We start from the raw sequence: 69,637 nt of genomic DNA, 5'->3' as shown, positions 1-69,637 counted from the left end.
AGTGCTCGTCCTCCGCCCCATCCCTTCTCTGCTCCTTTGAGGGGGATCCACCGCTCTGTGGGTGCCCAGTGCGGCGCTTTTCCCGGGGGGTGCTGTATGTCTGAGAGGTTGGCAGCGCGTGCGTGAGTGCTGCAGCCCTGTGGGTGAAAGACCCTGGAAAGCGCTTGAATGGTGTCGGCGCGGTTTTCTTTCTCTGGGCTAATTAAGGGAGGGATGCTGGTGGTGCTGGAGAAGAGGGAATGCGCTGCTTATCTGCAGGAAGGGAATATTTGTGCAAACTTCCCCCGCTGCACCCCGCCAGCGAGCGGCATCCTGGTGGGAAGCACCGGGTTTACCCTGGAGCCTGTCCCAGGGAGGAGCGTGGGGACTTCGCCGCCAGTGCCCCTGGAAAAGACGCGGGTAGTTTTGACGCTGTTACTGCTCTGGCACGCGTTCCAGGCCCCCGGCCGCGCTCTGCACACGCGTCCCCCATGCGCGCCCCGCAGACAGCCGGCCGCTGCTTGCCGCTCAGCCCAGATGGGGTGAGCGAATGACATCACTGACTTGGGGCTGCTTCAGCACTAGCTCATGCTTATTCATTTTGCTCTGCGTGAAATGACTCCCAGTTGCAAGGAAGGGAGTCACCTGCCCAGAGCTGCTCCCAGGCACTGCCTGCTCTTGCCCCGCCATTGCTGGGGCTCCCCGCTTCCAGCCCCTCGCCCCGTAGGGCGGGCAGTGCTCCTGCCCCCAGCGCTGAGCCCCGGGGGGGCTGCAGCCCGGGGGTGCTGGGCTGGCGCGCGCTCCGGCGCTGGCTGTTTGCGCGGTCATGTGGCTGCCCGGCTTCCCCTCCCCTTGGCCCGGGGCCTCATCTGTCCCCTGGGGGCCTGAGCGCTGCAGCGGCAACGCGGCAATAAACAGCGATGGCAGCGGCGATAACACGGAGAGTGCAGCAGCCCCGTCCAGAAAGGAAACAAAAAGGGGAGTGCTTGGGGCCTGAGCTTCAAAAAAATGTAGGTGAGCCAACTCTGTGCAACAGGCAGGTTTTAGTCCTCCTCCCCTCTGTGCCCTGTTGAGTGTTTTCCTCTGGCTGCATGGCCGTGACCGCTCGCCTCCCTGGGATGCGGTTATCCTCCCGTGGGAGCTCTCTGAGTGTCTGCGCAACGTAGCAGCAGTTTTTCTTCTCTGCCTCTTGACTAAGTCTGAACACAGAAACAAATTCCTCTGGGCCTCAGGAGTATTACACAGACTTTTAGGTGTGTACTTGTTTGGTACTTTGGTCGTGGAGTGAGCACACGGCTCCCAAGGCTTTCTGGAACAGCTCCCGAGTTCCTCTGGGGATGGCCCAGATCCACGGGACATTATTCAGCCTTTGCAGCTTAGGGCCCTGCTGAACATCTGAAGGTCCGTGCTACGACTGCAGTGGAAGAAAACGTGGGTCAGTCTGGTGAAATATATGGCCAGCCTCTGCTCTGTCACATGAAGCGCTTCAAACCGCTCAGCTTTCTCCCAAAAGTTAATTTGAGCCGAGGAAATAGCTCGAGGCCTCAGGCCGTTCTGGCGAGAGCTGGGCTGGCCGCTGGCGGCAGCGCTGCCCTCCGCACGGCTCTGCCCGCAGCCTCTCCCCGCCCGCCGGGCGATGCGGGGGCTGCAGCGCGGGCACAGCGCTCTCCTGACGTCACGCATTGGGGGGCCGCTATATGAAGACCGGCTGCGACGGTGTTTCTACCCCAAAATATCTTGCCATATATTTTGGTTCTTTCAGTCCTGTTTCCTAAAGAGACAGAGCTGTGAGACTTCGCTGTCTGCTGCCTGTCCATCAGTCTGGGAGAGCCCATATTCCTGGCGGGATGGCCCCAAATTGGACAGAGGAGAAGAATTCTTGGCGCTGGATGAGATGGCACAGGGCAGCTAGCAATGGTTTTACTGGAGTTTCCTGGACCTTATGGGAGAACATGTTCAGGTTGTTGTATGACAGCAACATTGCTTTCTTTTTTTGCTACAAAAAAAAATAATCTCTGTTTCATGGAAAGGCTGTGGGGGAGGCGACTGGTCACTGTTCCCCATTGCCAGGCACCAACTTGCACATCCCCATTGCAGCAGTTTCCGTTTTCTCTTTTGTGTTCAGATGCTTTCCCTCCGGGAGTCCTGTGAATGCTATCTCAGAGCAGTCCTGCTTGTGCTGGACATGATCTCGCTCCGCTGGTGACGTGGACCGCAACGTAAAACCTGTCTGCGGCCCCATTGGTGGGGGATGCCCTGTGCGCCATCTCACTGGGATATACGGGCTTCCCACCTCCCCCCCTCCTCTGATACATGGGGGGGCATGGCTGCTACGGTGGCAGGGCCATAAAGCCCTTTTATCGGTCACCACTGTAAGGGTTTGCAGCCGGCAGTTGGGATGCGGGCAGCAGCATCCACCTCCCCAGCACCCGCCGTGTGCCCAGCCTCGGCGGGGATTTGGCAGAGGGGAGCTCTGATTTTCACACAAAACGAGAGTTCCGCTGCTCCAGGTGTTTGGGAGAGAGGTGCCCCAAGAGGGCTCTCGCTTTGGTTGTGCCCAGCCTTTTTAACGCTGGCCACATCTACCCCGATGTGGGACTCTCGGGAGTTGCTTTCCCACTTGCTTTCTTGCTTTTGTGCACTTCGCTGGTGTTAATGGCTGTTCTGAAGGCAGATGCTATGTTGGCTGAGTCACAACTTTCTATTTTGAGGTGTAACATGCCTCGAAGACAGCACCGTCCATCAAACATGGTTTGGGCAGGAGCTCTCCAAGGGAGCTGTTGTCATGAGTGATCTGTGCTGGGACAGGTTTTGCCTGTGAGTCTCTAGTGCGATTCTTCAGATGGGCATTGCTGGGGCTGGTCATGGTCCTACTGAAAACAGTGGTTTCTGTTGTTGCCCGTACCACGTAATTAAATCTTGTTTGACCTTGTCCTCCTGGTGCAACGTTACATACTTGCCCTTTCCTCGCTAATCCCCTTCTCTCCTCGCTCCGTCTTAGCCCTGTCAGCAGTTGTCACCTTGTTCGTCCCCCGCTGCCAGGGCAATGCCAAGAGCACAGCACCGGGCTGACATGGGGAGAAGGAGCCATGCACAACATGCTGGGGTCACTCTGGCTCTGGTCCCCCTCCTCCGGTGACCCCCCCAAGCCCGTGGGCAATTGCCCTGTGCCCTCCCGGAGCCCCAGTGACCTCCCCTCCGCTGTTGGGCAGATGTGGCCACCTGAGTGCAGCTTCCAGCAGAGGCTGGGTGAAATCTCCTCCACTATGGAGGTGAACGGCAGCGTGGCCCTGCGCAGAGCCCGGCACTAAGACACCGTTGCATCGCCTGGGGCAGAAAAGACCTAAGTTATAAACAGCGCTGGATTCCCCACTGAGGCTTTGGGATACAGGTACACCCGTGGTGGTCCCTCATCCTTTGGTCTCCAGGTTGTGCCCGTGGTCAGGCAAAGCAGACGGGTACCCGTACTAGCCGCGCTGCGAGGAACGGCAACGTGACGTTGTGGCACCGGCTCAACCGTGCTCATGAACTGCCCGGGCACATCTCACCGCAGCCCTGTGGGAGCTGCTTGCTCCACAGCACAAGATGCTGAACACACCCTGAAACTGCTGTTTAAACCCCCAATTTCTTTGTGAGGAGTCAAGGATTTGCTGTCAACTGCTTTCTCCCAGCTGGTGACAGAGAGCACGTCTGTGGAGTGAAGGGGCCGCACCACCAGCGACTGTGCCGGTGAAGGTACTGTACAAAGGCGGTCTTGCTCGGCGGATGGGACTGGATGGAGGCAGAGAGCAGTTCTGCGCTCCCACAGCCCCTTCCACCTCAAGAAAGTAGCCGGCTCCCCGCCTGGCCTCTCCCAGGCTGGCCACATTTGGCACCCTGAGCTCTGCCTGCTTTTATTTCCCCCTCAGGTGGACAGCACTTGCTGGGCTGTTTGTGTGAGCAAACCTGGCAGCAGTTTTCAAAACACACTTATTTTTTCCCTCTGATTGTTTTTCCCAAAGCCGACTCTGGGAATGGAAAGAGAGATGCTAAATCTAAAAAGCTGATGCTTCCGGAAAACTCGTTTCTTTCCTTAGGAAGAATGAAATGTGACGTTGGCGAGGAAGTCTCCAAAGAGTCGTTAGTGTCCAGGAAGCTGCTCAACTTCCACACCAGCTTTAGCAAAGGGCTTCGGGGCTCATTCAATGCTGATGGGCAGATGAACGTCCGCTGCAGTGCGAGCTGCGAAGGCGTTTCGTTAGTGAAACGGCTGTAAGAGCCATCCTTGCCTTCTCCCTCCGTGGGCACGAGTCTCCTGGCAGGGACGTGCCTTGCCGGAGCAGCCAGCAGGCAAGCGGTGCAGCAAAGTGTCGCTGGAAAGCGGAGTCTGAGCTTGAGATGCGTTTCCTTGGCAGTGAGAGCCTGAGGGAGAGCATCTGGTTTCATATCAGAGCTGTCTGAAACCACAGGCCCTGCCAGGTTTCGAGCCAAAACTGAAAAATCAGTCCAGAAGGGAGGCTGCAGGCTGGTCCACAGCACGTGTGGTGCCCCCACCACTTCTGCAGACCCCCTCCGCCCCAGCAGCCCATCTGAACTGGGCCAGAAATGAGGCAGGTGATCTTTATGTGGTTTTTTATTTTCATAACGAAAGTTTTGCTTAGTTTTCATTTTAACTGAGACACCTTGCTCTGGGGTGGCTGATGTAAGGTGAGACGGAGCCAGACCCTGCCCTCGGTGCTTATCCTTGGCCATGGTTCAGGTCCTGAGGGGGGCCTGGAGCTGCTCTTGCCTGGAGAATAAGGAGGGCTGGAGGCTGCAAAGCTGCATTTGTCCTGCTTTCCTACCCGAGCTGTGCAGCGGGGCTGGCGGTCAGGATCAGGGCCAAAAATAGCGGCTGCGCCACTGGCAGACGGACGTGGTTTAAGAGGAGCGTCCGAACAGGATGTCAAACCCGCCTCCGATGGACTCCCCTGGATGATTCTGCCGCAGCGTCAGTTTGTCCTGGCGTAAAGCGGTGATGCTGGGTCCGGAGGAGCGACTGCGCCGCGTTGCGGGAGCCCTCGGCTGCGGTCTCGAGCAGCCCGGAGGGTGCAATGTCAGATCCTCAGGTTGGCTCGAGGCAAACGCCGTGAAGAAATCCCCCTCTGGCTCCCAGCTGATACCTGCGCTCCAGCCGCTCTCGCCAGAGCTGAAAGGAAACGTAGGCTGGGCAGCCGCCCCGGGGCTGGGTAACGTTAGACGAAGCCTCCGATGTGCTACTTTCATAACCGATCTCACTCGCAGGCAACTGCAGGGAGAAGGGGGAGGGCAGCGGGGGGGGGGGGGGGGCGGATTCTGGTCCGCTCCGCAGGACATCTGTCATCTCATGACGAAACGCTGCGAGTCCATGTGCTCATGTGTCTCCCCTACGGCTGAGCACTGGCCGCATCTCCCTGCAGGACGGTCCGGCGCTGAACAACTCGCCGCTGCCGATGGTATTTGTACAATCGTTCCTTGCACTGGGAGCAAGCCGGGGCGTCCGCTGCAGGAATGGGAAGAGTTGGGATCAGGGCAGTAACTGCTGGTGGGACGGGGGAGAGGAGAGAGGAGGAGCGCGGCCGGGGGAGCAGCTTCCCATGCTTTGTTCCTGTGCAATACGCGGGTTTTATTTTGCGAGCGTCTGTATTCGAGCTGATAAACAACCACAGGAAACCTCAGCCGTACCCGTGTAGTGCATTTGTAACTAAATACAGGGCTGCAGAAGGCATGGAGAGACTGGCTTTGGAGCGGGACTAAATATAACTCAGAGGAGGCGAGTGTGCGCACGCCATGGGCTGCGCTTGCCCCGCTGTGTCACCGCTGTCCTTGGGTGAAGCGGGGAGTGGGAGCGGGGACGTGTCCCCGGGCTGGCTATGGTCAGCAGAGCTCCAGGTAATGGGATTCGGGACCCGAGCCGCGCTGTGCTGGGCAGGGGGGGATGCCCGGGCACGCTGGAGAGCCGGGGCAGGACGGTGCCTCCAAGCTTCGCAGTGGAGCCCGCTCGTTTGCTGCTAGCCCAGCTCCCACCGCCAAAGGGTTTGGCGTTAGGTTTTCTTTCATGGCTTCAGATATTTATGCATCGCTCGGTCTGCATTTGACATGTTTCACCTAGTTGAGGGGTTTTGGTTTTTAGCGATTTCTGCCAGCTTTTGATAGCCCGTGAGGCAGAGCAGCAGGTCTTCTGGGCAGGCTGTGCATCCCCATGTTGAATGTCTCCAGGGGACAGCCTGAGTCACTTCTCTCCACCGAGGATGATGGGGTTGAGATGACTCATGTGGCTGGACACATCTCCATCCTTCTACTGTGGGATTTTCAGTCTCACCCCAGCGTCCTCACATACCGAGGGCTTAAAAAGACCTGAGCCTCAACTCCTGCCATGGATCAGAGCTAAGAGGGAACTATCCTCTTCTTGGGGCAGGGACATGCTTTCCTGCAGAGCGGGACTGTTCCTCCAGCGGGTGCAGCAGGCTGTGGAGGCAATCCCATTGCTGTGCCAGGCGCTTGCAGGGAAGTTTGCCTTGCTGGGCTTTGTCGTAATGGTCAGCAGAATGGACGAGGCTGGGGGAGCTGGGCTGCTGTGGGGTGGGACGTGGCCCAGGTGGCCTCCTGGGACTCAGCTCAGGTCGTGCTCAGGCTGGATTCCCAGCAGGTCGTAGAGGCTCCTGGGCGTTTGCTGGCAGCGTGTTGGCAGCGCTTCTGCAAATCCCCCGGCTCTCTGGGTGGTGAGGCGGTGCCTGCGATGCCTTCCTCCGACTGTCTCTGCTCAGGGGTGCTGGTGTGGGACCACATGGCGCTGAGCCTGATCCAGGGTCCTGTGGGACCACAGGTGACATAGCCTGACACCTGTAAAGGGTGCTAGCTCACGTTATAATTAAAACAGTCTAACAAGGGCTGAATGAGCATGGATCCTCCTTCATGGAGGAGAAGAGCGGCCGATGCAGCCCAACCTGGTCTCTGCGTGCAGTAGGGACCGATGGCCCTGCAGGGACCTTCTGCCTGTACAACCTGGTGGTGCCCACCCAGCCATAACCAGGACCCTCTGGACACATCCAAAAAGCAAACAGGGTGATGTGTGATCTGCTGCAGCCTGCCTCGTCACAGTGTCTGCGGTGTCTGTCTTGCTAACGGCCGGACCTCAGAGAAAGGAGAGGGCATCGGTGCGGTCTCCCTGCCATGCCTCCCTGCTGTAGGCACCGGGGAGGGGACAGCCCTGGAGGAAGGGGACTGTTTTCTTGTGCAGGCCTGGGCCAGAGCATGGTGCAAACGGGGAGCCCGTGCTTAGGTGGAAGGTGGTTCAGCGGGGGGAGCGCTGGGAGGATGGAGAGCTGAGCAGGGAGGCAGACACCGCGGGCTCCCAGCCCCAGTGGCCTCACCTCTACGTGGGGCTGCGCTTCGTCTTGTAATAGCTCGGCTAAACGAGAGCGGCCGCCACAAACTGTTCCCTGCCTCTGGGTCCCCGTTGCTGCCCTGCAGAGGAGGGAGGCTGCGGATGGGCTGATGGGGTGCTCCGAACCCGCTGCGCAGCCGGGTCCTGCTCACGCTGTCTCCAGCACCCTGCTAGTTTGGAAAAGGGGGCTGAGGCTGCGAAGCCCTTTAACCCACGGTCGTATCCACCAGTTTCCAGGGCGAACTGTACTTTCAATGCAAAGTTCTTCATTTTTAAGAATCTAGCCAGATGGTTCCCGTATCTACCCCAAACTCTTTTGGGTCACTAGGGGTTTTTTTTTCACTAAAACCCTCATAGTTATTGAAAACTGAAGGGAGGAATGTGACTTCCCTTCTCGCCCTTCCTTTTTAATTTTTTCCTGCAAATGAAATAAAATACAGCTGATGCCATGGGTATTTTAAGAATTGCAGAGAGGAAGCGGGATTTGCAGCTCTGCAAAGAAGTGGGATGGATGCAGAGAAGACTCTGGTCTTGCTGAGCTGGCAGACAGCAAAATAACCAGTTACGGGATGAAATGTGTCTGATGTCTGCTGCAGGGAAGGGAAGAGATCCAAGGGGGGAGGAGGGGGACAGAAAGCAGAGAAGCCCTTAGAGGTGCAGACCGTGGAACTAAGCGGTTTCTACCTCTCGCCGGCACTTTTGCGGCACTTGCTTTTACACCTCGCACCGTCTTATTTACCCTCGACTCGCCTGTCGTCTCCCCACGGTCATGTGTGTTGGCTGGGGCCCTCGAGCCCGTCCTGTTTCTGGGTGGAGAGCCTGTGGCCACCGGTGAGCTCAGACACGCGCACGCAGAGCAGAAGCAAGCCCCGTCTGCGTTCGGCAGCGTTGTGCGTGGGCTCCGGGGCAGGTGCTGTGGGGATCGCTGCGTCGTCGCCTAGCTCCCACCCGCCGCACCTCGGCCGAGGAGCCGCTGCCCTTCGGCTGCGCCCGATCTGTCGCCACCGCCTCCCTCCTCCTCCTCACAATGTGCCTGCTGGGATGGTCCTGAGCCCCGACGGGAGCTGTGATCCTGGGAGCTGGAGGGATGCGAGGGAAGGTGAGTGCAGCCCGGAGCCGAGGGGGTTTGGGACAGGGTCCTTCCCTGCATGGTTCCTCTGCTCCCACTCGCAGTGGGGACGGTGCAGGGCCAGGCTGTTGGTGGGGGATCCTACCCCCAGCCCTCAGGGGAGTGGGGCAGGGACTCCCAGGCGAAAGGTGGGAGTCAGTCCACCAGGCACTAGGACCAGTGCAGAGTCCATCCCCAGAAACGGGGATGACATCCCCCTACTTGTGCCGGAGATCAGAGGTTCTGGGAGAGGTGAGGCGGGCGGAGAGGGCTGTCCGCAGCGGGGGCTCCGATGTTTGTGCTCCCCTTCCTCCGGGCTCTGCGCTGGCACTCGCAGCCGCCTCCTCTGCTGCGCTGGGACCTCGGGACGTGGCACAGCTGATGCTGAGCGCCCGGTCCTGGAGGCTCAGCGAGTCCCCTTGGCTGGGGGGTCCCTGCAGGAGACACCAGCCCGGAGGTGCGAGCCTGGGAGTGGGCACCCGGCTCGCCTGTATCCCTGGGCAAGAAGCGGGGGCTGCAGCGCAGCTCAGACGCGTCTCTGCGCCTGCCATCCCCGCGCAGCGCCTGAGCAAGCCGTGGGCATGGGGACCCCCGGCTGGCTCACAGCACGTGGTGGGTCAGGGCTCAGTGGGCGCAAAGTGCAGAGGTGTCTGTAACCGGGGGCTTTACCCCATGGTCTGTGACCAGAGGAGGGGCAATGGCAAAGGAGCCAGCAGGAAGGGACTTGTCCCTGCATGCAGAGGATGCAGGGACATCCCTCTCCATCTTCTCCAGGGAAGGAGTGGTCACGGCATCCCAGCAGCACATCCCAGCGTGTCGCATCTGGTCTCCCAGGGGATTTATGGCTGCTCTGTCCCAGGAACAGCCTGGCAGGCAGAGGCGCACAGGGTGGCTGTTGGGGGATGATCCTGTCTCAGCAGGCCAAGAAACAGCCTGGTGCAGCGATAGGGATCCTGCTTCACCCCAGGGTGCCAGTGGGTGGCATCTCCCACTCCTCTGACACCAGCACCGGGGCCTCCATGGTGTGTGCCTGCAGTTCCACACACCCTCTGCTAAAATGCTTTTTCACCCAAATCAGCAGCTCGAAGTGTGTCATTGGAGGTTCAGATTGTTGTTGTGTCCCTGACACGTGGTTTCTGGCTGGTGTTCAAGGAATCCCTCCTGCCAGGTGAGGGGCTTCATCCCTTATGGTCAGCCCCTGCCCAGAGCAGCGTCACTGCCAGGGCAGGGGCTGGCAGTCTCCTTCCCAGGGGTGCGTAGGTTGGGTCTTTGCTCTCCACCACTCTCTGCTCAGCCAAAGAGGTGCCACGGTCAGATCATCCGGCATAAATCAGCCTGGCCTCATTAATGTCACTCAGAAGCTACCCATGCACCTTGGCTGGGGGGGCAACCTCCATCTCCACAGGCAAGGAACTGTCTGTAAATTCTCTGCACAAAGGCTGAATTTAGTCCTTGGTTACAGCACAGGCTCCTGCATCTTCAAAGCCCTTCTCGCCATGTTTACTGGGTTTGGATTTGTGTCAGGGTACTGGCAAGGCCAGTTGCTGTCGGGAATGTCCTGATGAAGCCCAGGAGGGAAGGGCAGGCAGCATCCCCATCTGTCGTGGGGGGGAGGACAAACATGGTGCTTCTGTCTGAGCTGCTGCGAACTGGGGCTGACTCTGTCCAGCCCTTCCCACCCTCAGCCCTGTGTCGTCCCTCCTCCTTTGGTAGCCCTGGTACCCTCACGCTTGCGGAGCAAAGGAGGCAGAAAAAGTCTCCAGTGAAAATGGGTGATTTTCTGCACATTTAGGTCCCTGTGCTGGTTGTGGCCAGGCCAAGCGAGAACCAGTAGCTGGTGCCTGGCAGGAACCAGACTGACCCCAGTCTTCCTCACCAGCCTGTCTCTATGTCCTTCCACGCCTCCTCTCATACGACATTTACCTGTCCTCCCACAAGCAGCGTGACTGGACTCTGCTGGGGGACTACATGCACCCAGGAATATGCTGGGACCAGTTTTTGGCATTTTATGTTGAATTTTCTCGGGACACCCAAGCAGTCGGAGCAGGCAGATGGACTATGGATTCAATCTCAGCTCCTCTTTGCTGACAGTGAGGAAAGGCAGCGCTTTTTAAGCAGATGGGTGAACCGAGAACCAAAGTTTCTTAGGCTGGAGAAGCTCATGTTGCTCTGACCCTGTTGAGTCCTCTTCTAAGTCTGGAAACCGAGCGCTGGTGAGCAGGTTCCACGTTTGGGCACCAGCTCCCCTCCCACGTGTGGGCAGGTAGGACGCGGATGCGGAAAACCACCGACGCAATTAGCAGCGGGCTGTTTCGCTTCGGCAGGCGGCCTCTCCGAGCCCCACGGCAGGCGCCCCGGAGGAGCCCGGCACGCAGCCCCGGCTCCGCCGCTCGGCACAGCTGCCGTGGGTCTCCCACGACCCTGGGGACCCCAGCAGGAAAAGTCCCAGCAGGAAATATAATTTTGAGAACCACGGTGCCAACCAGCTCACCGGCTGCGTAACGCTGCTGTGAGGTCTTTGGTGCTCTTACGCATGCAAGGGATTAGAGAATCATTCACTTTCCTTCTGTAGCCAGTGGTTCAAGAGGGTGGTCTGTAATTCCTGAGACTAGGAGGATTAATTGATTTTCTCCTCTTCTGACCCACACCCCGGCGTACCGGGAGACACGTCCCATTTCTGCCCGTGGAAGCAAAGCCCCGTGTGTCCGCAGAGGTACGGCTGATGCTCGGTGCGGGCTGTGGTCGACACGCTGCAGTCAGCCGTGGCCGGGCTGTGAGAGCATCCTTCCCTTGCTCGCTGCTCTGCATCCAGGGTGCGGAGCATCTTGGCGGAGTCGCCCGGTGCCTGCCCAGCACCGTGGGCGCAAGGGGGAAGGCGAGTGGCAAGAGCAACCTGTGGGCAGCACGGCAGGGCTGCTGCCGTCAGCGCGGGGTGCAGAGGGGGAAGTGGTTTGCTGACCTTAGGAGACACCCTCTGCCCTGCTACGCACCCCCGCTGCATCCCGGAGTGGCTGCCTTGGACGAAAGGGCACGTCCAGAGCCGCAGCGGTATCCACATGCCGCAGAGATGCGATTCCGAGGGTGGTATCAGGCATCCAGCTGAGCCGGAGGAGGGTTGGCATCTCTTCCCCAAGCTGCCTGCCGGCTCCGCAAGCAGAGGCAGGGGTTCGCCGTAGTGAGCCCCTGGCCTGCAGAAGGACCCCCGTCCTCGCCTCCCTTGTCCTCTCTGCTCTCAGCCACGCCGGGAGCTGCCCCTGCGGCGCTGCTGCCCGGCGGGCGGCGGAAATCCGCCGCGGTGGCTCGGCGCCAGGCCTTGTTATCCAGCCCCAGGGCCAGAAATAAAGGCCACACGGGTCTGGGGTGGGTTTTGAAAACTTCGTTTGCTGCAGGAAACCTTTAATGAGCTTCTTGAAAGCTGCTGAGAGCAGGATGCTCTGGGGGCTCGAGGGGTGCGTGGCAGGGGCATTCCTGCACGTGTCCCTCCATCTCCTGCTGCAGCCGCAGAGCTGTTGGGTTCGGTGATGGGTATTTAGGACCTACCTGGGTAGAGTGAGGTCCTAAATCTGCAAATTAAATAGAGAGAATCCTAAATAGAGCAAAGACATGAGCACGAGCGTGGGCTGATGGCCTGACTGTGCTCGGAGGGATGCGGAGGACCGACAGGAATGCGTTGCTCTTGCTGCCCGTGCTGGTCTGAGGAGCGCTGGAGGTGACCTCCCTGTTACCAGCCACAAATGTGGGTGCTTTAGGGAAATCAAAGATCTCAGAGCTATGGGCTGGGCTTTTTCCAGCCCTGAAGGCAAGAAAAGAGGGCAAAACCTGCAGGCTGGAAAAGCCTCACTCTAGAAATGCTGAAAGCTGTGCTGCAGCTCACGCAGGCTGTAAATACAGGCACCACAGTCCTGCGGTTGCTGCTGTGCCCGTGGATGGGGAGGTGGGAGAGGGCAATGCACCGGGGAGACGCTGCCTCGCCGTGGGCACTGGGGGGGCAGGACCACGAGGCGCTGGAGCTGCGAGCTGGGAGGGACCCGGCCGTGGGGTAGATCGCTGCAGCGAGCGTCTCCGCGGCAGTGTTTCATGTAGAAGATGCCGTCGTCTGCTCTGCTCGCCCGTGGCTGCGCCGTGCCAGCTCCCCAGCCTGCCTGTGGTCGTGTCACAGGCAAATCTCCCTTCCTTCCTCCTCAGCTCTTGTGATTATTTTTTTTTCCTTTTTCTTTGGAGAGAACAATGCTCGAGGGCAAGGGAAGCTGTCCGGCTCCGCGCTGGCTTCCCCCTGCAGCTTAACTGGCTCCTCAGCTTTCCTCGGGGCTTGTTTCTCTGGGCTGCTGGATCAGGATGGCAGCGGATCAGCACAACAGGCATAGAAACCTCATGGAAATTTGGGGCCTTTTCCTTTTCCTTTTCCTTTTCCTTTTCCTTTTCCTTTTCCTTTTCCTTTTCCTTTTCCTTTTCCTTTTCCTTTTCCTTTTCCTTTTCCTTTTCCTTCTTCTTTTTCTTTTTCTTTTTCCTCTTCTTTTTCTTTTTCCTCCTCTTTTCCTTTTTCCTCCTCTTTTCCTTTTTCCTCCTCTTTTCCTTTTTCCTTTTTCCTTTTTCCTTTTTCCTTTTTCCTTTTCCTTTTTCTTTTTCCTCCTCTTTTCCTTTTTCCTCCTCTTTTCATTTTTCCTTTTTCCTTTTTCCTTTTTCCTTTTCCTTTTTCTTTTTCTTTTTTTCCTTTTTCTTCTTGGACTTTGCATTTCAGACTCAGCTTGACTTAACCTGAACTTTTCTTCTTAAATCCTGGGGAGGAGAAGGTTCCCCATCCTGCCCTGCTCGGTGATGCTGATCCCTGGAGGCCTCCTTGCTGTGGTTGGCTTTGGGGGCCAAGTGTTGGGACGGGTTCAGCTTTGAGCTGAAGCTTTCTCCAGCAGAACACAGCCCCCGAGATGTGCCGTGCTCACCCTTAAGGCTCTGCCTTAGGACATCCCGTGGGGTCCCGTGCCCATGGTGTCCCGGTGGCTTTGCGCTGCCCTGCAAGGTTCAGGCTGGCCCCGATCTCCAGCAGCAGCCTGAGCCGAGCGTGCCCTGTCTGTTGGCAGGCGAGACGCGGGACCCGAGGCCATGCCCGTCTGGAGTGAGGAGCGGCCGCGCACTCGCCACGTCGCTGCAGACGCCCTGCGGCCGCCGTGCCCGCCCCGTGCTGCAGCCTCAGCCTGGCCATGGAGAGCGCAGGTGGGTGATGCTGAGCCCCCCACAGTGCCGGGGCAGGGGGTCCCAGCCGGATTAACCCCCCTCATCTGCTGCCTTGTGCCTCGATCACCCTCCGATAAAATATCTGGGTATCTAAGGAGGATTCATTGCCGCTGGGCAGACCTTGCTCTTTGCAAGGTGTTGGCAGACCCTGCTGGGGTCTACCCTGATGGGAAGTGAGGCACGAAGCCACCGAGGGGCGGCCAAAAGATTTGCTGCAGAGGGGCACTTCGGAAGCACCAGCTCTGGCAACCATTCAGGTTTGAGTTTTAAGCCAGTTTTATGTTTTATTGTAGTTTTTTGTGCCCGTTTTGTTCCCCATCTGTGTTTTACTTTCACACTGTTTCACAAGGTGGTGTTGGTCTCCCGGCTCCCTGAGGTCAGGATATCAACACTGAAATGTTTTATTTCATTTCTGAGACACCACTGTTTGTTGCTGGTCGGTTGAGGCTGTTTTTAGATCAAAGTGCCTCTTGTTTGAGTTGGAACGAACGCTTTGACGCTCTGCTCCCCACGAAGCGTATCAAGACTGCAGTCGCTTTGATTTAGAAAAAGAGGACAGTATTTATATCAGTGCTCAGGAAAGACTTCCCCTAGTAGTCAAAAACATACACAAATGAAAAGAATAGGAAATTTGAAATAGTCCGTTATTGCATAATTACCTGGTGCAAAACCAGTGAACATAATAGTGGCATTGAGGAACTTTACAAAATCACTGGAGAGAAAACAAAAAGGAGATAAAATACAAATTTCCAAAGGAAAATTTTGACACTTCCAAAATGAGAAAAAAAAAATTTCCAAGGACATTTTTGCATCGTGGTTTCTCCCCGTGTGGCTACGATGGGCATGAACTGTGCCAGCAGAGATGGGACTTTCCCCGTACACACACACACAACTTTGCCAGCACGGGCTGAATAATTCTGAACCTGTGTGTGGTTGTTTTCTGACACAGCCTCGGGTGAGGCCGCAGCGGTAAGCACTCCTCTGCAGAGGGAGCTTGAGTGGAAGGAATTCTCCCCACAAGCATTAAAGGGACGCACTGCCCCGGAGTCAGTAAATAGGAGAACTCTTCTGGCTGTTGGGATGAGCACAGGATCTACTCGGGAACGGCCATCCCCAATACTTCAAAGTTTGCATTTCCCAGCTGCCTTTTATGCAGAGCTCGTCTCTGCTGCCCCTGTGCCCTGGTCACCATCTCATTGGACCCACGGCACCGTAGTCTTGGGCTTGGAGAGGGCAAAGAGCGGCTTGTCGCGTGTCTGGCCGCCCTGCCGGCCCTGCGAGCTGGTGACAAGGAGGCAGCAAGGATGCTGTGAGGGGCAAAGTGTTCCTGCTGTCGGCCGTGCATCGCCAGTGGGAATGGCGGCAACTCTGGGGTGCCACGTCCACGCCCCCGCATGACAAACCTGGGCCACCACTAAAAGACACAGTAGAAGAGTGAAAAATTACCTCTCTTCTTTGGTTCAAACCCATCCTGAGATGGTGCACGGGTCTGCATGGGACGAGGGGCCAGATACTCAAAGCTGCCCCATCTGCGGGGCAGATCTTGATGGTCCTCTGCCCACGGGAACACCCGCTGGAGATGCCCCTGTTTGTCTGACCCTCCAGCTCAGCTGTAAAGTTCCCCCAGTATTTCCCTGCTCCCCTTCCCGTAGCTCCCAACTCAGCTGCCCCAGTCACCGTCCCTCGTGAGCCCAAAGCATCGCCAAGCGGACCCAGCCCCTCCGGCTTCACCTCTCTCCGGAGCCAAGGAAGGAGGTTTGGTCGCTGTGGTCCCTGAGCGCAGCTCCTAAACAGTGTCACCCTGGGTGCCTCCTCCGCCTCTTGTAGGTAACGACGAGTGCCATCCCTCTGGTGTTAGGGAGGATGGAGCTGTGGCAGAACAGGCTGTGGAGGGAATGAGAAAATTGAGGAGCAAAAATGGGCAGGAAATGTGATGGTAATGACACCAACCCCGAAAGGCAATCCCCTGTGGATGAGACAGCTCAGACTGGGCAGTGTGTGTCTGGAGCTTCCTTAGGACCTGGATAAGCTGCTCCTTGATGCATCCCTGCCGTGCAGGCGGGACCTGCTCAGCCACGGCTGGCAGCGGTCTGGACCCCACCGGTGAACAGGGAGGCAGGACCCTGCCCCAGGAGATGGCCCCGGCGTACGGTTACCACAAGCACCCGAGACCCTCCCCTGGATCAGGCCGTGTTCTGGCTGCTCCAGCCTACAGCTTCCTGCGGAAGGAGAGCATCACCTACTAATACCCAACTTTATATAATGCTTTTTTTTAATCGCAAAGGACCAAGAATCATTTTGCTGGTAGCGAGGGAGAAGCCCAGCGTAAGGAGGGACAGACAGACAGGCCGTGGTGGAGTAAAGGCACCTTGCAGCTGTCCCGGCCGATACCCATGTGCTTTCAGGGCTGACTTTTATTTCACATCTGCGACGTGTCGGCGCGCGTGGCCAACCAGCCGTCACGCGCGCTCCCTCCTGATCACGAGCCCTCGCCCCATGTACGAGTAATACCCCAAACTGGGTCTGAGATTGTCAGGCATATTTTTGGCCGAGAGCAGGATGCAGTTTGGTTTTGACACATACGAGATGCAGGTGGTGGTTTACCAGGCAGGAGCACTGACCTCGGGCCCCTGCCTGGGGCAGCAGAAGGTGGTCGGGGCGCACGGGTGGGCGGTCACGCATCGGGGGGAGGCTGCGAGGGGTCGCGGGTGGAAGGCAGGAGGTGACGTGCCCAGCCTGGCGGTGCTGCCGGGGTTCTCCATGAGGGGTGAGCTGCCGGTGCAGAGAGCAAACCTTGTTGCAAGAGTGCTCCTTGCGATGGGTATGAAGCTGAGGCACAATCCATGCGGTGCCAAAACGCAGAGGTGCTTCTGCTCTTTCACGGTGCTGAGCTGTGGTTTAATTTCATTAGCTTCTACATTTAGGGTGTGATTTTTTTATTGAACGGGGAGGAGAGAAGGGCTCTGTAGAGCTCATGCACGAGCCGTCTCCTGCAGAGCTTCTCCACCACCATGCCTCTGCAGGAGCGCTTTGCTCTCCACGATGGCTCCAGGGGCCACCAGTTGGTGGGGTGGCATTCGTGGGGTGGCTTGTCCCTGGGTGCCGCTCCCCCAGGGGTGCTGGCCTGGCTGCTCACGTCCTCTTCGTCCCCACAGAGGTGGAGTCGGACATCCTGCGCCGTGTCCGCACGCTGCTGCGAGAGCTGGACGGGCACCACCCCGCCGGCCAGTGCGACCGAGGTAAGGCGGACCCCGGCACGGCTCCCGGGGGTCGGCACCCACTGCCCCCCGCGCTGCCTCACTGGGGCATTGCTTGGCCCCAAACTCCCCACCGCTTCCCTCTCTCAGACGGCGCCGGGGTGGGGGGCGCACAGGGTGGTCTCACCTCCCTGGCACTGCTCTGGCTTTTTAACCTGCTCTTGGAGGTGCTGAATCTTTGGCAAGCTCCTGGTGTCTGCTGTGCTCCAACTGCAGCAGCTTTCATCCCTCGTCTACATGGCTGTTACACCCTCTACACCCTTCGCTCGCTCAGGGGGTCCAGTGCTGAGGTGGGACATCAAATGCCAGAGTTTGTGATGCTGTCCCCAGCTCTGACACTGACTCACTGCACAGCCCTGTCCAACTCACTTAACACCTCTGAGCTGGAGTCTCTCCCTGCGGGGGTATCGCTTTGCCACGCACTGCTCAGCTCCTTGCTGAGGAGTCTGTTAAAATCCCTGTGTTACCATTTTGGAGAATGAAACTCTAGCTGACCCAGCAACTGCACTGCTATAGCCTTAGGAAATTTAATTAATTTTGAAAAAATGATTTTACCTGGAGTGCACAGACTATTTTACAGTTAATTAAATTTGATTTTGTCTGGAATGAGTCTTGACATCTAAAGGACTGAGATGCTTTGTGGTCCTTGCTCTGAGTGTGAGCTATCAGCAGCCAGCGTCCAGGTGCTGTGCGCTGGGACCAGCAGGAACCCAAATTCCTCGGCGGTGAAAGCAGCCAGCCATAAACAGAGCAACAGAGGGAACAGGAGACAAACTCCGCGTCCATTGCCCTGCTTTGCTTTCCTCCAGCCCCCAGTCCTAGGATCTCTAGGACCTTTTCCCAAAGGTTTCCCAGCATTAGAGGTACGATACATCAGTGCTGCAACCAGAACCAGGGTAGCAGCATGACTTGTCCCTCGCCGAGGGTCACAGATTGAAGCAGAGGGCAGAGAAGCCTGGTTTGGCTCCGATAGTGATGTCGGTGCAGCATCCCAGTGGGTGATTTTTGCAGCAACAGTGCGCAGGTCTCCCGATTCCTCTGTGCAATGCTGCCCCTGCTCCATCGCTGCTCCGCTTGACAACCTGACCTCTTTCTTGGCTTTCCCTTCTCAGGGATGCTGCGATGGACCCTGCATAAAAAAATCGACCAGAATCCCAGTAACAGCTCTGTCCTGGTCAGGATCCTGGTGAAGGAGCTGGAAAGGGTGAGTGCCATCTCATAGACGTGTCCTGAGTGCCGGGATCAGCCCCTCCGTGGCGTGTGCCGTGCTGGGAGGCCCGGGGGAGCAGGGGGATGGGGACTCGACTCCACCCGCAGGGCTCTGCCTCTCCTGGGGCTGGAGATGACGAAGGTGTTTTTAGGGACCTTGAGCCTGGCTGGGGACTGTGGCTCACAGCAACGAGTGAAAAACTCTGTGGGACACCAGGGCAGAGCCGTGGCTCATCCCCAGCTGACAGGCTGCAGGGACCTGTTTGCCCCAAAAGTGACGGTGAACCATGGGCAGAGCAGGGAACCTCCCCGGGCTGCCCAACGCCACAGAAGCCAAAGGCAGCCGGCCTTCGCAGCTTGCAAATAGCAAAATGCAAAACACTTCCAACCACCCCCAAATCTCCCTCATCCCACACCAGCCAGCTGTAGTCACAGGTAGAGTGGAAATTTCTCTTCCATGTCACTCATTTCCTCCCCAGAGGGTGTCAGAGCAGAAACATCTAACCCAGTATCCTGTCCTGAGAGCATCTGACGGAAACCCTGTGATGGGCTTTTTGTTTCATTGATTTGTCTTGTCATTTTCTGGTCTCGTGTAAACCTCTAGCATCCGCAATATCCTGGCATAACCTGGTTTGTGGTTTGATGAGATGTCATGTGTAGAAATAGCACGTTTTCTTTCTTATGAGCCTGCCTCATTTTACCCAACACCCTCTCATTCTGGTGCAGGGAGGAAAAGCCCGCGTCCCCCCTCCACCTCCTCCTCCCCACCCTGGTGATGAGCCCCTGCTAGTCGTCCTTTGTGCAGAAACCTCCCCGTACCACTTTCTCTGCATCTTTGTTGTTTCTCCTTTCGAGCTAGGAGGATGGAGCCGCCTTGCTCGGCATGGCTCGGCTCCCGTGTCTCCAGCCAGCTGCTGCTCAGCGCCCTGGGGGACCACGCGCCTGCTGCAAGGCTGTCACCTCCCTCCACCAACACTCCCGTATCACACACTTGAGCCGCGTCAGCCCGGCGCAGATCCCTGTGCACACACCACGGTGCTGCGAACACCCCGCAGTTATTCCTAATCTTTGTTTCCTGCCTTTTAAGCAGCTCTGAGGCCATTTGCAGGCTGTCTCTCACACGCTGTGGCAGTTTAGCTTCCATCAGTGCCTTGGGGAGGGATCTTATGAAGGGGCTCTTGCAAATCCCGACAGGAACACCCACATCACCCTTGGCTATGGCTGCAGCCCCAGAGGGCTCGAGGTCTGCAAAAACCATGTCAGTCCCTCCCCGTTATACCTATTAGCGCTCTGCTACTCTTATCTTTCCTCGTCCAGGAGGGATGTCAGGCATCCTGGTCTGTAATTCCCTACATCTCCCTGAAGGTCTTCTTGGAAATCAGTGTCACTTCTCCCCCCCGCCCCGCCCCGCCCAGTACTGCAGCAGCGCTGAGCAGTCAGTACCAACTGCAGATAATAATTTAGCAATTTCATGCTTGAGTTCCTACAGGGCTCTGGGCAAATATCAGCTGGTCTCAGCAATACAGTATCATTCATTTCATCGATCATTTCTAAAGCTTTGCTGCCATCAGTTCCATTTAACTCCAATCCTTCAACAAAGCAGCCCTGAAGAAAGGTGCTGGAAATATCTTTGGGATGGAAATATCTTTCCCAGGTTCATCCGGGGGCATTCCTGTTGCTGGAGCTGTCAGAGCCAGGCTGCAGGGAGGGGCCAGGGCTGTGTCTGCTTGAGCATCCATCTGGCTTCCCACGGGCCAGGATGGGGATGCAAGAGCATCTCTCCTCCCTGTCCGCTCTGGCCCCACACCCATCAAATGTAAAACAGGCTTTTTCCAGAGGGTTCCCAGTGGTTTTATATTTTCACATGAATTTTTGCAACAGAAAGGAGCTCCTTAATGAGTTCAGTTAGAAACTTTTGCTCGCTCTCTCCCACCATGACTGCTGCATATGCCCTGAGCCGCTCTCGCTGTGCAAACCACGCTCCCGCAGCAGCTCCCAGAGCCTTCACGTCCCTACAACAACCCCCAGGCCTGTGATGCAGTGGTGGCCACAGAGGCATAGTCCACATCCCCACTCCCTTCCCCAAGGCTTGGCTGGCACGGGATGCCCACCAGGCAGGACCTGTCTGCCCCAAGGACATCCTGCCCACCCAGGTGGCCTGTGGAGGGACCCCAAACCCCACTTTGACCTGGGAAGCATCACCCCTGAGCCAGGGTGGATTCCCGTGCTCTCCCTGTGTGCCTGAGCTGCCGAGCAGCCGGGACCCGGCACACCCCGGGGGCTGTGGTGGTCCCGCTGCTGCCCATCCCAGCACCCTGCCAGCTGCTGCTGGTGCTGACTGTGCCTTTTGGTCCCGCAGGCAGAGCGAAGTGACTTCAGACATTACATCATTCCCTTGCTGCACACGCTGATGTACACCTTGATAAAGGTAATCACCGCGGGCTTCGCTGGGGCAAGATCCAGGGAAATCAGAAGCCGCAGGATGGGCTGCTTGAAGTCACTCGGCACCTATTCCTGTGCTGTAATATCCCAGTACGCCCAGCAAAGCCCTGGGGCTACCACGGGTGGACTCAGCTGTGCTTTTCCCAGCGTGCTGTTTGATGGCTGAGACACTGTCACCTGGGACATGTATGGGAGTGACAGGTCCCTCCAGCTGACTCCCTTTTCTGGAGGTGTTCCGGTGCCTGGTGGTGCAGGAAGCCACAACTTGGCAAAAATATGTGCCCACAGCCCTTCGGCAGGTATTGCTGGAGGATTCCAAGCCATTGCAGGGCCTGGTTCTGCTTCATGTATTGCATTTAAATCCAGATTGAATTTGGTGTAGCTCTGTGACCTCCCACCCTGAGGTCCGTCATGGGGAGAGCACCACCAGGGATCACTGCCTGTGGCATCTCCTTGTCTGCCCTTTTCTCGCTCCAGGCTCCCTGCATCTCTGACGAGCTCTGTGGCAGAGTGTATGATTTCTGCAAGAAGCTGCTCACCCTGCCCAAGCCTTTCTGCACCATTGGTTTGGACTATGCTGTCAGGCTGAAGATGGAAAGGGCAGCACCGGGTATGAGGGCTTCTCCGCTCTGCTCATGCGTGGCACGGTGAATGGCTTGGGTCCTCAGTTTGGGGGATTTCCATACCTGAGCTGGCCTTTGCCTAATGCAGCGAGCCATGGCAGGGATTTCTGCAGGGGGCTGGCCAAACGCTTGGGGGTCTTAGGGATGCATTTGGATGGGAGGGTTCCCCTCTCCTGATTTCAGGCTGCTGAGCCTTAGTTACTGGCAGAAAACCTTGGGGTCCTCCTGCTGTCAGTGTAGGCACCACCTCACTGTGAGTCAAGTCCAGCCCGTCTAAGGCAAGTGTATATACACCCTCTGTCTATATGGGAAACAGGGTGCTTATGCTCCCAGCCTGCGCATCTCAGTAAATTTTGTGGGGGTGTCCTTTTTGCAAAGTGAAGTCTCCATCTGAGATTGACTTGCAGACTGTCCAGCATGAGCTTTCCCTCCACTACCTGTGCATCAGGTTTTAGCCACTAAAATGTCATTAGTTTCTGCAGAGAACAGTCCCTAAAAGAAAGCAAGCCAGAGGACAACTCTATTTCCCTTTTTCTCTACGTGGCTCGTTAAAGTTCCTCTTCTTAAAGCTTCCTTTAATAAGAGTTTTTAAAAGCAGCCCTTTAAAACAGCGCAAGGTGCAGACACCTTGTGAGGTGGAGGTAAAATAGAAGAAACCTGGTGGAATATTAGAGAGAAAGTGCCATTCTCGGTCGTCCCAGCTCATCACCATCACCTCGACCACTCTTCCCCAGTACCACTTTGTCTGGAGCTCCAAGGTCCACCTTTATCTCGCCTGACTCTTGGTAGAACAATGCCTCAGTGTGGAGAGATGGGGATCTCCAGCGGGGCTTCTCTCAAGCACCATGCAGTTCACAAGATGATTGCACCTGAGCAACGTGGGGTGGATGTATCTTCCCCACCCCAGAGCTGGGTGAGGATAAAGTACATCTCTCCTGATTCAGAAACGCGTTGTGCTCTTCATCTCCACCCAAGCGCTGCCCCTGATGTGGCCCTGGGGACGAGGCCGGGAGTAGGACTCTTCCTCCTGCTTCCAACTCCACTCCCAAGCTCAAAATCCACTAAACAAAGCAAGGGAAATACCGGAAATCGTCCCTGAATAGAAGGGGTTTTCTTTTTATATAGCATGGCCTATCTTTGTCCTTGACTATTTTTAACCCTGGGCTCGATTCTTGGCTCTTTTACATCATCTCTTTTACATCATGGGTGTTCGCCGACTTGGCAGACCCACCGGCCTCTACAACCAGGAGCAGTGCTGAGCGGCTCCGGTGAGTTGTGTTGTTATTTCTCATGCTCTGACTCCTGCGTATTTATCTTCTTGCATTTGGTAGGTGTGTTGTACCAAAGAACGGTCATTTCCGAACAAAGTCTCAAAAGCGACCCGTACCCTTACCAGGAAAAGTGAGTAGTGCCTCTTTGATTGTGGTGTTACTTTTATTTCTTTTATAGTCTCATAGTGAAATCTGTCCTTTTCCTGTGCTCTGAATTAATGTCAGATGGAACAGATAATTTGGACATAAACCACATGGCAGTACGTGGTCTTGCGGAACAATTTGGTGGCATCCAGAGCCTCGCTAAAATGAGCTTTGCATTAGGAGGAGCACGTTCCTCCCATGTGTCCCAATTTATGTCTGTGGTCCTGGGAGGCAGGGAGCTTTCCTTGGTGGGGAGACAGGGCAGAGGAGGGGAGTATCAGCAGCAACCCTTTTTCTCTGCATGGGATAATGGAGACGTGAGCTGCTCGTGCCAGCCCTGATGTCAGTAATGGAGAATCCTCGTCTCACCTCCCTCTTTTCCCACCCTCCTGCCCCACCAGGATTTTCATCTTTGCTGATCCAGAGCTGCTGTCTGAAGCCATCTGCAATGCGCTGGTCGCCGACACGGAGGCAGCTCAGGTCTCCCAGAGCCCCCGGGCGTGCATGTGCTGCGTGATCATCCATGCCGTGCAGGCGGCCCTGGGCGAGGGCTGCGACATCAGCCGCTTGAAGGCGAGCCTCCAGGTAACTGCCAGCACTTCTGCAGCACCACGTATGTTTTTCCAATGGTCCGGCTCTTGCCGGGCGCCTCAGAGCAGGGGAAGGTTTTTTGGCAAGTGGAGGGACGCCCTCCCCGGCACCTGACTGCTGCTCTGCATCCCCAGTAGTCCCACTGTTACTTGCAAGGCTGGGCTATGAGCAGAGCTGGTGTTAAACTAAAAAATTCTTCAAATATAAAAGAGTTGCTGCAGCAGGAGCCAGAGGTTTTGAATCTTCAGTTTGAGTCTTCAGTTTTGCAGCCTATACTGGGCTCTGCGGCTGCAGTATAGGCTCCTCTGTGAGCCACTGGTCATTGCAAAAACATCTCAGCGGAAATGTTTCAACCACTTTTCTCCAAAACCTCCTTCAAGGAGCTGTGGTGCCACGGTAAGACAAATGTCTGGTTCAGAAAGGCAACTTTTCAGGGGCTCTCAGTGATTTCCACTCCAAGGACACCTTTGTGTGTCTGCTGTCCCCATCTCCCGAGGGTCACTTGAGCTGCCAGCTATGCTGCTGACTCCCCGAGCTCGTGGCAGCCGCGAGCACAGTGCCCATCAGCTGCAAACCTGCCAGAAAGAAGCTTCAAGCAGACAGTGCAGCCAGCATCTCTCCTCCTCCAGCCTTCCCCGGGGTCAGAAGGACATTTGTGTTCTCTGCTGCAAAACAACAATTTTTGCAGGACCCATTTGCCCTCTTTCTGCCCTCTCCCGTGGCTCTCCCCGCAGAGCATCTCCTCTTTTCACACCCCCGGGTGTTAACGGCTGCTCCTCGCAACAGGATATGCCCACGAGTGACATCGAGCGCTGGTTCCGGCAAGTGGTGGCGGCAGTCGAGTGCGCAGGAAACGAGGCGAGCGCAGACCGCAGCCAGCACACGGCGAGGCTGGAGAAGATTTACCGCGCCATCCTCTGCTCCTTGCAAGCAGGTGAGCTCCTGGCCAGCCATGCACGGTGGGTTGAGGGAGCCTCACTGCTGTGTCCTCGCCGTTGCCCTCCCATAGCTGTGCATCCCCACCTCCCGTCTGCTTCCACTTTAGCAGCACCCATCGCCGGGGTCAGGTCCTTGCAGCCTGGCTCCTTGCAGTGACCCGATTGATGTCCAGGGTGGCAAACGGCACGTGGCAGCGGAAGGCAGGTTTGTCACCTGAGGAGAGGGACTGTGGCCATCTCTGCTGCTAATTCAGCTGCCCTGAGGCCCAGACACATGGCTCCGTCGTTTGCCATGAATGTCGAACGAGGCAGGTTGGACAGACTCTCTGGTGCTCTGCGGGTGTAGCCATGGCCTAGGCTGGGGAGACACTGTGCGCCACTCCCTGAAGCCTCCTTGCACTGCTGTGGTGGACAGCGGTACTGCCACCTCCTTCCGTCCCTGGCAGTGCTTGCTCCAGCCTGGTGCCGCCGGGGCTACACGGACTGTAACAAACATCCCCATTCTCACATAGATCTGGGGCAGACCAGAGGGAAATGGGAGTCATGTTCCTCTCTTCCTGGCTGCTCCTGGTGGAAGATCTCTGCATCCCAACCCCTGCCCTGGAAAGAGCTGGACGCTGTCCCGGTGCAAGATGCGGGGAGGAACAGCCAGTGGTGCAAGGGAGAGGAGTGGGACCATCTCCTTTTGGTGGCAGTGAGCAGTTGTCTCACTGCTTCTCACAGAGCCATAATGGTTTAAAAATAGCCAGCGATGGTGGGGTCAGAGGGCTTCTTTGCATCTCAGCTGAGATTGCCAAGGGAGGTCCTGCCACGTGCATTGGAAGCCCAGTGCTAGAAGAATGTTTTATTTATTCTGCAATCCCTCTACTGCCTGCAGCAAAGCAAGGGCCTTCACTTGCCTGTGCCTCAGTTTCCCCGTCTTCATTTGTGCCTTCCACTGGCGGTGTAGGTACCTTCTTATGGCTCAGTCTGCGAGCGCAGAGGTCTGTGATTACAGCCTCACATCTGCCAGAAGGCAGCCAGGGCCGGAGAGCCCCTGGGGCTCGGCAGGGGCTATCTCAGCCGGGGGCTGAAGGTCAGCACCAGTGGGGGTTCCTGTGCCTGTGCGGGAAAACCGCTCCTGTGTGTTACAAGCATCCTTCTTTCCCCCAGGCAATGCTCCCCTGGGCGGGCTGCAGGGTACCCCTCTGCCCAACCCCAACATCAGCTTTCACCTCTGGACAGAAGACGACCAGCTCTGTGAGTGCCCCGGGGGGGCGGTGGCAAGTTCGGATGGTGCCTGAGGCTGGGAAGCCTCTGCAAAACATGTCGTTTAGCCCTGATTCTTGAGCAGTGAGTTTCATAACCATCGCACAAGGGCCAAGCTTGTGGAGACTCGTGCTGACTGCACCAGCCTTCCTTCTCGTGGGGTGTTGGGGTCAGATCAGGGGATTGGCAGGGGGAGAGTGGCGAAGGAGATGAGGAGAGGACCCCTGTGGGACAGGCTGCAGCAGGATGTGCCCAAAGTACCTGTCTGAGTGATACTGAGCTCTCTTCATGGTGCAATGTGAAATGGGACTGAAAGACTGACTCCTCTTGGACCCTCTGGTGGAAGCATTGGCCCGATGGTTGGCAGGAGAAGAGGGGAGCTGGGACAGGACTAGGGCTCATCCTGGCTTTGGTTGTATTTCCTTCCCCAAGCTCCCTTCTGCCTGCAGGGAAGGAATTGGTGCTGTTCATCCGCCCGCTGTCGCAGAGCTGCGAGCCTGACTGCCTAAGCCAGGACCTGGACAACTTCGAGATCCAGGTCAACATTTCGGACTGCGAGTGCTGCGAGCAGACCCGCTTCTCTGTGCTCTCCACCGACAGCGGCATCGAACGAGACCTGCCCGTGGCAGTCGAGGAGCCCTTTGCCCCTTGCAGTGCTGAAACGGAGCAGTCCCGGCTCCACAGGAAGGGTGGCATTAAAAAAAAGCCGTCTCCGCTGGAGAGCGTGGCCTTCCTGCAGGCTGGCTGCAACAGCCCTGGGGCAAAGCCCCCGGCGAAGCTGCAGAGGAGAGCGGGCACCCCCCCGGAGCCTGCAGCCCCGCTCCAGAGGCTGCACACTGCCCGCATCGTGCTGCTGGGGGATGACCGGATCCTGGGGCGCCTGGCCCAAGCCTACCACTCCTTGAGGTAACTGGTGGCCACAGCCCCTTTGGCTCTGGGGATGTGGGGGCAGGGAGGACAGAGCAGGGGCTTTGATCTTCAGCCTGTTGAAGCAGCCAAGATGACTGGGGACAGGGTTGGGCTCCAGCGTTACCGGAGCAGGACGGGACCCAGGTGTTTTGCACCTAAATGCGTCTGATTTCACTAGCTGCACGGCATCGTTTGGCTCTGTTGGCCCAAATGATGCACACAGCAAGTTTTCCTCTTCTGTCCGTGGAATGGGTTAAATGAGCAACAAACGAGGCAAGACGTTTTCCTATGCAAAAGGGAAATATCCTGAAGAAAAGCTGTTTTCCAGCTGTCTCTTCCCAGCTGGCTCACCTGGGCCAGGAGAGCAGCGTGGCATAGGTCTGGGTCGCCGTGCAGGCAGCAGCCTGCGGAGCAGAGCTGGGTGCAGAGGAGACCACCAGCCCCAGCCAAGAGCTGGTCTGCGGGATGCCCCTTACCCCCATCATCTCCCCTTGCTCAATTCGGGAACCCGGGGGCGTTGCTGCCATCCTGTCACACCGGGCAAAGGAGGTGTGCGAGGAGGGCACGTGCGCCTGTTGCGGAGCAGCTGTGGTCTCCTGGCACTGCCCAGCCTTGGCCAAGAGCCATGTTCTTCCACCTTCCCCTTGTGACACGGCTATTTATTTTTCCATTTCAAGGAAACGAGAAACACGGCGAGTTTTCCTGACTCCCAGGCTGAACCTGCAGTTCTACCACATCCCGGTTGTGACGGGGCAGCCAAACACCTTGGCCGTTACGGTGAGTCTGGGCTCGGCAGCTCTGGGCGCTGCTGCCGGCTGCCAGCAACTGATGGTGTTTTTGGAGGAAGAGCAGGAGGGTTTACGGGAATTCATATCCGTTAATGCCTTGTTCCTAGAACAAGGAGGATGGGAGCCAAGACAGGGCAGCTGGGCTCAGTTTGCAGCCTGGCTTCAGGAATCCATCAGCCCCAGAGACATTCAGGTTGCTCCAACCACCCTGACAGGTGACAACTCGCAGCCTAGAAACGGTATTCAGATTTGCTTCTATGCCCCAGCTATAGGAGGATCGAGGGAGCTTTAGCAAAGGACTGATGCTTTTCTCACCTCCCAGACGCTTACGGGAAGCGGCCGCCCCTTACTGAGGGCTTTGCCTGCTTGGTCATGGCCCCAGTTTTAGTTCTGCAAGTCACTACCTTGCAGTTTATCTTGGGCACATCTCTTCCCCCCCGACAGCCTCGAGACAGCAATAAATAAACAGTTGCACTTCTCACAGTATTTTAAGCTGTCCCAGAGCTGGCTGTGAGTCCTGACAAATATGCCATTGTAAAAATGAGTATTTCTTCTTTTCATTCTCACTGAATTTTTGTTCTTGAGCACCTGCTAAATAAGTGCTGCAAGAAATATTTTGCCATCTTCTCCAGACCAAGCAGGGAAGCAGGAGGGATGGGGGAGCTGCTCACGGGGCATTCGTGCACCAGCTCCCTCCGCCTCCTCTCTGGCTCCCGGTGTTTTGGGCCGTGATCGTACTCTGAGCTGTGTGTTTCTCCCGCAGGACCACGCTGCCACCAGCCAAGAGGAGCTCTGTGAGGTGGCCGGGTACCTGGGTAGAGCCGACCCGTGGTACGAGAGCAACATCAACACGCTGTGCCACATGATTCCCAAGCTGGCCACCATGGTACGAGGGAAACCTCCCCATCTCCCCAGCCGGGCCCATTTCCCAAACACATCTGCTCTATCTGAGGACGAGCTCCTGCCCTGGGAGCCCCAGACAGGGGCTTCCTCCCCGCAAACCCACCCCAGGGCCCGGCAACCGGGAAGGTGCATGTGGCTGACGCTGCCCCAGCCCACAAGGCCCATTTTCTGCGATGGGTTTTTTTGGCCAAGGGACAGGAAATGGCAGATTTCAAGAAAGAAAATGTAAATGAGGCATTTTCTGAAATACCCCCAGCTCTCATTTCCCAGCAGTTTGAGCCACTGTCAATAGCCTACAAAAAAGGCTGGTAGGTGGGGGCAAGCCTTCATTTCTCCCATTCGTTTTGACTAGTCATGGCAAAGCAGCTCACACTGCCCTGGGCGACAGCTCATTGCTCGTTATTTATCTAGGAAGGCGTGAGGGTTTGTGGCAGTGTTTTTGAGAAGTGACTGTGGCTGATCCATAATGTGATTTGCCCCCCCAGCCTTCCTCTCCGAGCAAACATCTTGTGACTGATCTGTTCATCACTGATGTGATTGCTTACTACGTTCGCATGGGCATCCAGCCCGTCTGCTTCCAGGTCTACGCCGTGAAGGTGGGTGCCACATAGAATCATAGAATAGTTTGGGTTGGAAGGGACCTTTCAAGGCCATCTAGTCCAGCCCCTCTGCCATGAGCAGGGACATCTTCAATTTGATCAGGTTGCTCAGAGCCCCGTCCAGCCTGACCTGGGATGTTTCCAGGGATGGGGCATCTCCCACCTCTCTGGGCAACCTGGGCCAGGGTTTCACCCACCTTCATTGTGAAACATTTCTTCCTTAGATTTAGTCTAAATCTGTCCTCTCTTGTGCCTTCACGTGGCTCTGCAAGTGCTTGCAGAGCCCCACTGCTGGCAGAGCTGTGCAAAGTCAGTGGGGTCTGGGGGCTTTCAATAGATCTGAGCCTGGGTCTCCGTGTTCCCCAGCCTGTCCCCTTCTTGCCAGGCTCCTGGATCTAGTGACTCCATGTAGCACAGCTCAGCCAGAGTCAAAGATCCCAGGAAGGCTATTTCAGCATCACAGAGGTCAGCAAAGTGAGCCTTGAAATTACCTGGTAAGGACACAGATTTCCTGCTCCACTGGATTCGGGTTTGCTCAGGAGCTCTGGCACCTCCTGCTGCTTTAGATGCTGTGAGCAAATAGGAGTTCTCTGAGTGGCTTTGCCAAAACCTCCCTGTACCTTGCAGGGGCTTTGCAGGCTTCCTGAAACACCATTTTATTTATTTCCTGCCAGCTTTTCTCTGAAATGGTATCAGAGAGAGACCTGGCATTTGATATGAAAGCAAAAAACTACTGTATTCGGCCATGTAACATCAACCTCCCATCTGCTCCTCTGGCAGTTTTCCCCCTTCAAAGCTTAGGGTGGCACCGATGCACATATCTCCTTTTAATCTACGTAGCCAATGTGGTAACCTGTTGCAGCAAAGGAGCAGTCATTACATGAGCAAACTGGCATGCAGCTTGCAAAGAGCTGGAAGAGCTTTGGTAATTACTGGTAGACCTTCATCAGGACTTGAACTAATAGTATGTATCTTATAAACACTTGGAGCACCTGGTTCTCAGATTGTGTGGCTGGGGATTTTGGTTTTTTGGTGAATTTTTTATTCCACTCATTTCTTCTCCAAGACAAAAATCAAACACAAGTGAGAGAGTGGGTGACTCAAGCAGGGGAAGAGGAACTGACTCCAGATGTAGTTTTCAGGTAGAGGCATCTAACCTACCCTGACGTCATACTGGGTGTGAGGCTGCTTCATCTGGAAACACTTTGCCTTTTTGGTTAAGACCATGCGGTTCCTCTTTGGCTGCAGAGAGTTTTCCTGGAAGTGAGGGTCAAGTCCCACAGGAGTTGGACATGTGGCTAGGAGAGGTTCTCCAGGACCTTAATATTCACATTTTGCTCAAAACAGGCCCATGAAAACAAAACAGTTAATAGGTCTGAAGTGACCAGTTGATTTAGGTGTATCACATAGAAATCACGTGCCTTGAAGCTAAGCCAGCATCTGCAGTCAGGCCTGGGAAGCTGCTCCCCTTGACCTGGGTTGCCTGTGGGTGGATGGCCGGGAACAGACCCATCTGTGAGTGCGCAGTGACACCCAGTGGCAGGGGACACTGCCCATGACTCTGCTGGCCAAGTCCACTGGCCTCGTGGCAAAGTCTGCCATGCTCCTGGGCTTCAGAAAGCAGAGCAAAAGCAGTTCTCTCCATCTCATAGGCCCCTTGGCTGCCATGATGAGGTCATAGATTTCCTTTGATGATGTCACACCTGGGTGCTCTGGAGAACCTTTTGATGTCACAGGTCCAGTGTGATGCCACAGAATCACAGAATCATTAAGGTTGGAAAAGACCTTTAAGATCATCAAGTCCAACCGTCAACCCAACACCACCATGCCCACTAAACCTGTCCTGAAGTGCCACGTCTACACGTTTTTTGAACACTCCCAGTGATGGTGACCCCACCACCTCCCTGGGCAGCCTGTTCCAATGCTTGACCACACTCTCAGTAAAGAAATTTTTCCTAATATCCAGCCTAAACCTCCCCTGGCGCAACTTGAGGCCATTTCCTCTCATCCTATCGCTGGTTACTTGGGAGAAGAGACCAACACCCACCTCACCACAACCCCCTTTCAGGTAGTTGTAGAGAGCGATAAGGTCTCCCTTCAGCTTCCTCTTCTCCAGACTGAACAACCCCAGTTCCCTCAACCGCTCCTCATAAGACTTGTGGTCCAGACAAGTGACTGAAAAGGAGCTGTTCTTAGAGATTTTCCTTTCTTTCAGATTTTCTTCAATGACCCGGCGCAGGAGCCAGCCGAGGATGTCTTCCTTACAGAGCTGCGCACCCAGATGCAGGAGAACATCTCCCACAGAGGTGCGTGTGTGTCCCCAAGTTGAGCCCTGCAGCAGGGGCTGCCGTCTTGGGTGGAGGTCGTGCCAGTCCCGGTTCCCCCTTGCCCTGTCCCTCAGCCTGCAGCAGTCAAGGCCATGCCATGGGGCAATATCCCTTGTTCCCTGTCAAGGAACAAACAAGCCTCCTGCTTCCCTAAACATCTCCATCTCCCTCTCAGGCGCATAACATCAGGCTAAATGAGAGACCTTGTGGTCATTGGCTCCTGGTCTCAACCAGGTTTTGTAGACTGTGTCTTTGGCTGGCTCCAGGACCCTCTGAAGTTGGACCAGCACCACATTTTCGTTGAGGAAACAAACTGGGCTTTACAGCCATCCCTTTTGCCATATGATTTACCTATTAGAAACTCAACTTCCTTGAGTTGCCAGTGATGAGATAAGAGTGCCTGAAGGCTGGACCGTTACAGAGGTCACATCATCAGCCCTTTCATCAGTGTACCCCAGTGTCAAATCCAATGGATGTCTCCCATTGTGGTTGGGCACAGACCCTTCAGTGAGTCTGTCTCACTGGACCTGTTGAGTGGACAGAGCCTCAGCTCCCGTAGGCAAGGAGAGAAGGGTCGATGTGCCAGACCATGACTGCTGTCTGACAGAGCGGATGGCTCGTCCCATGGGAGGATCCCTCTCTGCTGACCACAGACAGGTGGGATCAGTGAAACCTCAATCCCACCCGGTTGCCTCCTTGCAGAATTAAGCATGACCAAGAAGAAAACAACCCTGGATGGCCCTGGCATAGATCTCACAGTAACATACAGAAAGGTAAGTGGGGCTCTCAGCAGCCCAAAACGTCTCTGCTCACAGGGATCCCCAGCATGGCATAGATCTCCTAAAAGGAGTGCTCTGGCCCTCCTTCTTTCCTCTGGAATTGCACTCCAGGGGAGGACAAAGACATTGCGGTGAACTCTAAAAGCCTGTTAGCTAACTTTGCATTTGTGAAAAACTGCTCCCAGACCTTTCCATGTCTAAACTCTCTGCCAGGGTGAATAAACAGAGCCTTTCCTGCAGGTTGTGGTGAGCGACCGGGCAAAGGAGCTGGCTATGTCCCTACGCTCTACAGGTCTGGTGATGAAAGCCATCCCTGCTGATGAGGCTGAAGGTGGGTTCTTCCTGCTTGGAACCATGTTAAGAGGGTTTGCTGAGTGTTCTGGTGCTTGATAGAGTAAATCTGACTTAGTACTTAGTGCCAATTGTGCCTAGGCTGTGGGGGTTGAATCAGTGACGTGCATATGTTGGTGTCACCACAGACTGTGGTTTTGCATTTTCTCATGAATGACATGCCTGCAGCTCCCTGTAACGTGGCGTGCAGCACAACCGTAATCTGGGCTTGGCAGCATCATCCTCTTGCTGCAGCCTTTCTCTTTCACCTTGCCCTTAGCATAGCCTCTGAGGTTTCTACCCTGAGCATGATGCCACACAAACCCTTAGTCCATGCAACTTTCTAGAGTCCTCCTTTTCTGCTGTCCTATGTATCTGGCACCAGCCCCACTCAAAGCTGAGCTGAGATCGTGCCATGGTCTGAGGTTAACGTGCTGCTTCTGTTGTAGACCTGGTGTGTCTGAATGTGAACATCACTGAAATCGTTAAGATCAACAACTTGTCGGGACGATCGTTCTCAGTAAGTAGCTGTGGATGCTTATGGCCCTGGAGGGGTCAGCCAATGTGTGGAAACCCCTTACTACAAGGTGAAAGGGGAAACACTGTGGGGAGGAGAAGGCTTTGGGACCACCCTGCTCAGAGAGTGTTTTGTAATTACTTTCCATGGAAAAGTCTAGATTTTTGAGCCAAAGCCCCAAATGCCATCCCTGCTGGCCAATGCCAAATTGAATCCTGTCTCAGGAGACCCTGAAGGACTGAGCTGTTGCTGGGGTTATTCTGTGACCGCAGGGACAAAGCAGAGAAATAAAGCTTAGCCCCAGTCATCATGGCTCGACTTGGGTATGGGAGAGGGTCTGTAGTTTCATGATCAACTCTATTAGCTCCACACCTCCAGCTGCAGTGCCCTCCCCAGATCCCATGTGTTAATCCCCACAGAGCTCACGAAAATAGAAGCCATTGGAGAAATATTTTAACAAATCATAAACAAGAAGCGGGAACTTCAATGAATCTAATTACCAATTCAGAAAGATGGATATGCAAGAGATGGGACTGAAAACTTGGGCTCCTGTCCTTTCTGTTTTACATGAGAGTTCAAGTAGACCCCAGAGGACATGCTGCCCCATGGGAATGTGTCACTGCAGTTTTGGGGGGCATTAAGTATTATTGTGCCTTGGTCATTTGGGCCCTGGAGCCTCCAGCCTCTCAGCTGGTATTTTTAGCTAGCCAGCACATTTCTGCTTATTTTCTCGTGGTTTTTGGAAACACCAAGGTATTGCAGCCCACGTTGCCCACCAAGATACACCATGGCCCTGGAGAACAGACCATGCCCCACATCAAACATCCCAAACTTTGCAATCTGCGTAAGCATTGCCAGTTTGGAAAGTTTGCCCTTGCAAAATCTGACCGGTTTGTGATTACAGAAAAAGGACAAGAAAGACACTTCCCTCCTTAAAGAAATCACCTTGTGTCACATCTGAGGTTAAAATAAAAAAGAGTAATATCATAATTTGTCCCTTTCATACCAAGTATGCACACACCACCCGTCACCGTGCAGCCAAGGGAAGGGAAGTGAGACACTCACTGGGCTCTTCCTCCTCTCTCAATCCAGGCTGTGGCAAACAGGTTGAAAACACGCAATGTCAAAATCAGGAGCACAGAGCAGAGGCCCTTCATGGTGTGTCTGGACAAGGACAGCAGAAGAGCCTACGGGAATGTGATCAGGTGAGAATGCCACGTGTGCCAGGCTCTGCGCAGCTTGCCGGTGACCTTGCATCCCTCCCTGGAAGGGCTCCCAAGGTGTCAGAGCGGTTTCCCAGCGAGTCCTAGTCCTCATCCTCATACACGACAGAAGACTGACAGGCTAATGCATTGCTTCTCCAGGGAAAGCAGGGCAGATGGTGCTCTCCTACCTTTGTGTTTTCGGGTGACGGTGAGAGAAACAAAATGGTTCTTCCATTATAAGTAAGGTGCTGTCATTAAGACAGTAGAAGGATAGGTACCTCCAGGGACGAACGGAGATCTTAGATCTCCTTAATTATATCACGGAGCTGATGCTCTCTCCACTGACTCCATTCCTCACCAGAGTGTCTCAAGCGTATGAAGGTAGGGAGAGAGAATTCAGCCCTGTGTAAATAGCAGGGATCAATGTGCCTACAGTGGCTGCAGTGACATATGATGTGTTGGAAGCAAATGGACAGGTGGTTCAAGGTCCATGGGCCATGTGGAACACACATAAAATGTGTATTTCTGAGAATCAAACTGAGCTGGGCTGAGGACACTGGTTTTGTGGTCAAACACTAATACACATCAGCTCATCTTTCCAAACAAAACCAGTTGAAAAAGCGTAAAAGTAGCTGCGCATCTCAATATGACAGCTCGCTCTCAGCAGTCAGTGGAGAGACCTGACGTTTAGTCTGAGATTGGAGTCTGGGCCTCAAGGGCAGATCAATATGTTACGTGCAATAAATATGTTCTTGTGCTTTTGCAGCGTGGAAGTGTCTCCTTGCCTAGAGCCCAGCTACTGCTTGCAAAAGACAAGGACAATGAAATTCAACCTGCAGGAAGCAGAAGATGTGGGGCTTGTGAAATACATGCCCAAGTCTCTGCTGTTGCCTATCAACACATTTGCAGGCATGATCCAATGAAGAAAATGAGAAAAAGCTGGAGTGAGAGATGTGGTATTGGGTCATCACAAAGGAGATGGAAAAAGAAAACACACTAAAAGCCACCAACAGTGATTTTACAATGGTAATGGTGTAAAAAGCTGCAACAGCAGAGGTGGATAGGGCTCAGGGAGGACAACTATGCCCTGCTCTACGGCAGTGATGACCACAGCTAACACCCCCCGCCAAGGGGCAGAGCGTTGCTGAAAAACTGAGTTTTAACCTTTTGCACAAGTCAGGGAAAACCTTTGAGCTTCGTCGTTTCAGGAAGACTGGTGAAAATACAGCTGAGGTGATGGCGCTCGCTGTGCTTGTGGAGCACAGAGCAGTTGCTATCAGCGATACTTATTATGGTGATGTCTCACAGCCTGGCAGGGGTTCAGGGTCCGTTGCATGGGGTTCTGCTCAGCAAACTCTTCATTCTGGCACGGGGTGATGTATTTGGGCAAACCAGCCATTATTCCCCTGACTGATTTAGGAAACCTCATTGTAAGTCTGACCATAACTGGGAGAGCATGTGCGTTTAACGCAGCTTCTGTGGAAGCCAGTGGAAAACCTGCTGTTGTTTCAAAGTAATGATGAATGGTGTGAAATAGGGACATGGGAAATCTAGTGCAATATTTGGCAGTGATGAACAGGGAAAGAACAGCTCGGGCTGTCTAGGCAGTGCTGTGGGATATGCTCGGCTGCAAATGGTATAGATCTGCTTGAAGAAGAAACCTTCATTGAGCAGACAATGGAGGCTGCACAACAGCTCTTTGACATCTGAGCTGTACCTTTGAGTCCACCTGGGATTTTGTTGTGGCTTCACCACACAACCTCTCCGCCTCTGGTCTGGAGCCTCACGAGCGCTGGTTGTGTTCCTCCAGTTGCATATCCTGGGAAAAACCACCTACAAGCCCAGCAGCACCAGCCCTCCTCCGTGAGCTCAGCCAGCAATACCTCTGCATGGCAGCCTGCTTTGCAGTCCTGGGTTGGTCTGTGTCTGCTGCGCGGGTAAGAGATGTGGAAGTAGGAGCAGTGCTCCTGGGATCGACGGATGGGCAGGACGCCTGCAAGACTTCCCCGTTCCTTTCCTCTGCTGCTAGCACGCTGTAGGAACCCTCCCCTGGTTTGCAGACGGGCCAGGCTGAGCAGCGACGGCACAGCTGCTTCCACATAGGCGCAGACTAACGCGGCGTTAAGGATGATCGTGTAGGAGGACCTTGTCTTCATTCCAGTTAGTGGCTGAGTGAAATAATGGAAGAAATGTGGTGTGTATTTATTGACCTTCTGAATGTGATCTGTGGTTTCTGGAGTGTCTCCGAGGACTCTTCCCTAAATTCACATTGGAGGGGATTTGGAGGCATTCCTTCTATGTTACCATCATTTTTTTATTCTCTTGGCTCCCAGATAACTCATTACCTGGGTTGCCTTCACTCAGGCGTGCTTGCTTGGATCAGCAGCCCAAAGAAAGTGTCCTTTAGCTTTGTATATGTGCATAGCAGCTATTCCCAGTCATCTCTGGCTGTCACCGATGGGGAGTCCCCAGCGCCAGCTCTGTGCTACAGGGTGATGCTGACCCAGCTGCAGTGGCACTGGCACACCCCTGCATTAGCCCTGATGGCTGGGGACAAATCCACCTCTCTGTCCACTCTGTGCTGGGTCTGCCCAGCCCTGGGGAGCTGCACCTCTGGAAAGTCACTTCTGTTTAACCACCCACACCTGGAACAAGGAGCCCACCTCCAGGTGTCCCAGTCTGGGGCACTGGAGAGGAGTTTCCCTTCCACAGAACTGCTCTGAGCTTGTGGGTTGTCTTGGCTGGTTAGGTCCCAGGGAAATCCTCCTTGTGTTTCTTGACACGTGCACAAGGCTTCAGGGGTTCAAATCTCAGACTTCCCTGGTCCCTGTCTTTGCCGATAAGCACAGGGCTGCCGTGTTCCTGCTCCTGTCCTGCATTGTCACCTGGCACAGCAGGCATTGTTGCTTCCTGTTTTCAAGCTAAAGGTCTGTTCAGTCTCACTTTGAATGTACCATGCAGTCCGAAACAACCGCTGAAATACACTACTGGGGGCACAGCGGCTCAAGAGCTGTTGGCAGGTGATGGGTTATCTAGCAGTGTAAAAAGCCTTCAAGGTCCCAAGAAATATTTAATCCCAAACCAACACCAACAGTTGAAACATCATGTTGGGCCACAGCAACACGACCATTTCCTAAGGAAGCTATCTTGAAATGGCAGCAGATGTAGCCCCTCGCTCCCAGCTGAGCCAAGCACAGTCCCCAAGCCTTAACATCCTCCTAACAGGAGCCACAAGGCTGCAAGACCTCAGCAACAGCATTCGGTTCTTCAGTACAGCTTTTCACCTCACAAGTCAAAAATTGTTGATGCCCACCAATGCCAGACTTAGGCGGCAAACATTTTGGCCATGAAGGAAGCTGAAGTTGGACAGGAGGCTCAGAAACACGTCAGGAAACACCTGCTTGCACCAGCTGTTTTCCTCTGTGAGTTGCTGCATAGGGTAACACAGGGATAAGGGGTGACCCATGGCTCTTCCCACCTCTGCCTCCTTGGGTCTTCACTGCGGGTTCGTGTACCCTGGCACGCAAGGCAAATGCTTACAAAAAGCCAAGAGACCGTACACTGGGTTGGAGCGTGGTCTGCAGTATCCAGAGTTTACTCTGAACAGTTGTAAATGATGTAGATGGATTATAAGTTATTTGTATAGGTCTCAGAGATGATCTGTATCAGAAGGTGCAATCCTTTTAATGCTAATTAAAAAAAAATTTTGAAAAAAATCAGCAGAAGCTGTCAGTTTGGTTGGTTTTTTATGTTTGCATGTGGCTGGGGTGGGTGGGGAACAAGCTGGTAAGGCATAGAAAAACATCAGTGTCATTTGGCCCTCTGTGGCTCATGTCTTCTCCTCCCCACCTTGGGGCTACATGCTATGTTGCACAGGGAGAGACTTCATGGCCAAAGAGCTCTTTTGTGAAGAGATGGGCAGAAATGGCTGAAGTGCAGAAATTTGGAAGCAGTAGTCTATAAACCCCCACGCTGGCTGGTACACTCTGTCCCCACAGCCTGTTCCCCTCAAAGTCTGTCACTTCAAAGCACCCCATTCCCTCAGCGGGGCCAGCGCTTGGCCCAGCACACATAGGCTTGGGCTGGGAAAGGGGTGAAACGCTGGCTTTCTCCAAGCATCCTCTAAAGCCCACTGATCCTACTGACCGCAGGAGCTGCTCATTGATAGAGCAGAAACAGTTCATGGTAAGGAACAGCTGTGAGAAAGAGAATTTCACAGGTTGTTTTATTTACCCCTGGAAATCGCGGGCAGCTAATGCAGATCACAGAGAAACCGTAGTACAGGGACAGTGTTCTGGTATACCTTGCACCCAGGAATTGCTGGCTTCAGAGGAGCTTCATCATCTGCTGGGGTCTGGGTGCAACGCCTGGAGGAACGTGGCAGATGGATCTCAAGGGATAAGGGTGGACACGATTGCCTGGAGACTGGGAGAGCACAGAAACCTGACCGCAGGTTATTATGAGTAACAGAGCCTGGAGGCAGAGCTTGCAGGCACAAACCCTCTTGGCACAGCTGTGTTAGGGGATTTGCCTGGCACCTCCCTCCAGCTCATCGGAGAGACTCCCAGCCCTTCAAAGTCTCTCCTGAATACATTTGCTTAAGCCATTATATGACACTTGTTATATCTTTGTTATATCAAAATGTCCCCAGCTTGCTCTGCATGCCGAGCAGAGACAGAAACAGCTCTCCAGCGGATGGTGGCTGATGCCGAGCTGCCTTGGCCAGAGCCCGCATGTGTCCCTGCGTGGTGACTTGCTGTGTCACCCCACGGTGACACCTGCGTCGTGCCACGTTGCTCCCAGCATGAGTCACTGCCACCTACTTCTCCTGCACAAACCCGGACCAGCCTGGGCAGCAAGCAGCACTTCGGCACTTGCAGGTAGTTAAGGTGATCCCCAGCCAGCTGCCTGTGAGCTCTGAATTCTGAACAAGCTCCTCCTTCCATCACTTCTCCCAATATACTGCCTAGGACAACCTGAAAACACCCACTGGCTGTAAATTATTAAACACTTTGTGAAAAAAGAATACGAATCACCCCTTTTCCAGGGAGTATTCTGTACTGAAATTAAAACCTTCAGGGGCAGAACGAACCCAGCAATAAGAAATCTTGGTATAGATAATTTTTACATATGGAAAATAAATTAGTCTCCCACCAGCTCCATGTGAAAACCTACGACTGATCAAGGGGGAGGACAATGCTGCGTGGCCACTGTTAAAGGTGGATCAATGTGTCTTCGTCATACGACCTCCCCAGCAGCACCATGGCAAGGTGCCAGGAATAAATCAGCTCTAACAACAGTGTTCACAGCCCCATTCATATTTCATATCCCACCGGGGTGATTTTAGTAAATCTCTGCTCAGGCAGCTCTTCCCTTTTCTTGGCTGAGCTCGCCGAGCCCTCCACGGGCACCCAGTGTCCAGGCAGTCCTGCCTGCCTTTGCCCTGTGGCACTCAGAGGACAGGCCGTAAAGCCAGAGGAGAGCAGCCTTCAAACACTGCTGGAGTAAACGCAGAACAGGGGAAAACCCCCTCTTAAAGGTGTTTTGAAGCAAGGAAAATGTGAACTCCCCACGTCTTGCTTTGGGTTCATTCAAATTGAGGCTCTGCTGGTTTCTGTGCCATGCTAGGCTGTTGGCATGTGTTTTCTGGATGACCCCAGAAGCTGGAAACAACTCCATGGGATGTCATGTCGTGACAGCTTCTATCAACACTGTTTGCATGAACACACAGCATGACACGCGGAACAGCTGGCTAAAGAGCGCTGTAGTAAAGCAGGACTATGAACACATCACTCTGCGTGGGAACAAACTGAAGAGTCCGTGCTGAAAGAAGGGTATCCCCCACCATGAATGATGACTTAGGAGATCTGACTGCACTGAGCTGCTGAATTCAGTGATTCATGAGCCTATTTTTACATGTTTCCTTGTATCTTGCCCACTGTGCCACAGCAGAGGCATTGCCACGTCTGCTGGGACTGCTGGAGACCACCAGCACCTGAACTGTTCTCTTACGGAGACGCACGGCGTAAGTGCTCAGCAGCCAGCCCTTCCCGAGCTCCACAGGGCTTGAGAGGAGAGGAGCAGAGCAAAGGCGTTAGCTCAGTGTGGAGCTGTGAGTGGAGAGCTGTGGGGCTCAGGGGACGTAGCTGCCACGCTGATGGAGATGGGGAGGGACGGAGGGAGCTCTGACTCCTGAGCAAAGCATCTCAAACAAAACCCAGTGCCAGACCGATGCCTAATTCCATTGCAGCAACCCGCTCCATTGCCCAGGCTGGGTCAGCGTGTCCCCGGGGCTGAAAGCAGGAAGGTTATTTCGCAGAGGAGTGGGCTGGGGAGTACCCAACGCCAGGGTGTTGCCTTGGTTGGAAACACGTTGTCTGGACCTGCTGAGAAAAGAGAAAGCATCTCCCCTCTGCTTTGTGACCAGCATGGAAGATTTTGGTTCCAGAAATCCGTCCTGACTCTGAATTGAAGAACTTAGCTTTCTTTTTCCCCATATATGGGGAAACACTGCAGCAAAAAATGGCTCCTTTTGGGACCTGAACCAAGCTGGAACCTTCCTGCCACCGCTTCAGGGAAAAACATCCCCCATGTCCCCCATTTCATGCGAGAGAGGCAGCAGCGCTGCTCTGCTCCGTCTTGCAGCGGCTGGGACGCTCCGGCACCAGCCGCCTGGCAGGGGAAGGCACGAGGGGAAAGACCTCGGAGCAGGCGACCATGGACCTCCCATGGCCACGGGCATCCGCGTCCTACCCCGTGGAGGCCTGGGCCCAGATCTTACCCACGGTCTGCAGAACTCAACCCCTCCAGGATAAGGATAAAAATAAATAACGGTGAGGACCGAAGACGAATGTTAACCTGGACAGGAAGCATTAAGTCCAAGCTCAACATTCAGGCTGGGCCTTGTAGCCAGGTTTCGCAGGTCACGGCTCCCCGCCCGGCGCCCCCCCAAACACCCTCCCGGCGCCGTGCACCAGGTGGGGCTCCTCGGCGCCGCCACGGCCCGCAGGGACCCCCTTGTCCCCCGGGACGGCCGCGGCGCGAGCCCGGGGCTGCGGCGGCCGCGCTGAGGAGCCCGCGGGACGGGCACGGGGCCGGCCGCGGCCCTTCCCCTCCCGGCCGGAAGGCGGCGCTGTCCTTCCCAGCGCCCGCTGTCGCCTGGCAACGGGGCGGCCCCCGGGCGCGGCCCCGCGGGCGGTGGCAGGTGCGGGCCGGGGCGGACCAGGCCGGGTGGGTGGCGGCGGAGGCCCGCGCCGTGCAGGTACGGTCACCGCGGCCCGGAGGGGCGGGGGGTGCCCGGAGGTGCGTGGCCGCCTCGCCGGTGCCCGCGGGAGGAGCATGCGGCGGCGCCATGAGCGAGCAGTGGGACGTCGGCCGGGCCCTGGCCCTCTCCGGCCTCTTCCGACTCCTGCAGGGCGCGGGCAGGGCCTGCGCGGCTCCGTTCCTGACGCTGTACCTCCGGCACCTGGGGCTGCCGGCGCCGCTGGTGGGCGTCGTGGCCGGAGCCAAGCACCTGGCGGCAGCCGTCTGGGCTCCCCTCTGCTCCCGCAGCCCCAAGGGCCGCAGGAAGCGGCGCCTTCTGGTTGCCGGCTCCTTGCTGGGCTCGGCGGGGGCCAGCCTGCTGCTCACCCTCATTCCCGCCGCCGGTGGGGACGCGGGGTACACGTACTGTAATGCCAGCCAGCAGCTGGGTGACCGAGGGGCCGCCGCCATGGCACCCGCTCCGGGCGTGAGCAGCCAGAGTGTTTTAAGCACGAGTGCTATTACGAGTGCAAAAGCTGTGTCGAAAGAAACGGTGAAAATGACTGCTGATGTTTTAATGGCGAGCAGAAAACCAATGCTAACCAGTGCAGCCTTCCAGGGTTTATTTGGCCTGACAGATACGCATGAGAAAAAAGGCAAAGGGATTGGTAAAAGTGATACAAACACAAATGGCTACGCTCATGGTCCCTCTGGCTGGACAACTTCCATGAAAGCAGTTAACTGGGAGACAGGAGAACCAGAAATGCCGGCTCCCTACAGACCTCCCTTACATGGACTCGAGAAGGAAACGGGCAGTCTGGGTTCTGCTGTGATAGATCTTGCTGATAATGCTGAAGAAGGCCTTTACGCTACTGAAAGTACTGAGCTCTCTATGTTTAAAACAAGTCTTCCTACCATTGGAGGTGCTTACGTGTCTGGAAACCTTTCAGACCACTGGAAAGATGCTCAGGATGTCAGCTTCAAGGCGGTGAAAAACATCTTTCAGGTCAGAGAGCATCAGATTTTTCTTATGGTACTGGGTGCTGTCGTGCTTTGGGAGCTGTTGGCTACTTCTCTCGAATGGACAGTGGATGAGAATCTCTATGAATATCTTGACTTCATTGACTCGACTGACAGATATGGCAAGCTGTGGATTTGGAGTTACCTCGGTGCATCTGTAGGTGCCTGCGGCATTGCTGTATTTGTGGATCAACTGAATTGCTTCCTCAGCAGCACAATCACCCGCCTCGCTGTCCATTTCTATGGCTATGCTCTCCTGATAACACTCTCGTTGCTTGTCAGTGTCTTTTTTCCCATCCACGTTCCCCCAAAAAATGACTGTGTTAACAAAACTGCCAAAGCCCTGTCCCTCCTGTGGAGTGATGGCCGAGCGATCCTGTATGCCATCACCATCTTCCTCACCGGTGCTGCTGGGTCTGCAGTGCACAACTTTCTCTTCTGGCAGATGCAGGACCGAGGCAGCAGTGAGCTGTACATGGGGCTGTCTGTGGCTGTTGGGCTACTTTCTGAAATTTTACTGTATTTCTTCAAAGGGAAGTTGCTGAGGACTTTCTCGAGGAGCAAAATCGTTGCAGTCAGTCTAAGCCTCCTGGCAGTACAGCTTCTGTGCTACTCTTTCTTGTGGACTGCGTGGTCAGTTCTGCTCATCCAGATTTTATCTGCCTTCAGCAGCGGTGCTTTGTGGTGGGTGGTTAACATGACAGTGGATGACATAGCCACGCCAGGCATGGAGAGGTCCCTGCACGCTGTTCTCCAGGGCCTCTGCTACGGTGGAGGAGCAAGCCTGGGCAGTTTTGCAGGGGGTTTTGTTGTGAAGCACTTTGGCCTGGCAGTTCTGTACAGGGCATGCTGCGTGTGCCTGGTGCTGTGGCTCCTCGTGCTCTTAATAGTCCAGTCTAAATTGCCACGGCAGAAAAGAATTAATTATTCTCGTCTCCTGGCTGCCGATTCCAGCGATATGAGTGACTCTGATGAGGAGAACGAGAGGGACTGGCTGGTAAAAGCTATGAAGGATGAAAGCTTTAATAGGAGTTGGTCACAAAAGCATGGGATCAGCTAATCTGTACTTGAATGTAGGGGTTGAGTGGTAATGGGATATGATGATGATGCCCAGAAATGACTGTTAATTCTGAAGTGCTAAATATATCTGACAGGACAGATTTTTATTAAAAAAATATATAAATCTTTTTATTTTCTTAATTTGTAGTGTTCTTGTAGTATTTTTTCATTTTTAACTTAATGATATTGCTTCCAAAATCATAACAAGGTGTTTCAGGTATATATTTACTGAAATGAATGGAGCTAAGTTTTTAGTCAAAAAGCAAACTTGCATTCTTGCTCCCCAGAGCTGATGCTGTGGAAACTGGGAGCGAAAGCTGTGGCCTGTACTTTGACATGATTGAATGAAAACTATTGTAATGCTAACAGCACACACTAAACTTTTTCAAGGTGCTATGTCTGTGAACTCCTTTCGCTGAATAAGGAGTGTGAATAAAAAAATGGTTCATTTGCTCTGCTTTGATTTGTAAAATCAGGTTTTGCTATGGACTGTCTATCTTCTCATGTTTGGGGATTTAAGCATGCTTCTGCATCAGTGTCTATTGGGAAAAACCTACCATGTCTGCTTGTAGTCCGTGCCTGCCAGCTGGCTGAAGGGAGCGGAGCAGCCTGTCCATTTCCTGGTGTTTATGTACCAAAGGTGGCACCCAGGCATTCGAGCTGACCAGGAAGCAGTCTGCCTTCCTGGATTGAGTAACTTCTGTGGGCTGGGAGTTAACTTTGGGGGGATATTCATGGGACACGATTTCAGAAGGACCTTGGAGCTCACTGAGTAGATCTGGTTGAAGCTGGTGATCCTCCTCTGGTCAGTTTAGCCTGAGGGCAGCCCTCTTCTCGCTTTTCCTATTTAGAACTAAATCTGTGTCCTGAACAGGGCCTGCTAAGTCCAGAAGGATCCTCAAGCTGCCTTATCTGCCTTGTCTTAACCTCAAAAACACACAGATTTCAATGCCTCTTCAATAGGTGAGATTTGCCTACAAATGAAAAATTGGTGGTCTAATCTCATTAAAGGATCTGTGTCAGACCTTAAACAGGGCTGGTGGGGATGCTTTGAGCCAGTCCTTTCAGCTGCCATCAAAAGCCGTTGTCCGTTTATTTGGTACTTCCTTGGTCAAGGAACTACATCATTCCATTGCAGAGGGATGGATTTTAGTAACATCTTTCTAGTGTTTTACAAGCCATGAGAAGGGCAGCTGCAAAAAGCAGACTATTTCTTTAAATGCATATTTAATATGTAGTATGCAAGTGACATTGCAATCTGTCATCCCGCTGCGTTCTGGACTCAGTTGAAGTGGTTGGAGACAAGGAAAAAGCAATGCTGTTGAAGGTAATCTCTTTCTCTGTATGCATCGATTCCAGATTATCTGTACATCACATCCTTTCAGGGCAATTAGCTCTCTGTTTTCCTGGCACAAGTCACTATGCCATGCAGAATACTCTACCACAATGACTCTATAGATAGAATTATCCACGTGCCTAGAATAGCTGGAACTTTTTATTAAGCTCTTACCTTCTCCCAGGAACTCAAACTCAAGTTGAGAACAATTTCAGTGTCAAGAATTTATCCCAGCCTTATTATCATATAATACCTCAGGAGCTCTAATGAGTTGTTAATAGAATATCTGACTTCAGTCTTGAGTAACATAACTGCAAGCTGCACATCATAGAGCCGTGGGTGCTTCTGTGAGGTGAACACTGCAGAAATAGCTGGAATGGTTTAAAATGCGGTTGCTTCTTTAGCTGTGACTGCCCTTATTTGAAGCCAATGAATCAGGTGATACGTGCTCTTTTTATCTGCTTCAGCACAAAACCAGCTGCTGGAGTTCCAGTTTTGCAGAGAGAAGCCTTGAAACGAAAAGTGTTTGTGCAATCCGTGTTGCTGCCACAGCGGAGGGGTGGTAACGGCGGCCGGGGCTCCCTCGGGCTCTTGCCTCCCTGGTTGTTTTGGCCATGGATGCTTAGATGTGCTCAGCCACTGCTGCTATGAACAGGGAGGATTTAAGGGATGGCCCACAGCTTAACCTCAGTGTAATAATCTTATACATTAAGGTATTTTAAAAAAATTATTAATGCAATAAGCACATTTCATGCTGATTCAGGGGAGAATCGTATTTATACCGTTTGAAATATGTCTTGAATTACAAACCACTGTGGAAGTGGGTGTAGCAGAGGGCTCATTTGCTGAAGAAATTGCAGCAACCTGGCTAAATAAAGTTTCCACTGGGGTTCATGTGTGTGAGCTCTGCAACATTGGTGACTCAGTTTCTTCTTCTCTGATGGTCACAGGCCCTGCAAACCAAAAGGGGGAGGTGGACTTAAATTTTTCTGTATGAGACTTCTTTTGCTCTGAGCATGGCTTTATTTTTCTTGTAGAAGTAAGAACATGATAAGGCATTTAATGCTGTTGGAAATAAGATGTAACCGAGAAGAACCAAACTGCCTTTGGGGAAAATAGATTCTCATAATGTATTTCCAGCCACATCAGTGGTTATTTTTGCATTACATTACTTGCAACTATTTGCCAAAAAATAGGTGTTAAAACTTCTGTTTCTTTAAATTTTTATCCTTAAACAGCAATTGTAAGGTGAAAAGTGATTAAGTCACGTAAGATTTTACTGTTTACCTACTTCATGGTGAACTTAAAACACATATCAGGCGCTTATATGTAGAAATACTTTTTTTTTTTCCCCTTGGTATCAGTCCATGGTCTAAGTTGAGCTGTGTCCTTCTCTGAATACAATATGATTTAACTGAGCTCAGGGGGAAAACCACAGTGTTGAGGAACATGTTCTGCACAATCACAGTCTTTGTAGATCTTAGATTTTAAATTTTGCATAGCTCAGTGTATGTGTACTTTGTGAGAGGTTCCAAATGATCTGAGTAAATCAGTTTTATTAGATGAGACATCACTTGCCAAAAAATGACAAAGGCTTCTTTGCTTATCGTGAAACAACTTACAGACCCTGCAGGTAGTTTCACTCTACAGCTGATGTAGCTGAACTGGAATCAGAGCAACTCATTGCATCAGACACTTTACCTTGCCTTTTTAAATTTTCTTCCCAAATTATAAGGAACCTACTGCAGATTCCGTCTTTCTGGCAGTTATGATGGGATATTGCAAATATTTCCTTCAGCTCCTCTCTGTGTGCACCTCACATCTGCAATTGACTTAAACAGTGTGAAACTTTCAGAGTATGGCATTAGGTAAAACTGATCTCTAAATGTTCATTTTTCTTGTAGATCTGATCAGCATAGTAAGACCCTGTCCAGTGTTCTCCAAAGGTGTCTATAATTCAGCAAACTATCACTGCACGTTTCTTTGTGAACTGTAGTGAAATCTGCTTGGATGAATTCACAGAGAAGTTTTTGTATTTTTGTAATGAGCTGTTTCCCAAAATCAGAGATGTGGCCCATTTAAGGTAAGTCCATTTAGCTGTAGTTTCACAAGAACAGGAGAGTGATGTTTTTGAGAGCTGTGGAGGTATTCTGCATGTTCTGAACCTTAAAAGTGAGAGCTCTTGAATTGTCTTTTCTTCTGTGACGGGCATGATGCTTCTCAGGCATGATCTGTGCTTGTAAAAGTGTTTCTCGTTTCGTTCATCTTTAAAATACAGACAAGATGTTACCAGTCTGATTTGAACTCTTAGGTGAATTATGGTTATAGCATGATACCGAAATTCTGTGCCCTTATAATACGGGTCCCATATAGACGTCTTAAAAGTATTGGGCAGCTCCTGAGCATTACTGGCATGAGCACTAAGTAGTAGTAATGTAAGGGGAAAAAAAGAGGCTATCTTGAAATATCCTGACACTCTCAGCTTGGCATCTGTATTGCTGTGTTTATCAAGAGAGAGCCAATATAAAGGAATCTCTGCTAATTTAGACTGTACGTTTCTCCGGGAACAGATAAATTATTTTCTGCTTCATTTCTCCCTGGAGCCTGGTTTTGCTGTAATATAAATGACTTTTCTGGCCAAGGGCAATTTTTTACTTTAAATTGGGTATGTTGATACCATAAAACTGTGAACCCAAATGTAGAGGTGAGTATGAAGCAACCTTAAAATTAACCTTTGCTTCACCTTTAATATTTAGAAATCTTGCCTGAAGAAATCAAGGAACAGAAAACATAGTTACCTTATCACGACCTCACCAGTACAGCGGACGAGGAAGTTGTTGGTGACATGGCTTCGTTTTTGAAACTGAGAACATTTCTTCCTCTAATCAGGTTGAAAGGTCAGAACTATGGAGGTAATTACAACACTGAAAATAGCAGGCTTGTGTTAACAAGGGTTTTTATTGTTAGTAAAAGGAATTTTGAGCCAGGAAACACAATCACACGCTGAAATAATTTTAATATTTAAAGCATGAATTGACAAAGATGAACCTGATTTTTTGACAAATCCTAAGGAAAATAAACTTATTTAATGACTTCAAACCAGTTATTCCGATGAGACATGTACGTGCCTCTGCGGGAATAGGCATTCAGGTCCTTGGGACCACAGTCCTTTCTCAACAAGTGACAAATTAAAATACTCAGCTTCCTTCTATCATCAAGATGCGCCTGATTGAGTTGGCAGTGAAAGGCCCTTGGAGCATCGCCTTGGAAGTGTTTTTGAAGACTCAGAATTTGTTGAATGTGCCTTAGTGGTATCTGTTGTTTGCTGTTGCCTACTCAGGTTGTTTCTTTAAAGAGCTTCAAATGACGGCGTCCATCCTGATGTTCTACAAGCTGCATTTTAATTCTTTTTGTACTTGTCAGCACCATCCTGACCAAGTACCATTGCTTGGAACTGAATGATGTTGTTTATAAGCTTATAATGTATGTGTACTTCCTGTTGCGTGGGTGCCTGATTTCTACAGAAGTGACTGTATACAGGGAAATATTAGCGCTTTTAAGAAATATTTTGCTAGTGCCCTGAAAGTGTTGCTGCTAGCGACTCTCCTCTCATGTAGACCAACGTGAAAGTCGTCTCAAGACCCATTAAAACTCCTCAGCTGTGGAGTCGAGGACGTAGACCATATCTGGGCGAAGGAAGAGCCAGAGTTCGCCTGTGAGGCAGTTTGCATGGGGCATGCTGACTCTGTACTGGCTCATTATATTCTGCATAACGATTTGCGTTCACCTCTGCAGAACGGATTTGCACATAATGAATGCATTCAACGCGGCAGACCAAATAGCGAGCATTAATTGGATCGTAACTGTGTATGACTCTGGACTGTTTGATTTAATCCCACCTTTTTATTAAGAGTAAAGTGAACCAATAGAATGTGTTGGATTTGAGCTGCAGCCCACAGCAGAGATGGATGCTCATGGCAAAAGTAATCCTGCAGAGTATTTGACTGAAGAACTGATTAAAATATTTACACGTTCATTTTCTGTGCATTGTGGAGCAATCAAAACAAGGTGAGTCACTTCAGACCCGAGTTCATCATTACAGCGATGGCGGATGCTCATCATTTAATGAGCTGAGCAGCAGCCACTTGGTGGCTGTTCTTACCTTTCACATTAGAACAACAAAACCTCAAAATCCTGAAGTGGCTGCGTCCCTCAGCTGGGCTTTGCCTGCCTGTCTGGGAGCCTGGGTGTTAAAATTACAGTGCAGCTGCCTTACAAAACTCAGGGCATTCAAATAGTGAAACGCTGTGCTTTTCAAGAAACACCGTTTCAGCTCTGGGGTGGGGTTCAGCACGCTTTTGTGGCCTTGTGGCTTTGTGTTGCTCCTGTCCGAGAGGTGCTTCTGCCTTTTCAGGGGATTGCTGGAACGTGGTGCTGCTGCAGCTGCTCGCACTTCACTGGCTCTCAGACGCTGCTGCTGCATTTCTAACCCAGAGCAGCAGCACCCCTGTCCTTTTTTTTTTCCCCCCCTTTTTTTAATGCATAGACTCTAACTTTTGTCTCCTCATTTTGTTTATGTGCCACAGTTATCCTCAATGAATGCAGCACTGTCTGCTTTGCACATGTTCTGGTTTAAAATGCTGGACCAGATCAAAAGTCAGCAGCTTCTCTCTGGTTTTTTGGAGATGGGAATTCCCATGATTTTGCTCAGATTTATGTCAGCTGCAGTAAGGATGTTTGAGACGGCTTAGCTCGGCAGCCTTTTTGTCGAAGGTATTTGGGACAACAGTTTCACTGAGGAAGGGAGCAGCTAGAGAGGAGGCTGCTGCGAGGCGCTGGCACCAGTGTCAGGTACTTCTCTGCGGGGTGGTGCCCCGGCCCGTATGCTGCCGCGCCGCTGCTTTGCTCACCGAGCGCTTGTTCTATTGCACCGACGACGGGGCTGGCGGCAGCGCCGCTGCCCGCCGGGCGGGAGGAGAGCTGGGTGCGGGGTGCGGGATGAGCCCCGCAGCGGCTCCCCCAGGCCTGGCCCTCACCGCGCTGCTGCCGTCACCCCTGCTGCTCTCCACTCCGGGGACTCCGTGTGCCGCTTCCCAAAACCTTCTGGAAGGGGTCCCCGAGCCCCCTCCCGAGGCAGGGGGGTCACCCAGCCCCGCCTCGCCCTCGCCGTGGCCCCTCGCTCCGGCACGAAGCCAGCGCGGGGACAGCGGTCCCTCCTCCCCAGCGGAGGACGCGGGGCCCAGCGGAGGACGCGGGGCCCCTCGGCGTGTTGCGGGGGGCTGCGCCGCGCTGGTGCCTCCGCGGCGGGGAGCAGGTTGTCAGCGCGCGCTGGAGGACGCGCCCGTGGCGTGGGAGAGGCAGAAGCTGTCCAGCGCCGCGAGCGGGAGGGCTTGCGACCCACGCCCCGTCCTCCCCGCCCCGGGTTGCTGAGGGGACGCCGGGGGTCCCGGGCGGGGCGCGGAGCCGCGGGGGCGCGGCGCGGGGCGGCGGCCGGCAGGGGGCGCGGGGCGGCGGGAGCCCCGGCCCGGCGCGGCGGCGCGGGCAGGGCTGCGGCATGGCGGGGAGCCGGGCCCCCCCGCGGTACGGAGCGCTGGAGCCCAGCCGCTGGCCGCCCGCCGGCGCGGGGCCAGGTGAGCACGGCGGAACCGGGAGGGGCAGGGGCGCCGCCGGACCCGAACTTTCCCCCGACGCCGGTGGCTCCGGGAGTCCCCGGGCAGCCCAGCTGCGGGAGCCGGCGGGGAACCGGCGGCTTCATCCACCGCACGGAGCCCCACGGGCGCTCCCGGTACCGGCACCGGCACCGCCGGAGCACCCGCGCCATCGGGCGTGGGGCGGGAGGGATGGGGGGCAAGGGAGGGTGGAGGGGAGGGAGGGAGGACGGAGAGCAGGGACTGGGTGGGAGGGGGGACGTACGGAGGGGTCGGCGGGAAGGAGGGGTGGCCGGAGGGAACGCACCGGAGGGAGCGGGGATGCAGCCCGCCGTCCCGCTGACGCTCCCGGGAGCTGCTGGGCTCGGCTGTGCCTGGGCGACTGGGGTGCCCGCCCTCCCCCTCGCTGCCTTTTCCCCTCTCTGACCAGTTTCTCCAGTACGAAACGGGGTGGGCGGAGGCGGGGGGAGGCCGACCGGGGGGATTGTCCAGGGCAGAGTCCCCGGCCATGGGGTGGGAGGAAGGGTTCCAACGCTGGGCGGTGGGCGACACCCTGGGCAGGGGAGGCTCCTGCAGCCCGTCTGCCATGACATCCCTCCGACCTCTCCCCTTCCCCATCCTGCCGCTCCTCCTTGGCCCCTTGCACCTGGTGGGGTAGGAACGGGTGGCCAGAAAGGCAGGGAAGGAGGGATGGAGCAAACTCCAGCACCCCGCTCCGTACTGCTGTGTGGGGGTGCTGCTCCTGGAGATGCTCAGCTCCCCGGTGAGCTGCCCAAAGTTATAGTCCTTCTCCTTTGTGCCTTTTCCAGCACATCAACATGTATCCTGCCCCCTCCCTTCCCTCTCCCCGCTTCCCCTGCCTGGGAAGAATGTCTATGTGGAGATCCTGCCCTTGGTGTGGTCTGAGCACTTCCATCACCTGGATCCTCTGCTCCCAGGAGCCCATCAGGGTGGTCCAGGGAAGGGTCAAAGGCTTGCTGGACTCAGGGTGCTGGGTATGGCCTGGGCATCCCCCCTCGGGTGCGTGTGAGCAGGGTTGTGGTGGCTGCGATGTTTGCTGGCTCAGTGCAGTTCTGTAAACGCCCAGCTCCCGGGGACCCTCGTCATGGGCAAGAACGTGGCAACGGTCAGTGTCTGTTTTTTGAATGCTGCTCTGCTGTTTGCTACCATCCCAGGAAATCTCAGGCCAGCCCTGCGAAGCACTGAGCACACTTGAGCTCAGCAGGTGACCTGGGGAGCGTGCACACAGCAGCGGGGTGTTGCAGAGGGGCTACACCGCTGGTGATACCCCTACTCACAAGTTATCCTGGTGTACCTCATCTGTGAACTCTGGTCTTTTTTATGGCTGTCTAACATGGCCCCAGCAGTGCTGGCTGTGCCTGGGGCTCCACAAACACAGCCTGAGATTTCCCCCCTGGCTGCAACGGGCCAAGGCTGTATCTTTCTCCCTGGTTTGCTAGAGGGGGCAGCTGGGGCACCGATTGGGATACAGTGCCATGGTTTGCAGACTGTCTGTAGCTGTGATCTCTCCCATCTGAGTATGATGCTGTCCTCTGGGACCAGCGTGCCCAGCCATGCGCTGGCAGTTCTGGAGGCTTGTGTCCCTCCTGCGTGGTGGTGTGGGTGGCAGGGACCCCACCACCTCAGATAAGGCTGCCCCAGAGCCCGGCGGCAGCAGGTTACCATCGCTCTTGTTATCGAGCTTGTGGAGCAAGGGATGATTCTGACGGGCTGAATGCCCCCTGCCCGTGCTGCTTTCCATGGCAGAGAAATCACATGGCTGAGTTAAAGGTCTCTTGGGATGGAGCCCAAGTAAAGAGCTCTGACCGTCTCCCAGGGGTCTGTGAATCAATCATCCGACTTTAATCATGAAGTAAATCACTTGAAACTCAACCCTGTGCTGTTGGCTGCTCTGACTCATCTCAGGCTTGCTGCTGTCTGTCTAAATGTTTTCACCAAAGCCATCTGGAGTGGAAGTCTGGCTATTATACTCCTCATTAACAATACTTGCTTCCCCTCAGCCACGTGTGATGGTCAGAGCACCTCCATGTTTAAATTGAAGCCTTCTCCCCTCCCTTGGTTTGCCGGGTTGCAACGGTGCCAGTTGGGGGTCCTTTTGCTCGGGCAGCATGGGCTTGATTTCTGTGTCTGGCTCCGCTGTTGTGTGCGCAGCTGTGGGAGCAAAGGGACCCGCGGGCAGCGTGGCTGCACATGGGTGTCATCCCCCTCCATGCCTGAACGGAGACTCAGGACTGTGAGCTTGATCACAGCTTTAATTAACATCCCTGCCTTAGGCCCTCGCTGGTGCCAGGCACTCAGGCGGGGTGTAAGAAACCCATTCTCAGCTTTGGCAAAACCATCTCCAGTGAGATCGTCTGCGCAGCTGTCTGCTTGCAGGACATGCCGGCTTTTTATCCCTCGGGAGCTCCAAGTGTCTGTACTTGCCATTTGTGAGTGCTGTTATGGTGCCGCTGCCATCGGACAGGTTCATGGGTGCACGGTGCCCTTTGGTCTCACCACCGTCTCAGGAAGGCTGTGATCTGGCCCATGCCTGTAGCTGCTGGGGTTCAGGAACTCAGCATCACCCCATATCTGCCTGGAGAAAGACCCGTGCGCATCCCAACTGGCTGTCACAGACTGATCTCATTACTTGAGAGGAATCTGGATTGAGAGGGACCTCTGGAGGTACCAAGTCCAACCCCCTGCTCAAAGCAGGCTTAGTAGTTAAATCAGGTTGCTCACAGCCTTCTCCAGGAGATATTTTGGATCAAGGATGGAGATCCCACAACCTCTCTGCTCCCTGTTCCGGTATCTGAACAACCTGAGGAGAAATACTTTCCTAATATCTCAGTGGAATTTCCCATGTTTCAGTTGTGCCCATCACTTCTCTGATCTTTATGCACCTCCAAAAGGAGCCTGGCTCTGCCTGCTCTGCATCCTCCCATTAGGTAGGTGACTACAGCCATGAGATCCCGCTTCAGCTTCTCTGCTTTGGGCTGAACCAACCCTCTTCTCTCAGCCTCTCTCCATCCGTCCCGTGCTGCAGCCCCTGCCCTCACTCAGGTGTTCAGTTCTTAGTCCTGAGCAGACGCTTGGCACATGGAAGGAGTCTCCATCTGCAAGTTCATCTTACCACACTATCAGCTACACATTAGTCACCTGTATGGATTCACTGGTGTCTTGTGAGGTTTAGTGGATGCTTTTGGTGCAGAGGTGTAGCTCTGCGTCCCCTTGTCCAGGTGCTCCTGCCCAGAGTACATGGGCTTCATTTTGCAGGAGCACCCATCTGAGACTGCCCTTCCTCTGCGTCTGCTCTGAATTAAGCATCTCCAGACACATGACTGTCCTCTTAGAGCTTCTTGTCCAGGACTTACTGCTTTGGTGAGCAGTTCCCTGGTGTGCCTGAGGACACGTCTTGCCTGAAGGACGCAGAGTGCCATGACCCCGACCACACCACCCTGAAGGCATAGCCAAGGGCTGAGGAGCTGCCAGCTCGAGTCCTGCAGCCATTACTCTGCTGCATGGCGTAGCTCTGCCTGCTTTCCTCATTTCACAGGATGCTCCTGACCTGCAGTGGGAGGCTGCTGGTAAGTGTCCTACGGAAAGGTGACCAGGGAGGAGGGGTGCGTGAGGGCAGCTCCTTCTGAGCAGGGTGGTCCCAGCCATGCGGTCTTCCCTGTCTCTGATGGGAACCCACCCACAGTCGAGCCAGGAGCTTTCTTACTCTTGCGGGCAGCTGCCTATGGGCTGAAGTCACATCCCAGCCTCCTGCTGCAGGTGGGGGAGAGCAACCCATCATTGCTACCTCCTCCCTTCATGCACAGAGGCAAAGATTCAGCTCTCCCGTCTGGGATGGCTTCTGCTAATGAGGTTCTGGGATGAGAGGGGAGAAGAAGCGATGCCGACACCTATTTCAAGCTCTTGCGCTCACCCACTGGCGAACAGCTGGCTGATAACCTCAGCCAAATACTTCTGCCACCAGTGATAAAAGATACTCTGGGTTATTCACCAACCCAGGCCAGGAGCGACAGTCCCCCTCCCCCAGACCCACCCCTGTGCTCCTAGGGGTGATGAGGCTTGTCCTTGGCTAATGAAAGCTGCAATAATCTTTTATCTTTGTTCATTAGAGCATCTGTAAAATAATCAGCCTTGTCATTTTAGCCTGGTCACAGAAGAAATACTTAGAGCAATGCAGTTTTTCCTGACAGGTCTAGAGCTGCACTGAAGTACAGCCGAACCCCAGGGAGCGGCTGCCTACAAGCACACGCCGGCTGTACCGTCTGCACCTGCACCTTCACCTGTGTCGCTACCTGCGCGCCCACCGTCCTCTGCAGGGAGAGCCTGCCCGTCCCCGGCACGTGGCCCCAGCTGCTCGGCAGCGCTGGGCGCGGGTGCAGCAAAATATCCCGGGCAAGAGGAGCTCTGGGGGGGCAGAGCAGCAGGATGCTTGGGACGAGGGACCTCAGCATCCTGGTCCCCTAGCAACCGCAGTGCGGTCCCCTAGCAACCGCATCCTGGTCCTGTAGCAACCACAGTCCGGTCCCTTAGCAACCCCCTTCAGGCCCATAGAAACAAGGCTAAGGGAGGCTTTCCGTGCGAATCTGCAGTGGAGGCATTGAGCAAGAGCTGATGGAGAGCAGCGCACCCAGCCCCACACCTCGTCCAACCCATGGATTTGTTGGTCTGTCCTGAGCAGGCACTGGTTCCTGAGAGCATCCTGACAGCTTAGGGAACGGTCGAGGATTCGGCAGGCTGGCATTGTGGCCTTTGTGGCTAGGGGAGGAGGGAGATCATCTGCAGGTAGCCCTCATGAGCTTCTAAGCCAGAAACAGCGGAAAACTATTCTTCACACCAGTCACACTAACCCAAACCACTCATATTTCCACTGGTAAACCTTCTCTGCCAGCAGCCTCGGAAGCGTTCCTCACGCTCAGAACGATTTCCCAAGCGGTTTTACGTGATGGGTAGAGGCCCAGTGAGTGCAGAGTGTTTTGCCTTGTGCCTTAATGCCTTCCTGACCTGTAATGCCCAGCACTGGCCTGGGTGCCGTTTGGGATCCCCAAGCCACATGCTCCGTTTCTGACATCTCCAGGTCCCAGACTTCGACTGCCTGGAAAATCCTGCTCCCAGAGCTGGTGCTGCGTGGCTGTGCTCCCCTCCCTGTGCGGCAAAGTCCCAGGGCTGCAGGAAGGCAAAGTCTCGGAGGGGAGATGTGTCCTGTGAAGATTCGAAAGGTGCAGAATTTGCCCCTGATGTTTGTGATTTTGAATGTTTTCTCTCAGCCTGGCTTTGCTGTAGCTGCTGAGCCCTTCCTCCCCTACCTGGGCTGCGTGCACATCACAGGAGAGCCAGATTAGCCCGCGTGTGGCGAATGTGCTGCTGCACGACACCGATAACAGGCTCAGTGATGTGTCTCTGAGAGCCAGACCAAGCTGGGGGTGGGAGCTGGCCTGGGAGGAAAAAACCTCAGCTATCCCCATGAAACGGGCAGGGAGCTGCCGTGGGACGTGCAGGCTCGCAAGCGCTGTGTGCGTCAGCACGGCGTCCTTGTGTAAATTGGTGGGACATCAGAGGGACGTCTGTGTGTAAATCAGCGGAGGGGAGGGAGGCAGAGCTGGTGGTCAGAGCAACGGATCGAGGTTGCTGAGCTCTTGTCCCGTCCGTCCCTGGACTTGCCACTGCACTCTTCTAAAATGTAAATTATAGCTCCTTTTTCCCTCATTTTGCTGTGAGGCTCTTGCTTCTTGCCCTGAGCAAATGACATCCCCTTTCCCTGCCTCAGTTTCCCCAAATGGTTATAGAGGTAATGCTCAGCGCTCCAGAGGATGAGGAAGCCAAACTGGCCTGCTGGGTACTGTGAGGGCTTGGGAAGGATGGGGAGATCTTCATCCAACCCATGATGGAAAGGGACCAGCTATGGGAGCTTCACCTTCACGCCTCCTTAGGAGGCCTCTCTGTGTTATACGGGCCTGGTGTTTGGTCCTGGCATGTACTGGGGGACGGGCTCTGGGTGTCTGTCCATGTGCTGGAGATGCCTGAGGCTTACATGGCTCTGCAAAAAGAGAGAGATAATCCTGTCCTTCCCTCCAGCAGTTTTTAACTCCCTTGGCCTCCTGCTATTGAGCAGAGGGGAAGACCCCCAGAAATTTGGGGCTTTCTCAGCAGTGCAGAACGCACCACAACATTGGTGTGAGCAGGGTGTGCTGCGAAGCCAGCACAAGCGGGTGAAATGATGCTTGTTTCCAAGGCTCAGAGCGCTGCAAGCTCAGATGAGGTGGCCTGCTGGCCTCCAAGGTCTTCTTTCATGCAGCCCCTTCATGCATATTGCACGTGTGTTTGGAGCTGCGCTCAGCAAGCCGAACAGGCTTTGATGCTAACGCAGCAACGAGCAGACCTGTTCCAGCGCCCAGCCTCACACAACGCATAAATAAAGGCAAAACACAGTCGCCTGCAGCTCAATGCCCTTGCATATGTCGGTGGCTTTCCGTGTGCCCGTTGGGCTGTGTCCTCTAGCAAGGAGCCTGAAAACGAGTCTAAAACTGCACGTGCTTAGCAGTTATGCTGGGCTGGTGTTTGCAGGGGGGTTCCTCGTGACAGCCCCATGGTCCCACGCATTTAACGTCTGCTGCTGGCTAACGTGGCTGCCGTTTCATTTGCAGAGGACGAGATTGTTTCCATGGCTGACTCAACCACCACCATCGATGACATTGAAGGGGAGCTCTTCAAAATCGAGAGGATCAGGGAGATCCTGGTGAGGAGGGAGTCAGAGCTGCGGTACATGTGAGTACCTGCCTTTTCCCGCGCTGTCCCCTCTTCCCAGGCTCAGCCCGGTGTTTTCTGCCTGCCCGATGAAACGCGGATCTTCCCCGGGGATGAGCACAGCCTGGGCCGCTTCCCATCTCGTTTTCCACCTGGAAGCGCAGCCTCTCCCGCTGCTCTGGCCTTGCTCTCGGCTTGCACGGGTCCCTGTTACAAAGCTGCCACCGACACTGTCGTGGTTTGAGCTATGCAAACAGAGTTTATGGCACGGGTTTAACTACACCAAAGCGTTTCCATATTCAACCACAAGCACCTCGGCTTTCCAGTGGGTCCATCCTCTCCACTCTGCCTCGGCACACGGCTCTTGGGCTGGGCATGGGAAGGGACCTGAGGTTTGGTGGCTCGTTGCCACTCTGCGGAGACAGCGCTTTGCGCCAGCCTGCAGATCTCCGGCTGCTGGACAGCCGCACGGCCACAGTTTACTCTCCCCGCCTTGCAGTGTGACACATCCTCCCGGCTCCTCCTCTGCTCACCCGTTCCCTGGCTGCGGGGGCCATCGGCACACAGCGGGGCTGGACCAGCATGGGTGCCCGATGCCCGTCTCCACACTGCATCCTGCTCTCCGCTCCCAGCACAGCCTTTGCAGCCGGATGCGGAGGGAAGGACCTTCTCCAGCGTCCATTTCAGCAATCAAAGCAGTTTTTGAGCAAAAATCCAGAGGCCTTTCACATTTAAGGCCATCAGATAGTCACCGTGTTGCAGTGGGACTAACCACTCAGGAAGATAAAGAACATTTTCCCTGGGTTTATCCGGAAGGAAAAGGTCCAACTAGCATTCATAGTCTGGGTTGATTAAGCTTTTTAATGCCACTGAATTGCTGTAGTCAGCCCAGTCCTGAGATCCCATTCTGTCAAGTCAACGCAAAGCCTGGGTTCTTTTACTGGTAATGGCAAAAATTATATTGACTGGGCTGCACCACTTGATATGCTGCTTTTTTTAGTGTGTCTGGGTCCCCACTGGTACGTGCGCTACAGGGATCACCGAAGCCTGGAAATGCCTGTGTAAATCTGCTGCCTGGGGAAGCTGTGAGGTGGACTGTCGCTTAGAGGCTCAGATTTGGAGTGATGAGCTCTCTGAGACACAGTTCCCCCTGAATATATTGTTGAAAAGGTTTTTTTGAAATCATAAAAAGTGTAGTTCTTAAATGCTTTCCATGGCAACCAGTACCTAAATCTCACAGGTGCTGTCAAAACTCACATCTCTTGCTTTTTCTTATCCCTTTATTTGTTTCCTTCCTTGGCTGTCTCTTGGAAAACACAAAACACGTACAGAGACCACATACTGGGGTGGGCATGGCTGCAAAAGTGATCTGGACGTTTGGAAACTCCAGGGTTACGTGTCTGAGTGTTTCGGAGGGGAGCTCAAGCATCGGCTCCGCGGAGCGCAGCAGCGGGGAGGAGCACGGCTCTGCAAGGCAGGGAGAGCTGTGGGCTTCCCTGAGCGTCGCTGCTGGAGAAGAGGGAGCCCAGACCTGGGTTCTGCAGGACAGGGTTAAAAAGGATAGGGCCAGGACCTGGGCCTGCAAAGGACATCGTTGCCCAGGGAGGGGAAAAAAAAGTGGTATTCAGGATGGTTTTGGGGGCTCGGGGAGATGGACGTCTCCATCGATGTGCTGCCAAAGAGAGTAGTGACCCGTCTGGTCAGTCGATAGTGATCAGTGTTTTCTTCTTGTTGGAAATGTCAAACTAAAACATTCCGACATTTCTGAGATGTCTGTGCTCTGGAAAACAATGAAGGTCCCAATACTTCTCCTTTTATAGGGCAAAAAGAAAGGTCTGATATCCCTGTGGGCGATAGCTCCGCACCTCAGCCACCCAGCGCTCCGATCTGCGCCCCGGGGGCTGCGTGGCTATGGCTGATGCTGCAGTAAGTTTGATCGCCAGTGGTAGAAGTAATCTCAGCTGCAGCAGCAGCCTTCTGGGTGCTTGTCGTTGCAGTCTCTCCCAGGTTTTACTGAAATGAGAATTTTTATTACTGCGCATTTATTGTTCTCATTAGCCATTTTTACAGAATCAAATTCCAATTTAATTTGAATAATATTTCTGTTATCATTTGACTGTTTATTTTAACGTTAATAAGTGTATCGCTAGCAATCAGCCTGTTGCCCACGCGTCCCTCGCAGAGCTCCGCGCTGGTGCTTTTTGTACAGGCTCAGGGCTTAGCCACCATAGGACTATGAGCAGGCAATAAAAGGACAAACAGACCCCCCTGTTCTCCACGTGCAGCTCCCAGACATTGGCATCGGTGGACCTGCTCTGTGTGGTATGCAAACAAATGAGGACACTTGTCAGATGGAGCAAAAATCTGACAGAGCCAAGAGGAAGCCTTCTCCTCCGCCTGAGATGATCTCCTCCTACAGCAATATCTCACAGGGTCCCTCTTCGTCAGTCTGTTTATTTTTCCTTCCCTTATTAATATTTCTGGCGTCCTCGGCTCAGCTGACAAAGCTGCATCTTCAAGTAGCTCCAGCAAATATGAATCATCCCAGAAGAGGTGGACAGCTTGACTCAGTGGAAGGACCAGCAGGATTATTGAAGATGCAGACAAGGCTTTTAATAATGCAGCTTCAAAGGGAACCAAAGACGCATCTGTTCAAGGTGGCACCAGCTCATAAGTCAATCACGTATTATCTACAGATGACATAGGTCATGTATTAGGGTTTCTCAGAAATCTCAGCTGTGCTCTTCCAGGTTGGATGATTTCCCATGTCCCCTGCAAAGCGTCCAAGGAGTCCTTCTGCAGCGAAGGCTTGGACAACCTTGGGAAGCTCATGCTAAGATGCTGGGCGGCTTGGTAGGGCTTAGAAGGATGTATGGTGCCTCTGTCTAGGTGAAAAATGGGTTGGCTGATTCCTCATAGTCAACATTTGGATATGCTGCTCCTCTTGGAGGCTCAGTCCAGACAGGTTGACCACTGTGCCCTGCGGTGTTGGTGCTTACCAGCTTCTAGATGAAACTGGTCAGTGAACGTGATGTTTAATGGGGGCAAATGCTTCCCATCCCACCCCTTGTAGGCAAGGCACCGTGCACAGGGCAGCACAGGGCCGTACAGACATGTCTGGTCTCCAGCTGAGAGGTTAGTGGCACCAGATATTCTCCCAGCACAGACTGCTCATGGTTCAGCGCCCACGCCTGTTGGCTAAAACATCCAGGGCTGCGGTCACAAGTCTGTAAGGTCTCGTGAGCCTTTAGATACCGGCGTTTCTGAGATATCTGTGGATCAGTTGCACTGTCATAAGGAAATGGTCCTGGTCAGAGTGTCCACATCTACCTAAGGGTGATGATGGGAACCCCCTTTTCTGCTCATGGAGCTACTCAGCACCATTTGAATACGCTGCCTGACCCCATCCTCTCTGCTATGGGGCTTCTGGTGCCATTGCTGGAAGATACGTATCAAGAGCGCGAGGACTGATGCGTCAATGAAGGGCTTGCTTCACGGATGCACCAATTGAGCAATTTCTGGTCCTGGGGTTGTTGGGAGCCTGTTACACCTGGAAAATCTGGGGCTAGATTTTGGATGGAGACGCTTTCTTTTAGCTTCAGACCAGGTAACAGATGTGGGGAGATGCCAGATGGCCTGGCCAAGGTGCCTCACCCACGCCAAGGTAAGCCTGGAGAAAGAAGAGAAGGATCCCAGATCCCAGCTCAACAGTCCAACCCTGATCAGGAGATTCAGCGCCTTGCTACAGAGTGGCACCTCATGGAGTACTGCCAATGCGTATCTTTCGTGGGGGCTTGTAAAAACTCTTCTCAAATGGCCAACAGCCAAAATCCCTGATCAGGGATTTAAATTCCCAGGTACCTTAATGCCAAGGAAATGATGCTTCACTGGCTGCTGGCTGGCTGGACTGTGCCGAGGCTCGGGATGCCACGTCAGAGCAGCAGGCTTTTCTTAATCTGCCCAGTGAGGGATAATGTGTAAGGAGCCCTTCCCATCAGAGCCAAAGGAAAAGTGTCAGATGGGTTGGTCTCATCATGCTTTGGTTGGAGATGTGGCTGGCCAAGGTTGGCCCTAGGCTGGTGCAACCTTGGAGACTGCTGGAAGGACAGACGGGGCTGGGCAGCCCTTGGGTCGCTGCTCGCTGTGTGTATGAGTTGCTGGCAGAAAGCAGGAGGACTTTCAGGAAAGGACCCTGAAGGGCAAAGCAAGGAGGTCTCTCAAGCCAGAAGCTGCTGGCGTGAGAGAGGCCGGGAGGTGGGGAGCACGGCCTGCAGACCAAAGGCAGCGCTGGGGGTTATTGGAGTTGTGACTTGTCTCATCTTCTGTGGTGTCACCTACCCAGGGGAGGTCCTCAAGGATGGCTTTGTTTGTGGTGGGGAGAGGGCTCAGCCATGAGCACTGTCTGCTCTTGGGCTTCCCCTCCCTGTGGGTGAGTGCATAAAGCTCTTCAAACTGCAGCACTGATGCTCCTCATGCCCAGACACCATCGATCCTTGGTCTTGTCCAAGTACAGCTTTAGCAAGGGCGCAGGGCATGCAATTTTTTAAAATAAACCAATAAATAAATTGGGTTACATCTCCTCTGCCAGCCCTAGAGAGCAGTGAGCAGCACTTGAGCTGGTACACCCGTGGGGAGGGCTGGGCATCTGTGGTGCTTCATCAGACTGCCTCCAGCACGGGCAGGGCCGCGCGTCCCCCATCCGCTCCGCCAGCAGCTGCCGCTGACAACTGAGTTGAGCCCATCCTGATCGGTACCTTGCTGCGGTCGTGTGGTTTGAGCCAGAGATGATTTCATTGCCTGCAGCTTCAGCAGGCTCCTTTTCTCCTGTTGCAATGACCTTGTTTCTCAGTGGACACCTGCAAAGTTTGCACATTCTCCGCTCTGTTGTGTTTCGTTTTCCTACCTTTTTTTTAATTCTGCAGAAAGGCGGTATGGAAATGTCAGACCTTTCCATGTGGCAGCAGCTTCCTTTTTTGTATTTTGCTGTTTGGAGATTATTTTTTGGGAGGAGGAGAAACTCAGCTGCCATTGCACGGTGGATGTGCCAGGTTTTAATAAGGCTTCATTGTCATTAGAGCGATGAAACCATTTATTTGCCAATAACCAGTGACACAACCCATGTAGCTCCAACAAAAGCTCTGAGATGAAGCGGGCTGCCGTTTCCCGTCGGAAGGCAGGTACGTCTGTGCTCCCCACCGCGGGCGCTGAACGCATTGCCTTCCAGTCTTGGTTGGCTCTTGCTCTGGAGGTTTTGAACCTTTCCTCTCCCGCTGTCTCCCTCAGTGGTTTTGTTTGTGTCTCTGCAGGATGGATGACATTCAGCTTTGTAAAGAAATCAGCCGGCTGAAAAAGGAGCTTCAAAAACTCATAGCTCTTCCAGGTAAGGCTTTGTAAAGCTTCAGAGCGCTGCACCCTGCGGCTGCAATCAGCAGAAAGGTTTCCATGAGATACAAGAAGCTCTTGAACGGCCTCCACCCTGGGATGCTCCCAGAGACACTGCTGCTGCAGGCAGTGCGTGAGCATCAAGAAATGTGTCTCCCTGAGTTTGAGCCGAGATCTTTCTTGGGAGCTTTGCTGCTTGCAGTACTGCCAGGGAGTCCTTGTGCAGGCCTGGGCTGAAGGGTAGAGGAGCAGGAGAAAAATCATGAGTCCGTTGAGGAAGAGCATCGGTCTGGCATAGGAGGAGGACGGGAGCTGAGTGAGGTGGCAGTGAATGCTGACATAGTGGGACCTGCCACGTGCGCCAGGGAGGATCCCTAAATGAGTAGAGAGGACAAGCGGGGGACATTGCCAGACCACACCATGGAGGGGACCCTTTGGTGGTAGCAAGAGGGGAGGTGCCTTCAAAGGCCTCAGGTACATGAAAAGCAATGAATCCTTGCTGTGGCCATGTCAGAACTGTGTGTCAGTGGTGGGGCAGGTGGCAGCAGCTGCCAGGGGAGGATTCCTGGTTGCAGCCAGGGTAGGATGGGTGCTATGAGGACGTCCTGCCAAGGGGGCTTGGTGATTTAGGTGAATTCATCATTCAGGATGTTGAAAAAAGGCGAACAGTCCAGGGCAACATACGTGAAAACTTCAGCTGGGAGGAAATGCTGCTTTTGCCACCCGCCTTACCATGACCAGTGACCCTCCACGTCCCTGACGTGGCCAGAGCCACCCTTGTCACTTCACAGCCCAGGAAAGGCCAAACCTCATTTCTCTAAAGGACCGCCCTGAGCCAAAGTATTCAAACGAAAGCACACACCGAAGAGCTCAGGGTTTGAATGAGAACCAGCAAGAAGGGCTTCCTCACAAGCTGTGTCCATCGCTGCGCAGAAGGCTATGCCTCCTCCTGGGACATCCTCGTTCATCCCCCATGAGGACTTTATGTGTGTTTTCTGAACCAGGTGGGAGACATACCCCTGCTGATTTGTACCCATCCAAGCATTCAGGTTTGGGCTTCAGTTATTTCCACCACAGGCGTCTCTCTGAAGATGCTGCGCTCGCTGAGACCCATGGGCGCGAGCAGGGGCGATGCCTGGGTGCAGGCAAGGCACCAGCTGTGCACATCTGTTTGCCACAGCCGCAGCTCAGCTCATCGGTTCTGTACCCAAGGTTGTCTCAAAGCCAAGAGTGGCAAGATACCTTCACCCTTTCTACTGCCACAGTGTGCGCTTGTGAGTCTCCAGCACGCACTTAGAGCCCAACTGCTGCTTAACAGGCAGGTCTTGACCAGTTTGACACAATGCGGCTGCGTCCAGAGGGACCTTCAGACAGGGGAAGATTCTGCCATAAAAACGGGAGCTGCTTGCAAAATGTAGACCCGAATCTCATGTGGGTTTTTAGTTCAAACACCTTCTAGTTCATTAAACAAGACTTGACCTAAATGATGGCTTGGGACCAGAGATAAACTTGGCTTTTTCTGAAGCTGGAGAAATGTCGCTGACTTTCCTTCACCTGCTTTGGTCTTTCATTTCCAGCTTTTTCAGCATTTCCAGATTCAGCTGAGAGCAAAAATGCTGCTTGCATCAGGGATGCTCTTTTTGTCATCTTTATAACTTGGCTCGAATCGGACTGTGCTGAAAAAGTCTTGCGAATCACCGGTCTGGCGAGACTATCGCAGCAGATCGTTTGTAAAAACGGGCATTGAACTTTGGTTCGGATAAAGATTGAAACACGTCAGTGCTTACTCAGAGCTCAGCCAGACCTGTGGCTTGAAATCTCACCGGACCAAGGTGCCTTTAATAATTCAGAGGGAGAGGAGATCGTGGTCGTGATGGGCTCCGACATCAGCAAGTTGGAAGAAAACGTGCAGTTTTTATACAGTGGGTATGCGAACTCTGACACGCGCTAACTCAGGAATGCAGATTGCTAATTAACTCCAATGTGCTTGGGTACAGCCTGACGTTTCTGGGTTTTTTTGGCATCCAAATGACACTGTAGAGTGCTCCTATTCCTACCAGGCAGATGGGAGCTGCTGCACAGAGACAGTGCCCATGGCCAGGTGGCTTTGCATTAACTCTTCATGGTAGAAGACCAGCAGCTGTGGCCCAGACCTCAGTCCAGATCAGCTTTCTCTGCCAGGAAGCTCAAGCTCACCCACCGCACAAGACCACAACTGAGGGGGAAACCTTTGTTTGCTGGGGATGTTTCTAACGACGTGATGATTATGAGAAGTTCCTCCTACTCAGACCCCTGCAGCAGCACCTCCGATCAATATGTAGCGGCCTTGAAACTACAAATCAATACATAGTTTAGGTAACTGCTGAGACCCAGCCTACAGGGTTTGCTCCACACTGTGAATTTTGCTGCATTTTTATTTAGCTGAAGGAAGATGGGAGAATGATCCATCCCGTGCGATGGATGGAGCTGGCTGATGAATTCAGAAATGGTATTAAATAGCTGCAGCAGAGACAGTCATAGTTTCCATTTAAGGTAGCTCTCCCTTTATATTTAACACTCCTTAGCCCTTTCTCTGTCGTCTTCACGTATCCCACTTACCATGATGTACCAATTTATATAGGACATGACTTCATAGCGATGTGAGAGTTTTCCAGGTCTTCACTAACTCACTGCCCAAAGATATGCGGCACAAGTGGGTCCCACCGTGCTCAACGTAGGTTAGTCCAGGGATTCAAGTAACAACCAAGGCTAATGCATTCAGAACAGCCTGGCAGAGACTTGTGGTCCTCCTTGTCGCTGGGGTGGGAACGGGGCCGGCAGTGGTTTGAAAGGTCAGATGTAGAGGATGAGATCACTGGGACCATGTGCAGGAAGGGAATAAGGCTACAAAACCAATGGGTCATACTGGTTTTCATGTCTCTGTATGCATGGGATAAATGGTGGTGTGAGGTGTTCCCAAGGCATCCAGGTGTTGTTGATAATTCCCTATACACCTGAATCCCCGGCTGGTGTCTCAGCCACGTGAAGGACCTGGCTCAGAGGTCTCCAGACCCCTGCCCAGGTCAGGGGCAAGCTGAGACTGGTTGGGTGTGCTGGTGTGGAAATGTGGATTAAGCACATCCTGACTGAAGGATGACATCTGAGTCTGACATTTCTGAGCTCGCTGAGACCTGGTACCCATCTTCTTCAGCATTGCCCCAGGAGAGCCGTGGTTGTCTCCCATCAGAGAGGTCACCTTGTTGAGGGGCCATTTCTCTGCTTTGCAAAGCTCACAGTTGCACCTTGCAGTGCTCGGCCCCATGAAAATTTTGGGGAGAACCTAAAAATTCAAAGTTTGATGACACCAGACCTGTCTCCTCCCAGCCAGGGTAGTTTGGGACGAGGTTCTTGCCTATTTATCAGCCTGTATCTGGTTCCAGGTGCTCACTTTGGGTTGGCTTTTACCCCACTCTCATATCTGCTCCCGGCTCGAGCAGAAGCAGAGGAGGCTTGGCCTGTGTGGGATGTGTGGGATGGCCCCTGTTGGTGTGTTAAATGTGTTCCCTGTGCTGCAGAGAACGAGAAGTCCAACGAGGAGAAGCAGAGGGAAGAGGAGCTGGTACAGCAGATACACAAGCTGGTGGAAACGCGGGATTTCCTGGTGGATGATGTGGAGTTTGAGAGGCTCAGGTAGCTGGGCACAATTTATTTCTTGCACTGAGGACAGTGCAGTCTGTCCTATGATCTGTATCATGCCTTACCAGATGCTTCTGGATGCCTTGCTGCTCCTTTCCTGAGTGGTAACCAATCTCTTTGTCACAGGGAAAGGGAAGAAGACAAGGAAATGGCAGAGTTCCTGCAAAGTAAGCTCTCCAAAAGCTACCTCCAGAAAGCAAGTAGGTGGTTGATGAGTTTTATTCCCTGCATCGAACCTCCCTGGAAGTTCCTTCTCTTTCCGAGGCACTCTGTCTCCCAAGATTTTGTTGCTCTGCATGGGGCTAGCTTACATGGAGGCCATCTGTTGCTGGAGGAGGGTGTGGGGAAATGGCAACCGGGGATGCTGGTGCCTGATATCCCATTGTGGAAACATCCCGAATCAGTACAGTTGTTATGCTTCCATTTCCCTCTTGGCATTTCCCAGCCACCATGTCCTATGAGAACGAGGACGGGTAGGTGACCTTTTCTGGCTGACGAACTTCATCTGATCCTTTCCAACCAGCTCCATTGCGGTTCATCACACCACTACCTGAGGTCACAAGCTGTGGTATCCATCCAGTCCTCCTCTCTTCATGGCCTCTGATGGCCAGCCACCCTCTTCCCTGTGCCTCCATCGTTGCTGGAGGAACACCTCCCCAGTGTGGTGGGAGGCATTTCCAGCCCAGGGTCCCCGTGCCTGTGTCCTGCCTGTGGACACCCACGAAGCACACGTCTTCATGTGCCTCCTGGCTGCAGGACCTCATGCCCAGCTGTAGGTCTAAGGAGGGTCAGCATCTTAGCCCTGAAAGGAACTCTAAGAAGCAGGAAGGGGCCTGTGCCCTTATCGCCAGGCAGACACCGATTCCTCTTTCCACAGCTCCTGTCAAAGAGAAGAAGATGACTTCCAGGGGTCAGCAAACCTCCGCACCGTACATGACCAAAACGGGTCTCACCCTACTCAAGGAGTGCTGTGGCTTCACCTGCTCCATCATGTAGGCCAGCCCCCAGCTCCGTTGCACAGGACATGACCATGGTACTCTATGCGTCCCGGGAAGCTGGGCTGGGCAAGAGGGGCTTCCTTGGTGTGCCGAAACGGCCGAGTGCCTTTGGGGGGTGGGTGAGCATCAACGTCTGGGGCACGCGCAGCTCCTGGTGCTGCAGGCATGGGGCGTGAGAGACCACCAGGCTGCAGCCCTGCTGTGGAGGGGTTGCCCAGGGAGAAGCCCCGGTGAGTCCTGAGAGGGGCTGGAAGGGAAACGGCGGTGGTCGTGGCTGGGAGGGGAACAGGGAGATGGAGGGAGCTGGGTGGAGGGGGAAGAGCGATGGAGGGGAGGGAGAAGCGGGGTCAGGCACGCTGCAGGTAGAATCATGGGATCATTAAGGTTGGAAAAGACCTTTAAGATCATCAAGTCCAACTGTCAACCCAACACCACCATGCCCAGGCACCACAGCATCTCCTTGTAAGCACGTACAGGAGGGAGCTGTCGGCCCAATGTACCGCTGCTGTGCACACTGGGTGCTCATGGAGTTACACCACCAATGCCTTTGTCTTCTACTGTCTTCTCTGAAAACCTAAGAAGCCATCAGGCCTTTCTGTCCTTGAGGGTCCTCACGTCCCTTCTCACATGCCTTCTCCCACCTGCTCCTTTTCAGCAGGTTGCAGTTAAATCACTGGCATGTGCTGACAGCCACCGTAAAGAGATGTGCCCATTATTTTTAGATCAGTTTACTAAGGGCGAGGCTGTGCCAGCTGTACAGGACTATCCTCTGGCTGCTGAGGGGCAACCAGACAGTCGCTGTCCATTTGCCAGTGGTTCAGGACATCATAAACTCATTCTAAACCTTGTCACTTTGTAGAAGTCTCAGGGAGTAGCAGACCCATACAGAGGTGCTTCTTGCCAGTGCAGCCTGGTGTGGACTTCTCCAGCTTATCTCAGCAGGAGGCTGAAGCAACCAGGCTCACAGAGGCGGGTGGTTGGGTCCTCACTGGACCAGCTCTGCCTGGCTCCAGCTGTCTCCCTACTCTTATGCCTGTCCAGCACACTGCTCCACAGCACGTGCTGCCAAAATTGGTGTTTGTGGGGTGCAAAGTCAAGCAAGGTCTAAACAGCTCGGTGTGAGACAGAGCAAAGGCTGAACTGGTGATAGCCGGTGAGCTGAGTGCACTCCAGCCAGACTGTGGTGAGGACACAGGTGAAGCACATCACAGCTGAGATGAAGTTATGCCTATAAGGATGTGCTTTAGTACGGTTGAAGTGAAATTCTGCACTCCAGCACCACAAATCTGAGTCCAGACCTTACAGCTCATCACAGGGCAGCTGGCAAGGAGGTGAAGCCCCCTGCCCACTGAGCTCCCACCTTCCTCCATGCCTGGGCTTCACCCAGTGGGTGATGAGCGTGGCCAAAGCTGAGTGCTAGATCCCAGCTGACAGCACATGTGACAAGCACTGTGTAAGAGGAAGATGATGGTAATGGAGGTCCAGTGGGTTGTAGTCTCTGTGGGAGGATACATCTCATCCTTAATATTGCTGGAGACTGCCATTGTGGAAGGTGGCCTGACACCCAAGAGTTAGTCTCATTGTCATTAGGTGGTTGGCTCTCTAGCCACTGGAGAAGGGAGGCACCCAGGGGATCCCATGGTTGCAACCCATGGTTTCCTATCTCTTGCCTTTCCTCCCCAGGTCTCCAGCCAGAGTCCTCAATCTGCTCTCCTCCGAGAGTTTCAACTTCCCGTCATTGTTCATGCTTCCCACTGCAACACCACCACTGAAGAGACTTCCCAAGCAGGCTGGTGCAAGCTTGAATGATGGCATGCGTCCTTGGTGCCAGGTCAATGGTCCTTTCCTCCATGACATCAACAAACACCGAATTCCACTTGAACTCAGCTTGGAATAGGTGTGTGCAGCAGCAGCAAGCGAGTCCATGACAAAGAGGACCGGTGCAGTCCTTCACCTGGACAGAGTAATAAAAAAATCACTGGGAGCTAATGTTTGGAGAATGTTTTTCTCCACCATCCAAGACATGCTGTGGCCACAGATGATGCCTCATCCTTAGCCTTGTACCACCTATGAGTCTCTATGGGATGATCCCTGAGGCCTCTTGGTGGGGAATGTCTCTGGTCTGGGTTTTGTTGTGTTTGCATCAGTTTTATTGCAGGGTGCTCTATGGCTCTGGCTGAGCAAAGTGTGAAGGGCAGTCCCCAGAGCCGGCTGAATGAAGGGCTAATTCTTGTGAAGTTATCACCTAAGCACAGATCTGGTGTGTTGAACTATGGGCAGATGGGTTGCTTTCCCCACCTCACTATTACTGGATTCAGTTTTCAGCTCCAGGAAAAAGGAGGAAATTAGAGCAAAAGAGGAAAGGAGAAAAATTCAGAAGAACAGGGCAACATGCAGAAGGAAATGAAAACCAAACAGGACACTGGAAAAGTGGCAGGGGAAAGTGGAGACAGCAGGCGGGAGACAATCTCACTGGCAAGAGGGCATTCAGTCCTGCCCTCCAGTGCCCCAGCCAGTGCCTCTCGTCTTGGCACCATGAGATGGACATAAAGTCCCGTGCAAAAGACTCATGGCACCCAGAGGTTACCCAGTGTCTCAGTTCCTGTTGTCCCTCCTGAGCATCCACCCATGTTGGAGTGGCACAGCCAGAGCTGCTAATGCCCGTCGCGGCAGGACAGGGACTATTTTTCTCGCCAGCTGTGAAGGCCTCTCACATCTCCTGCCCTTCTGCCCTGTAA

The 69,637-nt window shown here is 54.0% G+C and overlaps 3 protein-coding genes across 3 annotated transcripts; all 3 read left to right on the top strand.

Moving 5' to 3' along the window:
- Positions 1-18,069: 18,069 nt before the first annotated feature.
- PIK3R6 (phosphoinositide-3-kinase regulatory subunit 6) lies at positions 18,070-34,703 on the top strand (the record flags this gene model as incomplete). Its single annotated transcript, XM_082008005.1, has 17 exons — positions 18,070-18,161; positions 20,526-20,594; positions 21,086-21,218; positions 22,563-22,632; positions 23,048-23,231; positions 24,024-24,171; positions 25,328-25,414; positions 25,873-26,329; positions 27,010-27,109; positions 27,884-28,006; positions 28,509-28,619; positions 30,838-30,928; positions 31,652-31,722; positions 31,969-32,059; positions 32,508-32,578; positions 33,668-33,780; positions 34,547-34,703. Exons 1-17 carry the CDS (start codon positions 18,072-18,074, stop codon positions 34,701-34,703), a joined length of 2,166 nt encoding a protein of 721 aa, XP_081864131.1. The 5' UTR covers positions 18,070-18,071.
- A 6,055-nt stretch (positions 34,704-40,758) lies between these two features.
- Positions 40,759-43,102, top strand: MFSD6L (major facilitator superfamily domain containing 6 like; the record flags this gene model as incomplete). The annotated part of the gene is made up of 1 exon (XM_082008256.1): positions 40,759-43,102. Exon 1 carries the CDS (start codon positions 41,132-41,134, stop codon positions 43,100-43,102), a length of 1,971 nt encoding a protein of 656 aa, XP_081864382.1. The 5' UTR covers positions 40,759-41,131.
- Positions 43,103-49,991: 6,889 nt separating this feature from the next.
- On the top strand, positions 49,992-67,538 carry LOC309411472 (bMERB domain-containing protein 1-like; the record flags this gene model as incomplete). Its single annotated transcript, XM_082008115.1, has 6 exons — positions 49,992-50,067; positions 56,745-56,865; positions 62,151-62,224; positions 65,781-65,895; positions 66,028-66,101; positions 66,779-67,538. 6 exons carry the CDS (start codon positions 49,992-49,994, stop codon positions 66,895-66,897), a joined length of 579 nt encoding a protein of 192 aa, XP_081864241.1. The 3' UTR covers positions 66,898-67,538.
- Positions 67,539-69,637: the final 2,099 nt, after the last annotated feature.

Source organism: Phaethon aethereus, assembly GCF_964289735.1.
Source record: "Phaethon aethereus genome assembly, chromosome: 18".
In the NCBI taxonomy this organism is placed as follows: Eukaryota; Metazoa; Chordata; class Aves; order Phaethontiformes; family Phaethontidae; genus Phaethon; species Phaethon aethereus.
The sequence above is the reverse complement of the archived record's forward strand: the minus strand, read 5'-3'. Positions and strand labels throughout refer to the sequence as shown.